This window comes from Bombus impatiens, unplaced genomic scaffold (genome assembly GCF_000188095.3).
Source record: "Bombus impatiens unplaced genomic scaffold, BIMP_2.2 scf_0478, whole genome shotgun sequence".
In the NCBI taxonomy this organism is placed as follows: Eukaryota; Metazoa; Arthropoda; class Insecta; order Hymenoptera; family Apidae; genus Bombus; species Bombus impatiens.
The window spans coordinates 125,979-190,368 of NT_176897.1; the positions used below are offsets into that span (position 1 = coordinate 125,979).

The 64,390-nt window shown below is 41.8% G+C and overlaps 6 protein-coding genes across 13 annotated transcripts in view; 3 read left to right on the top strand and 3 right to left on the bottom strand.

Moving 5' to 3' along the window:
- The window catches only part of LOC100748733 (MDS1 and EVI1 complex locus protein EVI1-A-like), a 22,004-nt gene extending 18,276 nt beyond the window's left edge, over positions 1–3,728 (top strand). Inside the window, exon 2 of the mRNA XM_003490833.4 lies at positions 1–3,728. This exon is cut by the window's left edge and continues 1,450 nt beyond it. The gene's annotated coding sequence lies outside the window, so the exon portion shown is untranslated.
- Positions 3,729–6,389: 2,661 nt separating this feature from the next.
- On the bottom strand, positions 6,390–9,833 carry LOC100745986 (polypeptide N-acetylgalactosaminyltransferase 13). Of its 2 annotated transcripts, none has more exons than XM_024368758.2 (11): positions 9,484–9,833; positions 9,022–9,322; positions 8,741–8,850; positions 8,485–8,665; positions 8,248–8,417; positions 8,007–8,174; positions 7,805–7,904; positions 7,333–7,742; positions 7,122–7,264; positions 6,761–7,027; positions 6,390–6,685 (listed from the first exon to the last, which is right to left on the bottom strand). In XM_024368758.2, the coding sequence occupies exons 2-11, from the start codon at positions 9,156–9,158 to the stop codon at positions 6,557–6,559; spliced, it is 1,815 nt and encodes a 604-aa protein (XP_024224526.1). In that variant the 5' UTR covers positions 9,159–9,322; positions 9,484–9,833; the 3' UTR covers positions 6,390–6,556. The 2 variants fall into 2 exon arrangements, with proteins under 2 accessions (XP_024224526.1, XP_003490858.1); XM_003490810.4 differs by having other exon boundaries at positions 9,022–9,377.
- A 660-nt stretch (positions 9,834–10,493) lies between these two features.
- LOC100748851 (protein transport protein Sec31A) lies at positions 10,494–16,671 on the top strand. Of its 3 annotated transcripts, none has more exons than XM_012387563.3 (14): positions 10,494–10,643; positions 11,126–11,338; positions 11,412–11,734; positions 11,797–11,894; positions 11,965–12,210; positions 12,293–12,586; positions 12,680–13,048; positions 13,121–13,238; positions 13,311–13,616; positions 13,695–14,890; positions 15,426–15,500; positions 15,573–15,845; positions 15,930–16,001; positions 16,083–16,632. In XM_012387563.3, the coding sequence occupies exons 2-14, from the start codon at positions 11,136–11,138 to the stop codon at positions 16,269–16,271; spliced, it is 3,762 nt and encodes a 1,253-aa protein (XP_012242986.1). In that variant the 5' UTR covers positions 10,494–10,643; positions 11,126–11,135; the 3' UTR covers positions 16,272–16,632. The 3 variants fall into 3 exon arrangements, with proteins under 3 accessions (XP_012242986.1, XP_024224530.1, XP_033177579.1); XM_033321688.1 differs by having other exon boundaries at positions 10,536–10,604; positions 16,083–16,671; XM_024368762.2 differs by lacking the exons at positions 15,426–15,500; positions 15,573–15,845; positions 15,930–16,001; positions 16,083–16,632 and adding an exon at positions 15,021–15,382.
- Positions 16,672–16,745: 74 nt separating this feature from the next.
- On the bottom strand, positions 16,746–19,501 carry LOC100740102 (integrator complex subunit 10). 2 transcript variants are annotated; one of them, XM_003490847.4, is made up of 8 exons: positions 19,149–19,501; positions 18,865–18,932; positions 18,546–18,789; positions 17,965–18,472; positions 17,578–17,894; positions 17,334–17,498; positions 17,004–17,262; positions 16,746–16,927 (listed from the first exon to the last, which is right to left on the bottom strand). In XM_003490847.4, the coding sequence occupies exons 1-8, from the start codon at positions 19,302–19,304 to the stop codon at positions 16,761–16,763; spliced, it is 1,884 nt and encodes a 627-aa protein (XP_003490895.1). In that variant the 5' UTR covers positions 19,305–19,501; the 3' UTR covers positions 16,746–16,760. The 2 variants fall into 2 exon arrangements, with proteins under 2 accessions (XP_003490895.1, XP_033177580.1); XM_033321689.1 differs by lacking the exon at positions 19,149–19,501 and having other exon boundaries at positions 18,546–18,782; positions 18,865–18,923.
- A 4,981-nt stretch (positions 19,502–24,482) lies between these two features.
- LOC105680967 lies at positions 24,483–56,121 on the bottom strand. 4 transcript variants are annotated; one of them, XM_033321690.1, is made up of 8 exons: positions 55,285–56,121; positions 44,298–44,386; positions 37,309–37,474; positions 36,978–37,125; positions 36,822–36,904; positions 36,468–36,621; positions 36,073–36,349; positions 34,487–35,806 (listed from the first exon to the last, which is right to left on the bottom strand). In XM_033321690.1, exons 3-7 carry the CDS (start codon positions 37,360–37,362, stop codon positions 36,144–36,146), a joined length of 645 nt encoding a protein of 214 aa, XP_033177581.1. In that variant the 5' UTR covers positions 37,363–37,474; positions 44,298–44,386; positions 55,285–56,121; the 3' UTR covers positions 34,487–35,806; positions 36,073–36,143. The 4 variants fall into 4 exon arrangements, with proteins under 4 accessions (XP_033177583.1, XP_033177581.1, XP_033177582.1 ...); XM_033321691.1 differs by lacking the exon at positions 44,298–44,386; XM_033321692.1 differs by lacking the exons at positions 34,487–35,806; positions 44,298–44,386; positions 55,285–56,121 and adding an exon at positions 24,483–24,820 and having other exon boundaries at positions 37,309–37,724.
- LOC100741507 (probable ATP-dependent RNA helicase CG8611) lies at positions 38,084–48,690 on the top strand. The gene is made up of 9 exons (XM_024368763.1): positions 38,084–38,143; positions 38,209–39,069; positions 39,140–39,406; positions 39,477–39,697; positions 39,800–40,439; positions 40,516–40,746; positions 43,069–43,411; positions 46,088–46,289; positions 48,238–48,690. The coding sequence occupies exons 1-9, from the start codon at positions 38,084–38,086 to the stop codon at positions 48,374–48,376; spliced, it is 2,964 nt and encodes a 987-aa protein (XP_024224531.1). The 3' UTR covers positions 48,377–48,690.
- Positions 56,122–64,390: the final 8,269 nt, after the last annotated feature.

Consider the following 64,390-nt stretch of genomic DNA (forward strand, 5'->3'; position numbering starts at 1 on the left):
ACGATTAATTAGACATCGAAGTATCCCCGAATCGATACGGTTCCTTGGGATTCCAAGTTTCGTCGATACGTCGCCATCCGTTCGGTGGACGACCGAACCCATCGCTCGTGAATAGCGGCCCGTTTACCCGAGGACAAAGTATCGATCTTACCGTTGACGAATTACTTTTACGCAACGGACTTGTTTCGCTAATTTCACATTCTCGTGTAATTCTAACTCTTGGTAACTAGAATTCATCGTGTTCAGACGTTGATCAAACGAAGAGGTGCCTTACAGAACGTGCCTGAAATGTTTTCCGAAGTATTTGATGCGCAGAGACTTACAATTAGCCGAGGCAGACGATAAAACTCGACTTTAAGTAGTATCTTAGTACCATTAGACGTCAGATTATTACGTTCCAGTAGGGCAAGGTGGACTAATAAAATACGTGCAATTCCGTTCTTAAATTAATCGACAAGGCAGTGTTATGGAAGGAACTATACTATCGTCGATCGAAGACAAAATTTTATATAATTCTATAAAGTACAATACCCTTCTGTACTTTGAAGATTAATTTACACGGAACGTGTATAAACGCGCGAGGGCTGACAAACTGTAACTCAATTCTCGTCGTATTCGTCCTCTTTTCTCGTCCAGCCGTTTTCAAAATTAGCAAGTTAGCGGAATCGCGTAGCTTCTCGTTAGAATATTCGCTGCTCGATTCGAAGGGCAAAGCTAGATAATTTCCAGCGATTGTTGCCAGGAACAGCCAGGAGACGAAATCGTCGAACAATACCAAGCACCACAGGGGAAATACCGAATGGCTGAAAACGACGCTTCGCGATTTTACGACCTAGAAAGTGAATTTTAACCACTCCATCGCCTCGATCCTAATCCGCGGTGTCGATCACCGACGACCGACTATGAAATAGAAATCGATGGGCGGATCCGTGCGGTCGTCGATCGTCCTCGGCCGGAAAGAACGAGAAACTCGATGCCCGCGACACGAGTCGTTAAGTTCTTCGTTGAGTTCGTCATCGAGGAAGTTGGAGACGCGACGTCAGAGCGTGGAACGGTTTTCATAAAGCAAGAAATCATCGAAAGAACGGGTTGTCTTGGCATTCGAGTTGTCCGCGGATCGTTATAGCCGTCCGTATCGTCGACTTTCATTTATCGAATTAGAAAAGTTGAACGCGCAGAGATTACGCAAAGTTTAAACCGATGAAACGATCATGCAAAGATGAAACGGATCAAAGGATTATGCAAAGATGGAGAAATTAACGGCGCACTTTAGGATGAATCTTACATCGAAGATAAATAACACCGAATACGTGGGAAAACACGCAGGAAAAGCAGCTTCCTGTAGCCGACCATTACCAGAACGACTCGATGAAGCTGGTAAAGGCGCCATAGGCCGGATCCCACACGATCCTACGTGCCCCTGGTTTCCTGCGGATGATCGCTGGAAACCGTACCCGGGGCGAAACGATCCGATCGCTTTCCGTTCGTGGTTACGAATTCATCTGAACTTTCTAATCGACGCGAGTGTACGGGTGGCGTTTCGACCTTGGGAGTAAGCGGGACCCGCTTCGATTAATTACGCTCGATCTAGATCGAACAGCCGGCCAACGGAGTACCGTACGAACGCTTCTAAAATTGGCACCGGATGGTTACGTGGGCGACTCGTAATCCGCTAGAAATCCGGCTGGTGGAAAGTTGGACGTTTTTTGCACTCATCTTGCACGGATTGAATGAAATTGGCCGGGTTTCGTATTTACGACGCGGTGGATCATTGAGCAACGACTGGGTGATTGGCAAGAGAGGAAACTCGGTGCGAGAAACGTGGAATCACGGTACCAAAGATCGAAACGGTAGCGAAACGAAAAATTCCGCGAGAAGATTAGCGAGGAAGGAATTTCGCTTCGGAAACATGGAAATTAGGGAAATTAAAGCGCACGAGAGTAGAGGGAAGCGAGTGGAAAAGCGAGAGGGAGGTTGGAAGCGATGGAATCGGCTGCCGGCACGGTACTAGGTGGCAATTTATCGGTACTTTCTACCATGTACCGACATTCACTGTAAGTAGCGCAGGTGCAGAGGTGCACGATATGGCGAACCACGCGGTCAGGAGATCATCTTGACCTTGGTAAATACGATCGACGAGCGATTAAGCGAAAAGCGCGACGAGGAGAGGCCTGGGCGTATTCTTTCCCAAGGAATCCGAAGAAACGGTGGCGCGGAGGATTCGAGTGGTGACGCGTGAGAAACTATTTGCGCTTTCTAATTTGAAATGTCGGCGATCTTCTAAATTACAGGAGCCGCCGACTAAATGAAACGCGAACCTCGAACAACCGCGACCTTGATATCTAGCCGATAAAAATCGTCATCGACTGGCAAATGCAACGCATTGCAACAAACAAACGCGATAAAATCGTCCCTGGAATCGTAAACGACGGAAAAACTAACGTCGCTTTTGCTCGACGCAACTTTGGTAGGAAACTTTGCAACTAGAATTCTACTGAATGTTGAATACCAATAACCGGAAGATTGGCGACAGAGTTGAAACATTGAAATTTATTTCACGATGCGAAGCTACGAAACGGTCGACAGGAGTTTGTCTGGAAGTCGGGAAATGGAGAGAGAGAGAGAGAGAGAGAGAGAGAAAGAGGCGGTGGAGTTCCTTTCGTCAATGCATCAGCATGCGCATCTGGAATCGGAGGATCCGCGCGCGGCATGCAACGACGTGTGTGTTCACAAAATCCATTTTAAGAGCGAACCGATTTCGTAAGGAGATCGATGCAACGCGTTACGAGGACGTGGCCCGAGGTGTGACTAAGCTTCTACGGTATAGATATCTCTCTCCTCCGCGGCGCTACGCGAACGAAGCCTCGAGAGAGGATGGCAGGCCCTGTTTTTCTTGCCTCACGCATACGATCCCGACCGACGATGGCCTCGGACCTCTGTTGCGTTACACTTTTGCCACGCCCCGATCGGACGGGCAAGCTCATCGCGAAAGTGAAACGCAATAAAAGAGTCACATCGAAGCGAGAGAGTCTCGACATCCATGAAACGTTAACAGAGAGATACAGCCGAGAGAAGGAACGAACGAATCGACGAGTCCTCGCGGATCCAGACGAAGAGAACGGTGGACGAACGTCCGAACGAGGAGAAAGAAAGATCGATCGAAACCCACGAGCCTTGGAAATCGATTTCCTCGCCACCTCCCACAGTCACCGATCCGACGTATTTCGACCGAAATTCCGCAGTCGGTTTAACTCGTCGATCCCCGATCCCCGAACCCCGATCCCGTTGCACGTGCTACTCCTCGAATGTCTCCTCTCCCTTCTGTCTTCGTTTCGTCTTCAGAAATCAACTCGTACGCGAGCGTATACTCGAATAAAGCTAACACCGCGATTCTGCTCCTCTCGTTCTAAATCGTTCAACGTAATAGCGAAGCGAAGCCACCACTTTCCAGAAAAATACGCGAATCTCCGTTTGGAGTGGTCGCTAGTTTCCACGCTAGGCGATCCGTCGACCAGTTGCCTGAAAAAAAAAAAGAGGCCGCGAAATTTCTCGGAGACGAGTCTATCCACAAAATCGCGGCGTGTTCTCACGTCCGAGCGCCGGTTTTTTCGATCTCATCTCGTTCCAGTTTGCACGCGTGATTTCACTGGACAGGTTAGCACGATTCGAATTACGACAGCCTGTTGTTACGAGGACAGGGAAAAACATCGTACGAAAAAGATCCGACGCTTTGCAAACCCTGCTAGAAATTGCGATTCCATCGTGGTGTTGGAAATGCTCGCTCTTACCTTTCGATTTCGAGACGCGATTAGACGGATTCCCCGGCTCCTGTTTTCCAATCATTGTATATACGTAAGAACGCGCGATATTTTAGCGATACGAATCGTATTAGCGAATTATAATATAATAAAATACACGTACCTATATAGCTGCTAGAATTTGAAACGAGGCTCAATTTAGTTAGTCGAAGTCGTCGCAAAGGTATTAGTTCATCGCGCATCGGCGAGTTCCGCGAGATCTAAATACGAGCGTTATCGTTCCGGCGACAAACCGAGACGAACTCGTCGATGGGCGAATCGCTAGAAGCAGCTAATCCCGCGAACGATCTGCGTGCAATTTCAACGAACGATCTCACCCAAACGCGTTCGTCTGTCGAGCATCGACTCGAGGGAAAATCAGTGCGCGAAATGCATCGAAATCGAGTTTGCTTGAAACGACGGGGGTGATAGTTCTCGCGCGTCGTCCTACTCATCGCAACTAAACATAGTCAGCCCCGCGCAACGTGTACCAGGCGGATCGTGAAAGAGTACCGTTTTAATGATATTGATATATATATACGTATATATGTATCAAATAGATATATATATATATATAAACATAGAGTTGTATATGCAAAATGGATATAAATATAATATATATGTGCGTGCGTGTGTGTGTAAATCGCACGACGATTGTGATTTCACCGAGGTTACCGAGTTATACGTATTTACCGTTTAGCCAGAAACAGGCGCCGCGCCGCCAGCCGACCAAGCTATCAAGCGCTCGTTACCTTTTAGAACCGCTAGCTCGTAAGTGTGCGCAGGTGTTGTCCATCCACGCTCAGTTTTGTCTTTTATTTTCCTTTTTCCTTCGTCTATATATTTTTTTTTTTCACATAGTCAAATTTCGATAGGGCGACCCAACGCCGATCGAATCGCAGGGATCGCTGCCACCACGAGATCGACGAATCCTTTGCCTCCATATGTGTCGCGTCCCTTCACCTTTCGTTTCAATTGTAAATTTGGTTGCAATCGTAAAGTTGAACGGACGTTCGTACACGTTCGCTAGTGTGGATGATCTCGTCGCGAAAACGAAAGATATTACCGCTCTTTTCTTACGAACGATTTTCCTTCTTAAGTGCTCCTACTTTATACTTAAGTTAAAAAGAACACACACACACTGTCTGTTTTAGCCCCCGTAGTCGCGCGTCCTGTAGAACATAGTGGTGAACTGTATATATGTTTATATGTAATATTCGATTTGAAAAAATATATATATGGATGTACACATACAGAGAAAGAGAGAGAAACGAAGTTACAGGTGGAAATTTATTTTAAAGAAACTCTCGTCGTACTTGCGTTTACTTTCTCCGCTCTCTCACGGCGTTTCTGCCGCCTATACGTATACCTCTGCGAACCTTTCATTAAACTCCCTATTTTTGCGTCCCTACAATTTCGCGAGCTTCTCCGTGATTATGAGACGCGATTAAAAGAAAGTTAAGACTTCAAAGACGAATCAACTTGCCTTTCTCGATGCAACGGAATTATCTAATAATTCCTGTTTCCTTCTAACGCGAGAAAAATCCGAGCATTTGCAAAGCAACGGTAGATGCGTAGATCTGACGAGTCGAAAGTTCAAGTTTTTCCGAAGATGGTCGCGATCGTGTGGTCAACGCATCTGAATCTTCGTCTCGATTTTTCTATTCTTCGTTCGCCGATTCTTCCAGATCCCCTTTCTATTTTTATCGTTTATTCGTTGATATACACGTAATGTAAAATTTCTTTTTTACCGGGAATATAATAATTGTAAAAATATAAAGATAAAGACTATGTAAAATTTCGACGGACGTCGAAGAATCGTTGCTTCCACCGAAAGATAATGGAATCGCACGATTCCGTGTCTATGAATGCGAATTGACGAATTCGAAGAAAAGACTCGTACGGATTAACGCGCTTAACGATACCGATCCATAAATAAAGACTCGCTCATCTCGACCAAACTTGGCCTGGAGGTGATCGTAACGAACAGGGAGACTAGGCCGCTTCGAGCTAAGTGGCTTCTTGGCCTCGCCGAGGACATGACTTTGACCCACATATCGGTAAACTACGCCAACCAGACTATTGGTACGAATTCTGATTGTTCTACTCGAAACGACGCTTAAAACGCCTCTCTAAAAAACCTATTCCACTGGACGTTCGTCGCTTTCGTAGAGAACTTTTTTGGTAAAAAAAAAAAAAAAATAAATAGCCACGATAGGGATAAAATGATAGATAGGGATAAAATGAAATTTGATAAATTTGCGATATTCGTGGGACCACTTATCCATGTAAATAGGTACTTTCCGTCTAGATACATTTGATACCGTAAATGCAAAATTCGCGTAATCTCGAGGACAACGCAACCTTGATAAGATCGACGATAAAGATGATTCGTCGCGTGTAGCCTTAGTGGTTCGATGAATCACCTACTACGGACAGCATCTTCTCCGGAATTGACAATGACGTATTACCTACTTAAGAAACTTCTATATTAGCCTGGCAAAAACGTGTGCGACACACGTTTAATCGAGATGACGCCAAAGTTCATAAATCGAATGCATCGAATAGTTCCTTTTTATAAATATTAACAACTTTTATAAAAGAGCCAGCCATACATTTATTTACAAATATTTCCTGTAGAAATAGCCGTAAGTGAATTATGAAAGTAAAAATTCGTAAATTAAATTTCTATTAGAAATAATTTGTACAAATGTATCGTGTTTTGAGATAGCGTTCGATATAAGAAAATACCGATGTTATTATTTCCAAGGAATCGATTCCAATAACCATTTCTGATCGATGTTTTTTGTACAAGCTGCTATCACAGGACCCTCGTCGTTCTTTGATTGCAAACACATTCCGGAAGATACGTGCACGAAAGTCTTCGACTAAAAAGGACAAAATAAAGATTCAGAATTTATCCAAAGCTTATAAACGAATACAGGTAAAAATTCGAAACACACTTGTTCGTCATATCGCCATTTTTGTCTATCGTTACCGCTACACGCCATTATCTTAACCTTTGGTGTCTTGTGCTGGGTGTCATGGTCGGGTGCATCCAAGCAGACGCTCTCATCGGTCATTATAATTCCATCCTTCGTCATCACAAACATTTGACTAAGTATTGGTCGTGGAAGGCACGTTTCAAGGACTGCATATCCCGAAGGTTGAGAATACGTCCCTTTCGCGGTTGGTCGCATAATGCATTTGTTCGATGAAATATGCAGAATCTGAAATATATCGTAATGAAAATACATGAATAGTTATTACGATGATTTAACGTTTAAGCTTTTTATTTGATAATAATTTTAAATTTAGATCTACCCGTCCAAAGAAACGGTCGTCTTTCGGAAAGAAGTGTTCTGGCCATATATTATTCAAGTACCACTCGAAGTTCTTACATTGTAGCCTCTTACGTAATTCCAATCTACCTCGAACTGGTTGTTTGTCTCTTAATCTAGCTGCCTCTGAAAGGAGACGTACAGTGAGCGCTTAATTCATTTGTGAAACAATCTTTTAAAGAAAGTTTAATTACCTGTATTAAATTTAAAATAAAATTCTGCCCATTCGTCCATCCAAACCAAGGCTACTCTAGCGAGATTCCCATATAGAATCTCCCCGACACCGCCTGGGAACGTATACGGTGAGGATTTTCGAAAGAGATGCCCCACGTGAGAGCAGGGAGCGATCTCGATGCTACCGCCGCATTGCCATACTCGAAAAGATAATTCCAAATTTTCACCGCCCCAAATTTTCATTTGATCGTCGTAACTCCCTAGTTCAAAAAAGTAATTTCGATTCATAGAGAACAATCCTCCAGCCATGGCGGGTGTTCTGAACGGTTCGACGATATTTTCACGCCTCTCTTTCAACAATCGACCGTTTAACGTTAGCCAGCGAAAATGCAAATCCCAGTTAAATGCACCCCAGTGTAACTCGAAAGACCTGCGATATTGTATTGTTATTTATTTAATTGTCAAAAGATGGTGAACATAATTATATCTCACCGTGTATAACTGAAAGTATCGTCATTTATTATATCGATAACAGGTGATACTACCCTAGTTCTATTCTTAGCAACCGCTTCAAGTAAGGGTTCCAACCATCCTAAAACATATTGATGTAAACGTCGTAATAAAAAATATATCGTTTTATCGTGTATGTAATGCTGTATTTATCATAAAAATATTAACAAAAGAGCTTACCTACCAACCGTGCATTCGCAATGTGCGTCAAGGAATGTGAGGACTTCCCCTTTGGCTCTGTTGGCACCTAGAAGCCTCGCATTCACTAATCCTATACGTTTCCTGGAACGAAGAACCTTAGTGGAAACTTTTAAATTCTTTACATGTTCATCTAACGCGTCCTTCAAAAAATCTAACAAACAAGAAATTTGTTTTTTAAAGCATGTACAAAGAGAGAGTATTAATAAAAGATATTATTTGTTTACCTCTGTCACTATTGTCATCAACGAGAATAATTTCTTCTAACAAATGCCTTGGCGATCTATTAATTACGCTATATACAGTCCTGAGTAACGTACTCCAAGCTTCGTTATGGAAGACGATAATTATCGACGTTTTCGGTAAGTTACCTACGTTCATATATCGTGTTACGCACCTGCAATCGGTAAATTACCTACTGCTGATATGTTATAGATAAGATAAATATCCAATAAACACATTACCCTTTTCTTCTAACATCTGGTAGAGATCGATTCAATGGTATTCTATCACTAGCCATCAAATTAAATCGATTGATTTGAAAAAGCTGCTGCATTTTATAAAAGTCTTTCGCCGGTACAAGAACCGGGTTGCCATTCTTTCCCTCAAATGGCCGTGGATCGAACATATTTTTGTTAATGAGATCTATTAATGAAAAATAGAAGATACGACTGAATTCGTTGCTATTAAATACGAATTATTACGTATTTCGTAATTTACCTTTCGTAATATTCGGAGCTTTCATTGGATCCACAGAATCTCCAATATAATGCCCTACTACTACATGTACTCCTTTACGATCTATGTAATCTCTTTGATTGTCTAAGAGCCTAGGAATGAAAAGAAGGTGCAGAACGAAATTACAGTATTGAAATTGGTAAATTCATCTACAGTGATTAATATTCTATTCCAATTATTTCTCGAAAAGAAACAATAATGTTCCTTTTTAATGATATTTTCAAGAATTTTAATTACGAATTTTCATTTTCGTAATCACTTACCGAAGTGAAACGTAATCGTTAGGAGAATCTTCGTCCTCTCGCCTTTTCCATGACCAAACGAAGAATATTCCCATCAAAAGAGCAATCGAGAGAATGATCGACCACGCGCGACAAGACTTTCTTAGTCGTGGCCACATCGTGATCCTCGTTGAGAGAACGCTAAACTTAACTAATTTTGAAAATAACTACACATCTATCTCATTATGGAATAGTTAACTGTTATCGTTGAAGCCGCACTTCCGTTATAACATACTTTTCATCGCGGGTCATCGTGAAAAGTAATTACGATGTCTACCTTGAACTGGAGAACATTACGAAAGTTTCGATAAATGTTCGTGCTATTATTTAAGTAATTTCTATAAAGAAAAGTTCCATTTACTTTATCATTACGCAAATTACAATGAAAGTGAAAATAAGAAGAAAATACAGTCTTCGAGGTTTGTAATCAATTTTATAGTTTACCTGAATTCGAATCAAAAACGCATCACGAGTTTTAGCGGTGGAGTACACGGAATGCGCTGAAATGATTTCAGATATGTGTACATATGTATGTACCTCACAAATACGTATATGACATCGAGAAGATGATTCCTGTCGTTATTTCTATACGATAAACACTATTTTTTCAAGAAATAAAAAATTATCTCACTGTCAATGGGTACTATTAGGATTCTATTGAATTAAAATAGCGCACAGAAATTTATATTGCGTGCATACTGCCACAGATTCGACGACTGGAATGAATTCCAAGGAGCTAGGACGCTATGAATAACGCAGTGTTGTATCAAAACACTTTGTAACCCCACATCTTCAATTAAACACGTTTAAAAGAAAAAAATAATTTAAAAAAAGAAAAGTACAATGTGAATGACGGATTTGGTATTTTATATCTGTAAGCAGAGTTACGTCTATTGGATGTATTACTTATTTCTTATGCAAAAATTCTGTATTATATAAATTATATGTACGTTCAATTTCATATACAATGTATCTCTTCATATATTTTATATTTCCGATCATAAATTGATGGTTTATACAATTTGGGAAATACAAATAAACTTAAAAAGACTAAATGTCAAATAAAACTACGTATGTAGATTTGTTAATTATTAATTCTTAGGTTACATGTCAATTAAGAAGACAGTAACGAGGATGAAAGGGGATGATAATAAATAAATTACAATTATAATATTAAATACATTGTATACATATATGATATTTGCTTAAATTTTTCAAATTGTCAATGTGATAAATATATACATTTAAGGAAATCTCGTACGGTCTACTCGAATGAACTGTTCCATCTAGAATGAGAATTCATTAGATTTTTTTCGTACTTGTGTACAATCATAGATTGCAATTACATTAGGATTATTGTGAAAGAACACATAATCTGGAATATTCTACGTGGAAGAAATGTCTGTCTATTTCTCCTCTATTATACTCGATGGAAGTGAAAAAGAGCAAACTGTATGTTTATCACGAATACCAAAGAGGTCAGCACTATTCTGAACGTATGGTTCGCCACGTTGGAAGAAGTTGACGGGTGATTGCTACTTGTTTGACGTTAGGGATTTATTTCTGTAAAATACACTTAATTACTGTTAATTTGATATATTAAGGTGAGAAAATATTATTTAAATAAATTATATATTTCCTGTTCCATCTGAAATTAAAAATTAACTGTAGAACATTAATGTACACGTGCTGCGATTTAATAGTAGTAGGGCGCTGAACCGACGAATCGAATATAATGCATTTACAGTATTATTATTTATGCTTATAAAATTTGCATTACAATAGCATAATTAATTCAGAGCGTATGTTATCAATAACTCATTCACATGATTTTGCTGAAAGTAAAATCTTGAGAAAATATATGATTTTTCTTAAATAAATTTTCTCTTAAATGTTTCTATTAGTGTTTTTATATAAATTTATTTACTTAAGATTTAAATAATTTCATATCGAAGTACAATTAAGTAAATATATATCTATGTTGCACTACAATATATCGCTATGTATTATTTTCTAGTTCTACATAGAAGATTTACTGAAATACCATTTATATATAGGTAATAAATATAAATAATTTATTTCTTAGGGACCCAAGGATGAAGATTAAGGAGTTACTCAAGACTGTCAATGTAGCATGGTCACCACCGGCTCAGCATCCTATATTATTGGCTGCAGGAACTGCAGCCCAACAACTTGATGCAAGTTTTAACACATCTGCCAGCTTGGACTTATATTCCTTAAATTTACAACAACCTGGATATGATTTGGAGCTTAAGATCAGTGTTGCGAGTGACCATAGGTTGGAGATAAATTATATTTGCACTTGTATATCAGATAGTTGACAATACTTCATAAATTTATAAAAATTTTAGATTTCATAAAATAATATGGGGTTCGTATGGTAATAATCCAGCTGGTATAATTGTCGGAGGCTGTGATTATGGCATTATAAAGATTTATTCAGCTGCTAAAATGTTAGCTAATGATAATAATTACTTGATAAGTAAAACAGACAGACATACAGGTCCAGTTAGAGCACTTGATTTTAATCCCTTTCAAGCAAATTTGTTAGCAACTGGTGCAACAGAAAATGAAATTTATATATGGGATATTGTTAACACAAATTCTCCCATGACTCCTGGAGTCAGGAGTCAACCACTAGAAGATGTCCAACATATTGCTTGGAACAAGCAAGGTATCTCATAATGTTTAATCTGCTAATGTATTTATATCTTTAATTTTTACTTTTTCTTACAGTGCAACATATCCTTGCTTCCACGTTTTCGCAACGATGTACTATATGGGATTTGAGAAAAAATGAGCCAATTATCAACTTAACAGATACAAATACAAAGGTAATTTTACTTACGCTATATTTTGTAATACTCGTAATATCATCATTTGTACATTTATATATACATACAGGTAAGATGGAAAGTAGTTCAGTGGCATCCAGATGTTGCAACACAGTTGTGCTTGGCATCAGAAGATGATCAGGCTCCTATAATTGAATTATGGGATTTGAGATTTGCAACATCACCCTTGAAAACATTCCAAAATCACCAACGTGGTGTCCTATCAATTGCATGGAATCCACATGATTCCGATTTACTCTTAAGTTGTGCCAAAGATAATAGGATATTGTGTTGGAATCCTAACTCAGATGCACCAGTAAGTCTAACAGGAGTATGTTTACGAATACATGTATATAATTTATTTCTTATTTATATATGTATATTTCTTTATCGTACAGAATGGTGAAGTAATTTGTGAATTAGCACAAACAAATCAGTGGATTTTTGATGTCTCATGGTGTCCAAGACATCCTGGGTTAGTTGTGGGATCTAGCTTTGATGGGCATGCTGCAGTTTACTCTTTATTGGGAGGACAACAACAAATGTCAGCAGAAACATCTAACAAAATTGTAGATTCCTTCCCTGGAATGGATCCTTTCACGCATGCACCACCTCCTGTACAGACAGAACCAGCAGTCACCTTGACAAAGGCTCCAAAATGGTTAAAAAGACCATTTGGAGCATCCTTTGGTGTAAGCATCTGTTTTTAAAATATGTAATATTTATCGATTTTTATATATCATAGTTTTAAATTTCTATTATAAGAATCATGAACTTTTTTTTAGTTTGGTGGTAAATTGATAATATTTGAAAATGGACCTGTAGATCCTAATTTACCTCCAAATTCAAATAAAAGAGTGATAATATCACAAGTGGTTACACAACCAGAATTAATTCAACGTTCAAATGAGTTGGAGGAAGTTCTTAAAACTGAGCAATATAGTGATTATTGCAAAGGGAAAGTTGATAACACTACTGATATATATAGAAAAAAGATATGGAATTGTGTGGGAGCATATTTTAGTGAAAATGTGACAAAGAATATATTGAATTTACTTGGTTATAACATAGAAACAATGAATAATAAATTAAATCAATTCGTTTCACAAGAAGATGTTAATAGTATTACAGAAGGAGTTGGTAACTTGAATAATGTAAGTTTAATTTTATATTACTTGAAGAATTTTCACAGTATTATTACATAACAGATACTATTCTTCATTTAGGTACTTAATGGAAACGTTATTGATGGAAGCATGGTGTTCGATGCTATTGCACAAGAATCTAAGAAAACATTATTAACTGCTGCAAAAAATAAAAACATTCAAATAAATGTGTCAGATGGTAATTTTATAGTTACATATAAGGAACTTCGTCTCCTAAATTTTCATTACATTAGATGATGTAATTTTACAGATGAGGATGGGCTTATAACTCAAGCAATCCTCTTAGGAAATATAGAAGCTGCTGTGTCGTTGTGCTTTGCAAATAAAAGGTACGCAGATGCAGTCATTCTTTCAATGGCTGCTGGACCTGATTTGTTAGCACGTACCCAGTACAGATACTTTTCAGAACATTCTGGAGCTCTCAATTCTCTTATCAATTCATTAGTTAGTGAAAATTGGGCTGATGTTGTTAACAATGCTGATATAAATTGTTGGAAAGAAGTGTTGATTGGAATATTTATTCATTCCAATCCACAAGAACGATCTGCTTTGTGCGGTATGTATCGTATTATAATGCAGGCGTTGTGACAACTTAAGATATATAATACTCAATTCTGTCCCTTTGATTTCATAGACATGCTTGGAGATCGTTTAGCATCATCTGATGATGTAACACTTAAAGAACAAGCTCAAATTTGTTATATTTGTTCTGGTAATTTGAATAAAATGGTTGAATCTTCCAATGTTGAAATTCAGGAAATAGTAGAACTAGTAGTTATAATGCAGAAAGCATTAGAAACGCAAAATATTAGGGACGTACCAATAGAAGGAAAAATTGCCAACGTTTTGTCTCGTTATGCTGACATGTTAGCGGCCGAAGGAGATCTCGATTCTGCACTAAATTATTTGGGAAATAGTCAAGATGAAAAGGTCGTAATGTTAAAAGATCGCTTGATGCGAGCTTTAGGTTATATTGAAGAATCGAAAGTCGTGCCAAAAGCACCAGCAATGCAAGCTTATTACGATCGAACCAGAAGATCTGTAACTGGCATACAAGGTGTACAAAATCCACTGTCTACTGGATCAACAAGACTCTTTTTCGATTCAAACATTGCTGCTCCAACGAAACAATCTTTCGCACCTCCCCCAAATCAATTCAGTACTCAACAGCAACAACAAATGTTTGGAATATCTCCGCTTCAACCACATGTACAATCAATGCAACCTGTACCATCTATGCAACCTATGCCACCTATACCATCTATGCAACCTATGCCACCTATACCATCTATGCCATATGATCAAATATCTCATTCTTACACTTCAACATCCGTTTCTCAATCACTTCCACCACCACCTCCTTCAAGTGCATCAAGCGGAATCGGATCTCGACCACCTAGCGCCGGACCTCCAGCGAGATCAAAATATATAATAGATCCGTCTGTTAAATCTACTTCAACATACGGACAAACTGGTTTTCCTCAACAAACATCGTCGTATCAACAAATTCCTCCAGTATCAGGCTATTCTTCATCAAATATGTATCAACCAGAAGTTCCTATGCCGACGAACACGTACTCCGGACAAAGTCTCGTATCAAATGTTAAAGAAACAGGAACTTTTAAGCCAGTTCAACTTAATGTATTGTCGCCACTGCAAAATCCACCTCAAAGTCAAATGTATGAACCAATTAGAATGCAACCAATTCAGCAGACTCAAATGTATGGAAGCGAAAATCAGCCACCAATGGATCGCTCAAACATCTATCAAGCACCGGTACAGCCTGCTGGATGGAATGATCCACCTGCTGCAAAGCCCTCTAGGATACAGGTAAATAGCTTTGTATCTTTTTCATGCAAGTGCGCCAGAAAAATAGTGAGTAATTAGTTATTATGTATAACATTATCCTTATTATATATATATATATATATATATGTATACATACATTTAAATAATATAGCCAGTACTAGCATTATGCAACAAAAAAGAAATGTCTGCGGATCATGCTGGTACCAGGAAGTGGAAAGCAATATATTCGAAGAATATGAATATTAAGGTAGACACCTAAAAAAGATTGAGTGTTGTTTATACTGTTTCATCATTGCTATTTCTTTTTAAGCAAAATATGTTTATTCCCCTTAAGTATCTCTTAAATTCGATTTAGTAAATTGCGAATAACAATTTCCTGTGACTCTACATTAACTAATGTGACAGTGTGAAATACAAGGACGTTTCCAACTGCTTTATACAAACATTGTAGTCGTGGGATATTACATTTTACGATACATGCGTACCATTTTTTTATTGCAGTTAGTATATGAAGGTATTTCTTTCTAAATATATCATAATATTACATTTTCTGCAGTCAAAACAAGATTATCAGCCACAAAACCCGATTTTACATCCATTAAGAGGAACCCAACCGCAACCTGAACCAAATGTAAGGATCATAATAAAAGTTTCTGTTAACTAATAAAATATCATTATTTTCTACCTCTTTTTTCTATTCTAGGTATTGCAACACGACAAATTTTATCCGGATACGCAAGCATCTTACAACCCGCAACAATATCATCAGAATATTCTAAATCAATCCAATATCAATCAGAATATTCCAAATATGGCTGCTCAATATGCCAAACCAATGGAACCTACACCACCGGTCGCAATTGCCAGAACACCGGAACCGGAAAAGCCAAAAGCACCGATTCCAGAACAGCATATGCACTTAAAAACAGTATTCGATGAATTAAAAAATCAGTGCTTTGAAAACGCCAAGAATCCAGTAAGATGATTCTTCGTATTTATAAGAATAATATATTTTATTATATTACAGTCAAAACTACCAATATTTTTCATTTTTTTTCAGCAAATTAAACGCAAAATAGCAGATGTATCTAGAAAACTCGAAGTTTTATACGATTGCCTTAGAGAGAATAAGGTATGCATATCTCTTTGCACTTTGCTACTATCGATTTAAAAAAAAAGGAAAAATATATTTATTGTGTACGTCTTATTATAGCTGTCACAGAATTCTTTACAAGGATTACATCAAATATCACAGATGATACAAAGTGGAAACTATACTGGGGGTTTAGATCTTCATACACAATTAGTTTCAGGTCCAGATTTTAGCCAGATAGCTTCTTTCATGCCGGGTATTAAAGTATTATTCCTAATCGCTCTTCAATTGAATGTCTATATTAGATAGAATGCAATATATAAAACCTGGAATATTTACGCCTATTCATTTTTATAATTTGTAATTTGTATAATCCTTAACAGCCTTATTAATTTAGCTGCCTAATTAATAAGATATTTACGTTTTATTAATTTTCCATATTATTCAGTATAGTACGGATAGTCACAAGTATTTGTATATAAACTTTATGACTCAATTGTATCAACAAAATCATAATGTTTATATATTTACATTTAAAGGTGGCTTGTTGGGATTAGATAAGGTATCATTATTCCGGTACAATTGAAAGTACTCATTACCTAAGACGCATGTAAAAACTAGAACAAATATTCAGATATTGTTAGTAAAATTTTGTTTCTCTTAACATAATATAATATGTACATAAAATATTAAAGTTGGCTTAAGAAAATCGTGTGTATATCTCAAAATAAAAAATTATATAACGATTTCATTAAAATTATGTATTAAATTAATTAATGAAAGTAAGGTTAAATTGATTTATTGAATAATTAAACTGTGTAATATGGCTGTTTTTTCATTGATAATAAACTTTTGTAACAATTCATCTAACGGATCGATGCCATCTCGAGCTGCTTGTCGGCGCATTGCTTGTTTTACTTCTTCGCGGACTCCTTTATCTGCTCCACGAGTAGTAATACGTCGATCTATAAAATATTTTTATATAGTCATATTATAGATAAAAATAAAGATATGTATGGTGTAATTTATAAAATAACTTACTTTGTAGAATCCCTGATCCAGTAGCTATATCTAAAGATACACCACCTCCATGTTCTGTCCATAGATATGTTAACTCTTCTAAAATATCTACACATATAATATAAGCCTGAAATAATGGGTAAGAAAAAGTTCCACGATTAATAATCCTTTCCGTAATTGTGGATAAAGCACTAGCTTCCTGCGGCCAATCAATTTGCATTAGAACTAATGCATGTCCTATAGCTAAATCCCCAACAGCACCAGGTATAGAGAAATTTTCCTATCGTACAGTACGTATTGTAAATATAATAACAGAATGAAAAACGTTTTTAATCATAACATTATAATTACCTTTATTGCTAGAAGCAATAATCTGCAACAATACTGTATAACAGGAAAACGTGCAAGCGTCAAATAATGTAAGTGTCTTCCACATGGAACAGTTAAATTGTGAGATACCTTACTGCAAACCGAAGGTAATGCAGTAACTACTAAAACTATATACTCTAACATTGCCTAGAAAAAGAAATATGATGTATTTAGGCATATTTTTAAGTACAAGTAAAGTATAAAAATATGAAAATACATTGCGTACCTTATAATCTTTCAAGAAGAAACATGTACTTGCTAAACGAAGGTGAACAGATAAACTAGCTGGTTCTTGAGATAATCTTGGTAACACTTCATGGTGTAAACCCTTATACATAGCTAAATCTGTTAAAAAAGAATTTAGCCACGAGTCTAATCGGAGTTGTTGACTTAGTTTCCCGATTTCTCTTTGTAAATAATCACTACTATGTAACAAGTCCCATAACTTCACATTTAATGCCAATCCATTACCGCTGTAATCACCATCGCTAGTTATTACGATTCCTCCATTATCTTCCCTTTTCCGTTTCTTCAATTTGGGTTCTAATTATAACAAAAATAATGAAATTATAGATTAAAGTAAAGTTACAGATTATTACATGTTACACTTCACCTGTGGGTGAATGTACGCATTCTGCGAATGCTTCTACCAAACAATACATGGTTTCATCATTATTAATCAGTGCAGTATGTTCATTTAATATTCTTAATAATACTGCAACAGTACACATTAATAGCTGTCTAGCCACCATTTCCTCGCATAAATTAGCAGAATGTGTAACAGCATATTGGTGCAATCCTTCGCAATATGCTTCTCTGTTCCAAGTCATAGAAAATAAACTACTTAATTCCCAGCCTAATTTTTTCCCTATTAATTCTACAACTTGAAACAGTCTATCCCAGGGCTGTTGAATCTGATTATCTTGCGGCTGCTGTATGTATGTCAAATAAAATTCTATTGCTTTACAAAGTAATCTCAAGCTAAGCCTCGGATTTAATACTACCGGCGCAGTACCAAGGAGAGGTAGTGCGTCACAGGTTAATAATTTTCTGTATCCGTTTACCGCACATCCTGGATGACTGTGTTTCTCCGCGGTAAGAAGAGTTTCTACTAAACGTGGCTAAAAATGTAACAGATTAAGAACTAAACCGGCAGATACAAATATTAGAAACATGTTAACTAAAGATACTTACTCCATGAGTGGCAATTGTTTGAGGAAATCTACGCAGTAAAAGAAGTAATAATTTACAGTGCTCCATTGTATCTTCGCTATGATCAGCAGTCATGACAAGCAATTTATGCTGAAGTTCTTGCGGTATATGTTGGAACATTTGGCATAAAAATTCTGCTTCGGCATCGCATTGTTCCAAACGAAGACAAGCTGTTACTGCTTCTATTTCCTTCCATATATCGCGATCGTCCGGAAAATTCTGAAATCTGTTTTTTCATTTAAACAATTGTTTACGTGCAAATGGTTCTTATAACATAATGTAATTTATTTCATAGACTTGCATTTCACTAAAACATTTTGCTGCTTCCTTCACATTTTTTGAAAGCTTTTCGATCCGATAGGCTTCGAACTATTGAACACACAGCACAATTTATTATTGAAAAGTTATTTGCTTATTATATAGTAGATGTTAAAAAGATATCAATAATTTAATTCCATGACATAATTTGTAAAATGTCATTTGAATGCATGACACATAATAAGCTATAACGCACGACACACTATATAAATTAAAACGAATTGAATACTTTTTGTATAGATGTCAATAAACATTAAGAATATTAACCTGAACTTTAGCACTGTGAGGAAACAACGATCTAGCAGTAATTAACCAGGACTTAGCTGCATAAATGTCAATTGGTAATGCATCTTTCGCACGCATAATTAAATAATCTTCTTTGGATAACTGGTTGTTATCTATACCAGATGTTTTTTCTAACATATTTTAAATTATTAAAAATTTACAGACGAAAATAATGACAACCAGTAAACATCGTTTACGACTTCGACGAGACCATAGACAGTGTATAAAATAGATCTCGCATTTAATGGAATTTTGTGTTACGTTCTGAACTGAAATACCGATCGTTAAAAAATCATTTTTGTCGCTGAAATACGCTGAATGAAATGTACGCTTTGGAGTGGTGAGTGTAGGAACTAAGAAGAAGGAATAATAGAAATAAAATCACAAATAAGATATAACAGATTTCTGTTTTATCAACTGCAAATGAAAATGATATCCGTATATTATAGCATGATAAGAAGACTTAAATTCAGTTTTGAAAATACAGCAGTAGATTTTTTAATTTACAAAATAATCATAGACATTTGTTTGTATCATACTAATGTGTTTTCAATTGAATGAGAAATATCAATCTGAATGTTTGAAACAGGTATGTTGAAATTTTTACGCAACATGGAAATTCCTTATTGACTGAAATTATCGAAGCGAAGCGAAAACAACAGTGCCAAGAAGTTTTAAAAAAATGATTGACGATTCTCGACAGAAATATAATATTGTAAATCCTGTAAGTGATAAAGGTTGTCGCTTTTCCATATACCCTAGGAGTGGTTCCATTTATAAAGATATAACAGGGGGCACTTTGAGGTGGGGAAATCCGCTTTACTCCACAACGCAGATTCTGTTGCAACTTTGGTCAAAGCCTCCTTAAGTGGTTATAGCGCTTTGGCTTTGTATCTCGCGACTTTCCGTATTCCAATGAAGTACCGGAAATAAAGTAGCATTAAATGCACCACTTTTGTTTTACGCGACAAAATAAAGTTCCTGGACGCTATTTTCTCGTTCGAAACTCCCTTAAAGATATTATATTTGTTATTACATTTTAACGGTTACGTTCGTATATTTCCACATAAATTGTTTGTGCACAAGTACATATAAGAGAAGCAATGCATTAAAGGAATTATGCGTATCTTTCATTCGTTTATGGCACACTATGAATAGCAAAGGAATGTCTAAATTTCATGCGCTCGAATCATTCCGAGCGGAGAACCACGCGGGAATGGTAAGGATATCGTATTCGTCTCCAACTAAATTTTACGTCTACGAGGTGGTTAGGGGATGCACACTCTGTGGTTGTGTTTGTTACCTTACCCTCTGTCTCGGTGCCTCTCTCCACCCCTTCAGCCACAATGGCATTAAAATTACCAAGGAAATTCAATTCCCAGTTGAAAATGTATCGCGCACGTGTAGGTCATACTCGTATAGACGATGCCGAGGGTAACGTAGGTAAAAGACAGGGACGTCGAATCATTGGGCTCCTACGAGTACACCGTACTTTTAACGCTTCAATCAATTTTATCTCTTTTTTTCTTTGTCACTTCATTCTCGGATAATTAGAACCAATCGTATATTCATCGCGAAATCGTATTTTCAACGATCGAAATGTATTTATAGCGTATCGTTTGGAACAAAACTAACCAGAATCGAAGTTCGTTTTCTCGATCGGCAATTCTAAAAGAGAAATTTACAGATCGAGATCTATGCTAAATTTCGACGAAATACTAAAGTTATTAGAAAATTTCAAATTGTTAAATGCGAGCCAGGAACTAGACGTCCCTGTTTGAAGCGATATAGAAAAGCGTATAACACACGCACATCTGGCGTACGTACGCGAGTTCGCTGTGGATAGCTTAGGTTGGTTAGTTAGCGTGCAAGTACACGTATCAAAGGCACTCAGAATCCGAGCTTAACAAAGCCAGCTTTGGGTTTACCAACCGTGTCACGTAGTACGTGTATACCTTACCTGCTCACGCTTCGCAAAACCTAAACCTCCTGTGGCCCGTCTAACTTTGGTCTTAATGCGTCAACGGGGAGGGATAAGTTTCGTTGGGGCAATTAAAACTAATTATTCTCGTCCGTGGTGGCATCGGCTAACCGAGGGACCCTTGCGGCCCGATCGTTCGTAATTATATACCACGGAATTGGAATCTCGTTAACCGTGAATTTATAGAAAACACTTTGCAGGTCTAATTGAACGCTATTGAATTAGCCACGTTATCCAGTTGTCTCTAACTCGAACTTTTATATCAAAGCTCAATCCCATCGAACGAAATACAGAATATTTTTAAGATGTTTACGGTAATATCGTAATATCGACGACGATACCGTTCCTCTTAATAGTTAAATCATTTCTTGGTACAACAATTTACCACGAAACTTCATCAACTGTACCCTTATACATCTAATAACAGTTCCTTTTCAATTTTTAACTATTTCGTATTAGAATATTTCTTTTTAGTCACAACGTGATATTATTAAGATCAAAATATCAACAAGACTACACTTATCGCGCGTCAAGATCGCTCTCTTCTATTTGATAAAACAATCGCAATTTTGCCATTCCGTTTGAAAGGAAAACGCGCGTGTCGATGGTTGGGATCTCCGCGAGAGCACGTAACATAATAGCGACCATAAGGGTGACTGAATTTCAAATAGATTACCGTGACGCGTCCAGGTACCGGTGATGCGTTCGTATCGCAAATGCGCTGAGAGATAGCATCGCGAATCTAACACGCTCGTACGATCGTATGTATCGCTGGATGGGATGCAGAGAGGGGAGGGGAGGGGTTATCGAAAATTTTAAGCCAAATGTGCAACTAAGTAGCTACTTAGGTCCCATTTGACGCAGGGGATTGAGATCGCATTTGAATGGGAGATTTAGTCGACGGATTTTCGCCCCGAATTGAGCCATTGTGTCATTTAAACCGACCACCTGACGGTTCTTGACACGCCACCGTTTGCCTTTCTGCATTTTAAATACGCTCTTCCTCGTGTCTGCTTCTCTCATTTGTAAAACGTTTCCTAGCGAATCGCCAAGTTCTTGCAAATCGGTCCCGAACGATACCGAGCAAAAGTTACGTATAGAAGAGGGTGGTGTACCGTGTACGGTCTATCGTAGACGTTCTGGCAGCTGTCTCGATTACTTTTTTCCAAGCCACGGCGTCAATATGCCCTAAAGCACAACACGACAATCTAATAGCCGATTCCACGCCCAAAAAATTAGCTCAAATGAATAAATACGATCTTGACGGACCGCTAAAGTATTGGCGTTTCTCCATCTCTGTCTGTCGCTTTATGAAAGATTTTCTTTCGTACAGATTTCGACGATCATTTTTGTCGATAATCGTCCACCTAACAAGAAAATTGTGATACGTTTCAGACGACGTGCGAATACCGAACGATTACAGCGACCTCGATAGAGATTGTAGCGAAGAAAATATTTTAACGAGGAATTTTTCGACAATACTTTACCGAGTTACGGCGGATGTTTTGGCACCCCAACGTGCAGAAATGGTCACCCCTCTTGTAATACACGGCACCCCATCTATCGAATTATTTTGATTCTGCGATAATTCAGCTCGCCTAATACGACATCCCCTCCTCTTCGAATGCTGCTAGGGGGGAAAAGGCGATTCGAGCATTTTGATGGAAATTCGAAAACACGAAGGCGCGACGATCTTTCTCAGGATTCGTGTGCAGAGATTAGTAGGATTTATCGACGATCACGATCGTAGAAACGCAATGGGAAGTTACGCCTATTGAAACGCGTGTTGTATTACCATCGAAAGCTTGATCGTACCGTTTCTTGTAAATTTAAAACCAGCGTTAACCCTTTAGTAACGGTAATACGACACAATGGTTTCGACATTTTCCACGCGATATTAAAAAGTTTTTAGGAAATATAGAGATTGTGACGCGTCTATCGTGCTTATTATCGGCTTAACGCTTGGTCGCGTGTGCTTCGCACAGAAGCAATGCTTTTAACGCGATTCAGGCGATTCGTCGAATCCTCGGCCCGTGACGAATCAATGGCGGATTGGTACGCTCGATTCCGATGTAGTTTTTGGAAAAGTATACAGTCGGAGAGACGCGATAATCTGTCGCGGCCGGCATTGAATTTCGGCGCGGAATTGAATTTCGTCAATTAGATTTTCGGTGTTTACGGTTGGTTAGGCCGCGTACTAGCCGACACAATAGGAGAGAGAGTACGTTTCCTGGACAGCTGTGTCGAGTGTCCGCCTCGATACGTACTCTTTCGCCACCCTCGTGGCTCCCTGGCCGTTTCTCGTATTATTATAATGTGGCCTCGGGCCTGATTTTACCGGATCACGACGCCGTGTCTAATTCATTGTCCGTCTTTGCTCCTGTCGTCAGCGATTCGATTAATTGGCGGCGAATTTGTCGAGTTCCGATCGCTCGTGAAATTTCCCCGTGACGTCGTAAACCGTTAATCGTATCCGTGAAAACTACGCGGTAACTACGATTGGAATCTCTAAATACGAATGATCGTTCGTCGAAATGTTCGCGAGAATCTTCAAGGAAAATAGTCTGTTGGATGTTTTCGGTGCGAGAAGAAGCGATTGAAATGCTTCAAAGAGCTTCGCTCGAGCGGACTCCGAGATTTGAATATTCCAGCGAACTAATTTGCGACTGACAAAAGATGTTATTCCCGTGCTCTCTTCGTCCCTCTTTCATCGAACAGGTCTCAGGCGAAGTTTCAGGCCGCGACGGACGTCTTGGTTAATCACAACAATTGATATTCCGCTGATATCACCGCACCGAGTGACGGAGTAACGTAGTAACGAAGTAACCCGATTAAAGGGAGCTTCTTATTGGCCCGCTCTCGCTCGTTCTATTCAATCGAGTTACATGATTAGCTACGGGGCGCGGGAAAGCGAGAAAGAGGGCAGTTCCTTCCCGACGAGCCTTCGCCATCGGTGCAAACATCAGAGAAATCTACGAAAGGGAATTATCGGTGTTCTCGTTATCGGTGTTACTCTGATTAAGTACTCGTAACGCCTATTAATCTCTACCTACTGATAAGTTTATTGCAGTGGAATAAATAAAACCGTCGAATAAGATAAGAGATAGGAAGTGTCATACTTGAGTACGATCGACCAATAGGCTACTTCGTATTCTAGCAGTTTGACTAAATGGAGAGGTTCCTAAATGGAGTACTCCTGTCATACGCGTAGGGTGGTCATCGTGGAGTTTTAGTCGGTAGGAGTCCGACACCACTCTGTTGTTACGCGATTATTAGAACAGCGGAGTGTCCATGAGGATTTCTTCACGTACAAAAAAAAAAAAAGTTTGACTAAATGGAGAAAAATCACAATCACTTCATATTCGTAGTAACGAACATTTACACTTTCGAATATAAAATCTATACTTTTCTTTTCTTACCCTTTCTAATAGATACAATTTAATCATCGAACCCGCTGTCTCCTTATTGCTGCCAAAGCTTCGATTTCAAAAAGAAACGGCAGAAGAGAAAGCGCGAGAACCAAGTTACAGCAGTCTGGGCAACTTCGTTCCTTCTGACAGGGATTCGTTTAGCAGAAACGTATTGGCGACTTCCGGTGACCAGAGGCAACCGGCCGGAGAATCTACGTCCGTGGACAGCCGCGTATGCACACCGGGAATCGTCAAAGCGAAATCTGGAAAACCGCATCACGCAAGGGCGTGATTACAATACGGACCGCTGATTTCCGACATTAATGACATATTTGCGACAATAATGTTCTGTGTAAACGAGTGTATTATATAATGACGAAATACGCGGTTACGTGGAAAGAGGAGATACCCGGCTGGTTGGCCGTGTTCAACCAACATCCACGAGTTGCCGGCTCTCCGCGGTCTCTGCATGTGCACGAATCGGTCGTTACGTGCCGGTCGTCGTCGTCGTGCTTCCCCGTCTGCGACTCCCGTTCTGTGTATGCATCCACCCACACACACTCCCGCCAAGCCGTTTCTTGTCGACGTGTGGGTGGAAGATACTCACGGTCGCAGGAAACAGCGTATCATGGTAATAACCGTCATCAAACGACGACCACTTAGAACCAGACCAGGTTCCTCGTGGAAAATTCGTCCTTTTGCTACTACCCGCGGAAACCATGCCCCTTCCAACGATCATCGACGATTCGACGCTTTACTTTTTGCCCTGTTCCAGTAAATATTATTCTATTCCATATTTATAGGAATCTCTACTGGACAAGTTCCAGCGAAGAGTGGAGAATCTAAAGCTTCGATGAGGCTCAACGGTGAAATCTGACCACTCGTTTTGTCGAGACGCTCAACGGTGTTCGTATTAAAACTTTTAACGTGCTTTAAGCAACTTGAACAGTGACGAGCAATTTCAACGAAGCGTTTCTCACTTAATCGATGAGATGGCTCGTTAATTTCGTAACGACGGTTCACGGTTGCGAGAAACACGTGTCATTGTAACAACCGTCATCGAAAACGACCATTTTTACGAAGCCGTATTCGTCGTAAAGTTAATATGTTACTTTAAACGAATCTCGAAGCTTGTGAGTTCCAAGATCTGGTTCGATAAAAATTATCCTTATACGCTACGATCGAAACAAGCAATACTAAAGAAATCGTTGTTTCACGAAGGAGCCACGTTCGCCTGGTATCTTGTAACGCCGAGCTGCCGAGGTATTTTCTATTAGATAAAAGTATCGTCCACTAACGAGCATTCGTGACGGCGACACGGTATTAAACTGTCGACGATATCCGCCATTTGAAAACGAGCTGCGATGGGAATAGACAGCGAAAAAGAGCGCGATAGAGACGGATAGTGGAAAACAGCCGTAGGAGGGAAAACAGAGAGAGGCAGAGCGCAGGGAGGACTGGCACGGAAAGAGAGGAAGAGAGAGACGGATGGACAGACAGAGAAATTACAGCCGCATGCTGCGTTCAGGAAACGGCGCATTCTATTGTGCTTTTGTCATAGTTAAACTGTCAGGCCAATTTTGCGTCGAGCCAATTTATGCTCACGTGTCCCGATGTACTCGCGATTCTCCCCGCCGCGCCGCTGCCCCGAAGTGGCACGTTATGCTGGACTGCATAATTTTGCAAAATTTTCTGCGCGCTCGTACACGAGAACGGGAAACGAAGGTGAACCAGACTATCCGTGTTGTTTTCAGACACGTACGACGCGGTCCCGCGTCGAATTTGAATTGCACTGGTACCTCGCCGGAAGACTACCAACGCTTTCAGCCCGTTATATAGCCGTCGCTTCAACGATGTTATGCTAATCGTTTCCAGCGAGACGATTCTTTTCCTTTCTGACGTCATCTGAACGTCGATCTCCTATGGTGGAACCAAAATAATAAGAGAAGCAACAAAAATCGAGTGGAACGATCTCAAGCATCGCCGCAATTACCATTACGATAATTCGTAGTTTAGCCGATGGACGATGTTGCGATTTTGATCACGTACGAAACATGGACGATTCGTTAAAATTCTACGAAGAGTTTACATCGACTTAACGATCGGAGCTCCTCCGGAGCGGTCGGCAAATCGCGAGGGTTCTCTCCCTGTCCCGGCAATTAGCGTAATTAAATAATAATCGAAAGGAGAGAACGGTTGGTCGAGAGAGCTAGTAACCGAACCACGCCCCGAGCATTCGTGATATGCCGACCAATCGGCCGAGACCACGATGTCCTCCCAGGCTCGTCTTAATCACACTACTCTATAACTATCCTTTAATCGAAAGGCCCGCCTTACAAAGGGGCGCGAGAGCCACCGACCATCGCGGAGATATCGTTCCAATCGGACAGCTCGTACCGCACTATTCGATCGGAAGCTTTTTCATCGGAAAGCAGCGGTTTCTACCGGTTGTTAAATGCGTTCCTCTCGATCGTTAAATCCATCTATATCGTCTGGAAAGATGGACGAATATTATCGAAAGCAACGATTTGTTGCGACGCGGGCAGAATTTAAAGTCCGCTCATGCATTATGCATAGTGCGAAAGTGAAACAAACTACGAGCGAAAAACTGGTCCATCGTACACGGCGGCGCTGAGCCTCTTCCAAAATCGATCGGATGCTGGCGTTACACGACAACCGATCGCGCCGATCGTCGCCAAACAGCTTTATTCCGCGTCAATCCAAGAGTATCGCGTTCCATGATATCCTCTTGAGTAAATACACGTATGTAGCACAGTAGAGTCTCGAAACCAGATAGAGAGGCAGAAAGAGAGAGAGAGAGAGAGAGAGAATGAAGAAATTTGTCGACTCGCGAGCATTATCCCGCTTCGAAAGAGGTATCGAAACGGACGAATGCGAGAGAATACCGGTTGAAATCGCGAAAACGATACGCAATCGAGCCTTCCAGCGAAACTTTCATTCGTAACACGTATCCGGCCAATTAGCCGAGGCGTTAAAGTATTCTATGGTTTCAAGGAAAGGCGGTTTGTGCACTTAAACACAGCCGAGTTAACTCGACCCCGCTCAACCGGCAACACTTTCGATGCCCGATGTACATGAATAAAACATCATTCGGAGAGACAGCCGATGCACGAGTGGCGTGCACGCTTGAAGAAAAAAAAAAAAAAAAAAAAAAAAGAAAAAGAGAACTTGAGTAAATACACGTATGTAGCACAGTAGAGTCTCGAAACCAGATAGAGAGGCAGAAAGAGAGAGAGAGAGAGAGAGAGAATGAAGAAATTTGTCGACTCGCGAGCATTATCCCGCTTCGAAAGAGGTATCGAAACGGACGAATGCGAGAGAATACCGGTTGAAATCGCGAAAACGATACGCAATCGAGCCTTCCAGCGAAACTTTCATTCGTAACACGTATCCGGCCAATTAGCCGAGGCGTTAAAGTATTCTATGGTTTCAAGGAAAGGCGGTTTGTGCACTTAAACACAGCCGAGTTAACTCGACCCCGCTCAACCGGCAACACTTTCGATGCCCGATGTACATGAATAAAACATCATTCGGAGAGACAGCCGATGCACGAGTGGCGTGCACGCTTGAAGAAAAAAAAAAAAAAAAAAGAAAAAAGAAAAAGAGAAGAAGAAGAAGAACTCGTAATGTCTGAGAAACGATACTTTGTTCGCGTTCCCGTGGAATCTCGCGAGCAATTACGGGTCGGGACTCGGCCGAACGAGACCGTAAGCGGCTAAATTATTCGGTAAATGCGATCAGTTCCGAAATGTAAAGCGAAAATTGGAGCACCGATGAAAATTTTAAACGCGCGGCAAAATGAATTTTCGACAGCCGTCACGGAGGGGTGGCGCCGACACCTAGATCCCTGTGTTTCAACGTAATTGCGTTATGACACCGACGCGCTTTTGATATATCCTCGATGACGTCAGCTAGTTCGTTCTTCGTTAACGAAACATTAGTTGCCTCAAATGTGTTCTATATTCGAGAGTAAGAATAATTGAACTCTTCGACGGAACGATTGTAAAGTATATGCGCGTCTCTGGTGTCTGGATGACTGCTTGCTTGTCTCGGAGACGAGGACGTGTACGAGAATAGGAGTGAATGGCTGCTGGCACGAGTGTATGCGAGGCTGGTTGTGTCTTCAAGTGCTAGCACGATCTTCCAATGAAATCGCAGTGCATATATACGTCGGGTGGTACAAGCCGGCGCAGACGCGCTACGGAAACAAGCAGGAGGGCGCGTATTTCCACCCTCGACTTGGGCTGGTAATGCCGTGGCCGGGGTGTGAAAATCAGGAGCGAGCCGCGGTGGAGTTGGAGGAGTCGGAAGAGAAAGAGAGCAGCGACAGGAGGGAGGATAAAAAGGGGAGAAAGAGAAGCGCCGGGGTAGGAGGAAAAGGTTGAGGAGGAGCGGAGAGGGGCGGAGGGGACGGTCGGGGAAGAGGGTGAGAAGCCGAAACACCCCTGGGTCCAGCGAGCTAGGGAGGATCAGAAGAGGCAGAGGAGCGAGATAGAGAGGGGGTGGATAGTCGAGTGAGAGGGAGAGATTGCCGCCATTTTACAGTGGCGCGGATCTGCATAACGATCAGAGACTGTCGTGTTTATCAAAGCTTTTCTCCGCCATCTGCATAATTTTCTGCCGCGCCAGGATAGAGAGAACGGGTAGCGAACGGAACGCTCGGACGGGAACGCCTAGATACCCTTGCTCTCCACTCTCGAGTGCATTTTATGTGCACGACTTATGAAACTTTAACGCCCTTACGAATAAATTACTCGAGTAAGCGTCGGTCGCTCTAGCCTTCCGGACGCGTGATTGGGCCATTTGCATTTCAAGTGAGGCGAATTAATAAAAAAATATTTGCCTAACTTCTTGTCAAAACCTGGATTCACTGTGCCGCCTTTAACGTATTCCTCTATCTTGGTATAAATAATCTTCTTGTCGGCAATCAGAATAGATATTTCAATGTTAGAGTTGCCTCGTAACGAACAAACGCGATCGTATATTTGTCCCATGTCGATTATCCGATTCGAGGTAGGAGAAAATTCCTGTGGAAAAGGGCGGCGAAATAAAATTTGCAAGAGACGGATCGATGTTTCTACGTCGACGACATATGTATTCGCGTATTAGAGCATCGACACGGCCGAATTCCCAAAGCAAACGTCGAGAAAGAAAAATATTTAGTGACAGTCCCTATGTATCTATGGGGTGGTACCCGTTATTAGGGTTCTTATTAACCCAGCATATGGACTAGAAGGGCGATCTCAGATACTGATCGAGCCTTCCTCTCTCTTTTACTCTCCGTGTCGGTGATCGCGCGCACAGATACCGCAGTTTGCAGTAACAGGTCCTATTTCAAGGGATTACAAATAGATTTAATCTTTATCGGCCATCTTCTGTTTTCCGATCTATCAGCCAGAATGCAAATGCTCGCTTCTCTCGGACCGTAAAAGGAAACTTGAAAAGAGCGAGCAAATCTCGTTTCGTGTAACGTTATACCTCGTTCGTTCGGTGTACCATTTCATGGTTTTAAATATTTTTGATTCCTCGTTATGAAACCCACGTATACACCACTTTTGAAACGTAAACTCTAAGAAGATAATAGACGATAGAAATTGTATTTCTGTGTTTCTAATTAAAACGGGATGCTCTCTCTCTATTAAGACTCGAGAAATACAGGAAAGATGATATATTTTTATTCGAGCAGTGGATAATAAATTTCCAAACGGAACAGCAAATTTATTAATTCGTTTATCAAGAAGTTCAAGGGTAGAACAGTTAACGCGTTAGTTCACTTGATTTGGAGGCTTAATGAGCCCGTTGACACTTTGATGCAGGGTGTCCCGCGTGTCGCCAGGGAATTGCCAGTTCAATAATTCAGAGGCTGGCCGTAATGGAACTTGTCCGCGGGACTCGATCTATCATAGGAAATTGCACGGAGCCCTTTTACCGCCGCTCATAAGAAACATACATATTAGAAGAATAACAGCGGCCTAGCTCGTAACCTCGTGTGTCTGTCGTTCCGTTCCGAGAATTGATTAGAGCCCGGAAATAAATCGTGCGTGCGTGCGTGTAGGTGCATTCGTCGGCATATATCTATCCACGTTCGAAAGAGAACCGAGACATTTCCTCTAAAAAAAAGAGAGAAAAGAAATAAAAAAGAGAAAGAAACTTGTCAAAAAGGGAAGATATGATCGGATTATGTAGAACGGGAGAGGAGAGAGTAGCGCAACATTGGATACGAGAGAAGAATTTCAAAGTTTATCGAATTCCCCACCCAACAGAGATGCTCGCTAGGTGGCCGCTGTTAATTAGCCGTCGATTCATTTAACGGGTTGACTGGCGCGACACGATTATTTCAAGTTTAACGAGCAGTCGATTAATATATTAATGACGATCAGAGGGACTTTGAGTTTTGTTGATGGTCGCGAGACGAAGATGACACGCTGCGTGATTAATTGGTGCATTCGCTTCGAAAGCAGAACCGGTTCGAAATAATCGCCGATTCCGTTTGTGCGAATTTTTCCGGAAGCTCTAAGCTCGTTCCATCTGTTCGAAACGAGAGAACTCGTAGCTCCGACAGCGAACCGGCCTCTCGTCGTCCGTCGGCACCGAGAAACCCTCGACGTCAAAAGCAAAGCTCAGAGGCAATCATGAGCTTTCGAATGCAAAACAGCAGCTTTCGCCTAGCAGCACTCGGCACTTTTACATTTAAATGTAAACTCGCTGAGTGCGCGCCGCAGAGCCACCCTCGCCATATCCTCCCCCATCAAGCAACGGACCCCTTCTCGACCCCCTTCACCACCTCTCGCCCTCCTTCTCTGCACATCGTGCACCCCTATCCGCGTACCGTTTCCATCCGCCTGCTCCACCACCTCCTCTTCCTCCTCCTCCTCCTCCTCCTCCTCCTCCTCTCTTTCGAGGACGTAGGCGATATGGCGGAGGCGCCTGGATTTAATATTTTACACCTCAAATGTTGGGCGCGCGCGCGCCAGCCAGCAATGCAAAACAGCTCGTCGAGTATCCCTCGAGCTGCTGGCCTCCTCCCTCCGTCGCCGTCCATAACGATTCCCTCCCCTTTCGGCTTAGATTGGATTTAAAACGCGCTAATTTGTCGAGCACGACGCGACCCACGCTTTGCACAACCGCCCCGCTCGCGTGTCTTCGACCGTCCGTGTGACCATACTCCTTCTGTAGTCGGAACTGCGTACAGTCGCGCGCCTCTTTGCCACAGAGGTATGTGTAGAGGTGTGTGGGCACGGTGGGCCACATCTAAATTTAAAATCTGCTTTGCATAATGCCCGACCTCGTCGTTGCTCGTCGACCCCGGGACCGCCTAATTGCGGCCTCGTTCGAGCCCAGTGTCCCTTCGACACCTACAGCAGCCATTCTCGAAAAACCGGCTCATTCCGCCCACCACCCCTCGCTCGCTTCCGCCACTTTGAATCGACCGACCAGATAACCGGACACCGTTCCCCTCGTTCTGTCCCTCGTTATCGATCTACCCTTTGTACGAAGATCGATCTTCGATTTTCGAGTAACCTACAATACGACGTTACGTCTTCTCTTCACGAGAAAAGAAATTTATGTTCCTCTAAGATTGAATGAATGTCGGTGGAAAGTTTCCACATTTGACTTCGTCATTATCATACAGCTCAGATATTTCAAAGCAATATCCGAGATCTATCGACTCACAGATAGATGAGTCGAACCACGAAGACACGTAGTAGCGAGGCCATATCTTTCGGCCAGTTGTCGATAATTACCAATTATCAATTACGTGGCGCGGTAACGAGGTAGCGTTCGATCGCTTCACGTAGCCGAACACACGTGCGGGAACGTGGAAACCTCGTTGAGAACGTCGGAAGTCGATCGAAGGAACTCGTTTCCACCCGTTCTTTCTTCCAAGGATAATGGCTCTAGTAATCTAGCTTAACCTGGCGATACAGTACGAAATGAAATATCGCGTATCTGGACTGTAATGGCCGCTTGTACTTGAAAGAAAATCAGGTTTCTTCGTTAAATAACACCTGCATGACAAAGAGCCTGTTTAAAATTACGGTTTGCAAATGAAATTCGTATATGACACAAGGATCAACGTACACACACGAGGTCGACGAGCATTCCGTACACGTGCCTACAGATTTCCATCCCTCGCCCACTAATACAGTCATCGTGACGCATTGTCCAGGAAACTTTGTCACAGTGGTCACGGGGTAGATCGTTCTGTATCGTGTTTAATGTAGTATTAAACGCAGCTATTGTGCCCTACCGTCCATCGTGTTCACAAATTTATTTCCTCGCTTCCCGCTGTCCATCCGCCTCTCCTTAGAAAAGAAAAAAAAAAGCACGGACACGTGCCACCCCCGTTACGACGCAAAGAAATTCGAAAGTAATGTGATTACTCCCTTCTGTGTCCGTTTCTCGAGCAGAAACGGTCATCGGTCTGCGTTTCAGTAGCCTTGCATTTTCCACTAGCGAGGGAAGAAGAGAAAAAGAATAGTGCCAAGTAAGAGGCAGGCGATAGGTATCCTCTTATTCACATGCTAAGACGTTTCGCCGATATTCGCGTACGATTCTTGACAAATTAAGTTTTCGGTCATGATGCACGTGATTTCCCATCCCCCATTTTTCCCCCCTCTTCGTCTTATTAACACTGGCTGAAATTTGTAAGTTTGACGCACAACGGAGCATCCAAAAGAGTTATTTAATTTTTAAGACCGTAGGATGTTGGTCGAAATACCATGGTTTTATAGAAACGATGTATCCGATATTAAGCCGCAAAGAAATATCGAGGAGCAAACGGGTAAAGCGTGTTCGCAAGAGTACCTACATGCCTCTTACTGTCGTTACTGGCAGTTTCCTGCGATAACCCCAGCATTATACTCGTGGCCCCTGAATAACAGGGGAAGAGAATTCACAATGGGCCACAATGACTGAGCCAACATTACGAATTAGGCTCGGTTACGCGTTTATTGCTGATTCCGGTCCAGGACAGCGGCGTCGCAGCGTGTTTTCCAAACCGTGCGAGCAAACAGATGAGCTACGAGATACACGGTCGCGAAAGGACGCCACTGCGGAGATGCGAAGTATTAGCATTGGTTAGCTTTATGGGGCGTTCAGTTCCGCCGTTCTATCATCGTCTCTTTCGCGCCCGTGGTGTTCGTCTTTTCGCTCTCTCTTTCCAGCTCACGTTCGGGAGAGAGCGAACGCGGCAGATCAATAAAATCTGTCTGTCTGGAAAAGTAATGCCAAATCGACTGTCCGTTTTTGGCGACGAACAAATAAATGTCACAAAAGGAGTGGAACGGCTACGCGTACCGACCATTCCGTCGAACCAGACGCTTTAAGGTTCGATTTTCTCCTAGTTCGAGACGATCGAATCTATTTGCCAAAACACCGAAAGGAATCGATTTTAGAACATAGTTTGATACCGTAAACGGTCTTTATGGAATATTGATCAAGTGAAGTGTTCTCGTAGGAAATCGAAGAACCTGAAAAATTTGTTTTTTCACGGTTCGGTGACTAGCAAGACCGGAAAGCACGACAAGGGAACCGAAACTGGGACGCAATAATTATTAATCAATTTCGTATTAATTGTTTTCTGGGCGTCGAGCTTAAGTGGGATGTTGTGTTCTGGCTTCTGGCAAGCTCTGCCCCGTAACCAGCTAAAGTGTCATACAAGAAGATTAATTACGTCGCACCACCCTTTATATACACCATGCGTGTGATTACCCTTCTCCTTAATCCTTGGATACTCGTAAAAGTATTCCAAGTTGCGCGCAGATATTAAAGAAGTGTAGTAAACAGCACGTCATTCCGTGAGAAGGTATTTTCTTCGGGAATGACATTCGACGAAAGTTTGCATTTCGCAAATATTTCAAGAACAAGTTCTTCTGGAAATAATAACAGCTATTGTTTTACGTGCCAGCTTACAAGTACCCGTTTATTTCAGACTTATTTCAGTACTAAGTATCATACAAATTTACAAGAAATATTTTAAGGAAGTAACAGCCGCAAATACGATCTTCAATTGATTTAATCTCAGATCAAGACCTCTTCGTTTTTTCGAATAAGCACGACTCCTTCGTGGTACATATCTACTCTTCGTCGAGTTCTTTTTCGTGATTGCACCCTGGTTGGTGGAAAAAAAGGGGTACGCGAAAATAAAAGAGACTCGAGGGAATAAGATTTCGCCGGTACTTCGTTCTCGATCCACGAAAGAGCCAAGTTAGTTTTATTTTACAATCCATCGGCTTCCACGACACGGAGGGGTGAGTTTCGCCGTCTACTGGTAGGTAGGTACTTCAGTCGAAAGACGAGAAAGAGAGAGGAAAAGAGAGAAAGAGAGAGAGAGAGAGAGATAGAGAGGAACGTGGAATGGTGGTTGGAATCCTTCTGGATGGTTGGACGAGTGTCGAGGAGGGTGTATAAGTTGCGAGGGGGCGGACCGGCTGTCAACTAGTGTTTTAAAAGTTTGCGACAGTCTACAAATTGGCTCGCTCAGTTCTTTTTAAAAGCACCACCAACCAACCACGTCGCGTACCCCACTGTGTCTGTCCTTCATGTTCGCAGCCGTATCGTTCAACGGAAAGCTTACGAAAGTTTTTGCTAGCGTCAATTTATACGTCGAGGATATATCTTGTTATCGATAATCACGTAAATTGACGACATCTTCGAGCTTAACCTAACTCTCGTGTAAGGAACACAAAATTGAGAAACATTTGCGCGGTGAAAGGATATTCTAGAATATTGTAAAAGTTGCGCTCGTTGGTGCGTTACTATTCGACGAACGCAAATGATCGCCTAGGAACGTGGTGAAACGCCCGAAATAAATCGTGAGAAGGGTCTTTTTCTATCAGCTATTGTACGCTCGATCATTATTCTCGAGAGTTTCGAGAAAAGTTCCAACCATTTTTGGACAAATCGACTTCCATCTAGAAGACGCCGGTCCTCGTATGGGGAATATGCTTGCGTGCGATTCAAATCCCGGAAGTTTAAAAGTATTTCGACGTAAAACGTGGCCATTTCTCAAATTTTCTATGCAGCTACGCTCCGCCGTGGGCGCATTTGATACACTCTATTAGTCGCATCCCCGGACTGATTTATCGAGTTACCCGCATTATTATACATTTTCCCAGTTACGGGACCGAGATTCATCGTATTCTGGTAGTTTGCCTGCTCTCCGCACATTCCATTAGTTGCGAGTGATCAATGGTTATTACGCGGACTTAAGATTCGAATCTTTTCTAGAAATGGAAATGTTTTGAAAGAAAAAAAAAAAAAAAAGAAAGAAAAAAGGGAGGGAAAAGAAACATAAAAATGATATCTATACGCGTCTCTTTATAGAACGAATTATGTACGTACTACGTGTATCGCAAAAAATGATAAAACTTGAAAGCAGTCATTGATTTTAATGCTAAGAAGTTAAGGTTAGGAGTTTGAAACCATGAATAAACATACGAATGTTAAATGAACTTGCAACGCGTAAGCAATTAATTACTGTACGTTTTACCTGGTTTTTTCTTGTTGGAAAGTGCAACATAGGGACAAAGTCCAAAGAGTCCACAAGTTTGCGTGTATTAGCTATTTGGATAATATCGGAGATGGTCTCGGTGAATCGAACATCAAAAAATTCTGCGAGAGGAACGATGGCGATTTTAATCCGCCGCCATTGTTCGATTGCATCGTCGATGTGGTTGAAGTTAGTGGTAAATCTGTATGATTCCGTTGTTCCTCGATCCATTCTTTCCGAGCATTATACACAATCATCCATATGCAAGCAGAAAATACTGAATGAACAAAACGTAAACTTTGTCAATCATTCATACGGAAGAAAGAACTCGATCGACAAGTACAGTCTAATTAGACATACTCTCTATCTGAGTTATATAATTTTAACATACTCACCTAGATAGACACTGCACAGTGGAATGTACCATATTGATTTATCGTAAACATCATATTGCTGTTCGTGCGTCAGATGAATAGACAACGCTACAGACTGATCTATTATGCTAATCACTTGCAAATAAATCCAAGGCACGGCGCACTTAGGTTTCCTCTGTGAACGTAGACCGAAGTTAGCAAGATCGTTAGCGAGTTTAAGCAAGGTTGCTACGTGCCGAAAATACGTTCTTCAAATAAAGAAGTCTACGATCGATTCACTTTCAATACACGACTACAACGCTTGTTGTCTTTGGTCATTTACGCATTGTATTTCGAACTTATCGAGAAACATTAACCAGCTAAATATATACTTACGGAAATTGATCCCAAGGCGAGATACGCACTGGCCAGTAAAAACGATACTATGTATACAAGGAAGAAAATCACGGCTGTTTGTGCTAAGAAATTCAAGTTCTACATTAGTGTCATGATATTTTTCGAATAAATCTATGCGTTCGTCATTGTACCCACCTTTATACCTTATTTGCAAGTTTTTCAAAACTTGCAACCAATTAAAACCAAGTATACCCCAATTTTCAACGGAATTAAAGAATTCTTCGTCCGTTATTTTCGAAAAATATCTGCTCATCAACAGATTTATCATAAGTATTGACAGCGACTAGAAAAATGCAAAATGAATAGATAACATAGTAGGAAAAAGATATAGAAGTAGAATATATAACGTAGTAACGATAATATTCGTCATCGATAGAAACAAGTCTGAACAGTAATTTAACAATATTTTCCGTTACCGTACCAAGTATTCAAAACCGGTTTAAGTGACGGATTGTCTGTCACTTACCATGGTGTAGGTGCTGATGATCCTTGTGATCAACGCTAGTCCGATACAGTGCATGTTCTTGTCGAATTGTTAACGTCTTGATACGATGAACTACGAATGCGAAATGCTCGAACCAGCAGGAATGATCACTGTTTTCGTTACTACGTCAAACGACACTTGACTGATCCTTCGTAAAAAATGTAAACACAAATGTCCACAAGTAAATACGCGCTTAAATTTTAAAACTACAAAATTCAATTCTTATAGCAATTCGATCCATCTACTAATTCCTCTGATTATTTCTTCATAAATCTACGCTCGAATCATTATTATCAATAGTAATCGATAATACTTCTAATCGATAATAATTAATTTCGCAATAAGGAGAAAATATTGCATTGGTGTATATATTTGATAATTTTTACGTGATATAGCGATCATTATAGAAAAATGTTATTATTTCACTCAGAAACTCATATCTTCACTCATATCTACAAAACCCACATGTGTTGACAATAATATAAGCTTCTCAAAAAATAATGTTTATTATGTTTCTAACGTGGATTTAATCGCAGATCGAAAGAAGACTGTATTTTCGACAGTAGCCTCGAAGCCAGCCGCGCGCAACGATCTGCGCATGCTCAGTGTCTGAACTAGTCGAACGTAAATGTGTGTCTGACATGTGCTTTTAGGTTAGTTCCACGCTTTTTAATACATATTGTGTTTGTTAATCAATAATTATAGACGTGCGCGTTGTTCTTTTTGAAAGTGTACATTAAAAGAATAACAGTTCCAAATGACTATACAAGACATGGATATTTCTTTGAATATATGTGCAAAACCTGTTGATAAAAAGGTAAGTGAAAGGTTAAAAATGTTGTTAAATTGTTATTTTCATGGAGAATTGTAATTTTTCAATAGAAAATAGGGACAGGAGATGATTCTATCCTTAGTTTAATGAGGCAGACAAAAAATGAGGTAGCTAAAAGTAAAGTTCAAAACAATAATGAGTCAAAAAAAGTATCCGTTAGAGAAAATAGTACGACTAAAAAAAGAATTAAACAAAAGTCTTTAGGAGCAATTGTTGCACTGAAATTAAAGGGAACTAATACACCTAATAAAAATCAGTCTTCTGTTGTACAAAATAAATTAAAGACTAAATCACAAGTAAATATTAAACAGAAGCAATCGCAACAAGACATATCTAAAGAGCCTACAAAAGAATATAAAAATGATATAGAAATAAGTGACTCTTTGAACAACAAAGTGAATGAAGATTCCGATGTCCCTGTTATTTCATTCGCTAAAGTTACCAAAGAAAATTTTGGTAAAACTTTGTTAGCAAGAAAGAGAAACGTTACAGATACAAATACTAAGAAGACATTGTCTAGCATATTTTCAAAACGACCAGAATCTGAAGTTAAAGAAACTAGTTTGTTCGATTCGTTAAAGACAAGAGAACCAGATGAAAATGATATATCAAAAAAGAAAGCTAAAGAGGAATTTAAAGAAGAATCCAAAAAACCTTCTGATTTACCAGAAAAGATAAATCTTGGCAAGAAAAAGAAGAAAAAACAACTAGAAAAGTCGAAAACTGATAACAGTAGCAATGTAGGAGATAATAAAAATACAAATTTCTCTCATAAACCTGTTGGAAAGATATCTTCCTTATTTGGGCATAACCCAGATATACCAAACATTGGACAAAGATTAGTAAAACCGATAAACGAGCCTATATTTGCAGGGACAACCTTTACCGATCTTAAAATTCATCCTTTCATGGTTAGTATCGTAGAAATGGCATATCTGGTATAACAATATATATTTTAATAATTATGAAACATTTTATCAGATATCTAACTTGGAGCAAAATATGCATATCACTAAAATGACTATAGTGCAGCAGAAAGCAATTCCCCAGATATTTTCAGGGAAAGATATTCTAGTTAGATCACAAACTGGTTCTGGGAAGACATTAGCATATGCTTTGCCTATAGTTGAGTGTTTACATAAAATTAGACCAAAATTAAGTAGAAATAGTGGTTTAAAAGCTCTTATAGTTGTACCAACTAGGGAATTAGCACTACAAACTTACGAGTGCTTTCTGAAATTAATAAAAGTAAGTGCTGCATTATTAATTATTTATCGATCACTTGAGTACATTTCCATTCATTTTCCAACGTGTTTAGCCATTTACGTGGATCGTACCAGGATATCTAGCAGGTGGTGAAAAAAGAAAAGCAGAAAAAGCTAGACTGAGAAAGGGATGCAATATTTTAGTCGGTACACCGGGTAGATTACTAGATCATATAAAACGAACGACGGCTTTAAAATTGAGCGATGTTAAATACTTCGTTTTAGACGAGGCTGATAGAATGTTTGACATGGGGTACGAGAAAGATATATCTGGGTATGTTCTTTATCCGTAGCAAAAAATATATAAAAATAAAAATAGAAGTAAAATAAAAAAAAAAACTAATGTTAATATTTTTATAATACAATACCATTTCAGTATAGTAAGTGCTTTGAAGGTGTCACTCCCAAGTCAAAACACAGGATACGATGCCATGAAAATGTTGCGTCAAAATATAAAGAAAGTTTTTACGGATGAAGATCTTGAGCACTTGGAAGAATCTCGAAACGATAAGCAAAAGGATAACTTATTGGTTGAATCGAACAAGGGTATAGATGTAGAATCTGAGGACGATGATATTGTCGACAATACTAAACGAAAACAAGTGTATCATTCTAGCAGTGACGATGATTCCGACCAATGCGAGCCTTACGTTAAATCGAAAAAATCAGATAGGCAGAAAGCTTGTTCAGACTTTGTGGAAAAGAAGGAGTTTGATACTCTGGAAGATAAGACGCAACTCAAAGAAGATGATAATCATAGTGGGGACGAGTCGAGAAGGCAGACGATTTTACTTTCCGCGACATTGACACAGGCGGTAGAAAAATTGGCAGGCCTTGCTATGGATCATCCTATTTTCATCGATGCTGCTAAAGAAAATTTGGAAACAACCGGTGGTGATACAAACGAGCTTAACGAAGATTTAGTAGTTCCACAAAGCGTGAATCAAAGTTATATCGTCACACCTCCAAAACTGAGAATGGTGACTTTAAGTGCTTATATCGCGGGAAAGTGTCAGGTAGATTTTCTACATGAAACTACAATACTATTTTTTCGTACTTAAAATTTTATAAGCTTGCTTGTACTATTAATAGAGTCACGGTCAACATAAAATACTGATATTTATGGCCACGCAAGATATGGTTGATTATCACACGGAGATCTTATCGTCTGTACTAACTAAACCCATCGACGAAGATGACGACGATTCTGATCCTTTGGTCGATGTGGAATTCTTCAAATTACACGGTAGCATGACTCAAAAGGAACGAACCGAAGTATTCAAAACTTTCAGACAGGCGAAAAGTGGTGTTCTACTCTGCACGGTAAGTAACGTTTTATGCATCTAATAGTTAATAGCTTGGAAATTTTCAATGATTTCGTGAAAGCTTACCCATTAGCCTAAAGTAAAATAGAGTCACGAGATCATTTTATGAAAACAGCGAAACTCCTCTGTGAGAACAAAAATTATTATAAAACAGTGGCAAATGAGAGAAACGGAGAAGGAAAGAGTAGAAGAAAAGCTAGAGACACCAACGGCACTCCCCCAGCGGTAAATTACCCCGTGGCTTATTCTTTCGGAGCAGAATTTAATATCTCTGGACCCACGCTGTGCCCGGAGGTTAAAAATTATGCGCGCACATGAGGCCTTCGTAACGAGTATAATTATGATTGTTTGTCCGTTATCTGCTAGCCCTTTCTTTAATTGTTTTCTACATTTAAATAACGAATGCTCGCATTAATAATGCTTATCCTGATAGAGAGATTTCATCGGGAAAGCCGTCGGTGCTGATACTGATACTCACGAAAAATTCTAATTCTGGAATGCGAGCATTGGCTTGAAAGGCGTTTCCTACGTGTTATTTCGTAGAATAACGCGATGCAACGGTTTACGACCGATAGACAACTTTCTTTCCTTTACTAATTACCATCGTATTAGACGAATCAAATTAATCGTGTATCGATTTAGTGAATCAACTTTCTGTTATATCGTGACTCCATGACAACTGCTTTATCATTTTAATTAGTGGTGAAAGTGATCGATCCTGACGCCCGATAAATATCGTTAAAAATGCAGTAGTAATAATTAAATTCATTATCGTTCGCTTTGCAATTTTCTTCCTCGTCGGTTAACATGAATTTAAAGCGCCACTTGAACGAAGAAAAAGGAAGAGACCATCAAAGTCCAGCGGAATGCACGAATTTTAAAATTCATGATCCACGACACGCAACAGTGTTACACATTACTCACAGCAAAGATTAATTTCTTTTAATCAGGCGATTGCATCGTTGATTCAACACGTGTTTCACGGTAACTCGTTACAGCTTGTCATTATTCTTTCTACCTTCTTCATTAGTCTCTATATAAACCGATTAATTGCTATTAAGATTATCGAATAAATAAAGCAAAGAACGTTTAAGGGAAAACGGACATCACGAAACGTTCGTGCCGGTGTTTTCGTTTTCGTTAAAATTTTGGCGCTTTACTTTCGAAAGGTACAAACGTTGATCGCAGAGTGCCTGAACAACGATGGCAGCCGCCCACCACATTTTACAGCGTCACTTGAACGAAGATTCTATGGCAGCATTATTAATTTCCACGTTGAAAACTCACGAGAGCCCCCGCGGATGGAATGTTCCGCGGCTCTCAGCGGTGGTGAATCCGGATCCACGAGGTGATCTATGGTCCGAGTGAGATGTTTTGAGCGGACGATCCGTTCTCGATCCTCCGAGCCACGATCGCGGCCTCTCTCCTAAACGATCGTTTGTCTTAATCGCTGCCATCGATCGCTCCTCGTCCCTGTTTTCGTTACATTATATCGTACCGGTGGCAGCTGCGGTGCTTGTTTCATCTAAAGATACGTGGGCGTCCTCGGCCGATTTCACTTTATCAGACTATCTTTCGGTCGAGTTCTAATCGGACTTGTTTATACCCGCCGATCAATTACGACGATCTTGAAATATTCCTTCTCGGGAAAATAGTCGATCATTTAGTATAATATATTTGTATAGAATAAGTTTATCGTGGAAAAATAATACCATAATCAGCGTGAAGAAACGGATGAAACAAAATCGCGCCGATAAAACACGGTTCGCCGTCAGGATCAGTATTTTATTTCGATAGGGCTAACTTCTTTCTCGTTTTCCTTCACCCCGGCGCCTGGACCGTTGCGTCGTAGGTTGGCGTCGAATTAATTCGATAAAAAGATATAAAAAGGAAGAAGACAGACACATCCGTATCGTGCCGCGAAAGAATTTTCGGGGCTACGACGCCCCCCACTGGTGGTCCGGGATTAGTCTCCAGGGTCGTCAAGCAGAAACTCGATGTGCTCCGTTCGGTAAATCATTGGTTAACCGAACGCAAGGAAATCAGGGCCGTGCTCAAACGTTCGCTGTTGGGGTTTCACAGCGGGCGCTCGCTGCCAGCCGCGCGCATTCACCTTCGTACAAAACGAGAAATCGGCACGGTTTGTAAGACATTTGTACCGGCAGATCGCACGCTCTCTCGGTCCTTGCTCTCGCCTCTTGGATTATTATCGAAGAACAACATGTCCGAATCATCGGCCACAGCACAACTTTTCTCTCTTCAAGTTTTCCATAAGTATACTTTTAATTTCAAATGTACACGTTCGATTCTCCTTATTTAGGATGTTGCAGCTCGAGGATTGGATCTACCAAAGGTGGACTGTGTGATTCAATACACAGGACCGACGTCTGCCAGGGATTACGTGCATCGAATCGGTAGAACCGCGCGAGCTGGTTCTTCCGGTTCGGCCACTATCTTTTTAACCCCGCCAGAAATTGAATTTGTCCGAATGCTCGAGTCTAGGCGTATCAGAATCAGGCAAGAGATCATGGACGATATTTTAGACAACCTACTGACTCCCCTGTCGAAACATTCTTCCGTTCACAACGCAGCGATCGGGCTTCAGAATGAGTTCGAAACTATGGTGTTGGAAAATACGAAATTGCGGGAAAGAGCGTGCAAAGGTAAGTCTGCTCTAAATACGCTAACGTAGATGGGTGATAGATGTATGCACGGAGGTAAGAGCTCGATAGAAAGTGGAGTCGGCTTTACGGTTTTACGCTTAATCCGATTTTAACCTCTGCCATGATGAGACACAAAGTACTCATGAAATTTAGCGAAGGATGAGGAAGCACGCACTTCGATTCAGTTGGATCGGAACGAAAGCGAGCTGACTTTGGGGGACAGTAAGCCAATTCCAGCGGGCACCCTACTCGCATATAAAGCAACCCTTACACGACCGCGTTACAGAGCCTTTGCTCCGTCTCGGTTTTCGTCGGCCACTTGGATATTTACATACTCTCTGGATGATGGGAGCGATGATCTTGTTTGCTGTGTCATGGTTCCCCTATTAGAGTCGTTAAGCCGAAAAATTTATTTGCTGCGATAATAAATCCATTAGAACGCGACGATTCGAGTTTCATTCGGAGGGAATATTTATCCTTCTGCTCGAATATTACGAGCCAGCTGTAAAGTACGATTTGCGATGGCAGAGAGACACAGTCGATAGTGTCAGTAGTGTTCTCGCCGTTCGAGGGTGATCGATTCCAAAACGAAAAATAAAGGCCATAAATCTTTCTAAGAGGTTTTTGAATTTCGTAGTTGTATCACGTCAAGCGTGGCTTTACACGAAGGTTAGCCACGGTTTTTGAGCGCTTAGCCGCCTCCAGATTTGAGTGACGGTACACAGTTAACCACTTGACCGTGCCTCTACGTGCCTCGGGTGATTGATAGATTAATTGTCGTTGATAATTCGACGCTGCGCTTTCCACGAGGTTGTGCCGTTACAAAGAAACAGAGAAAGGCCGTGAAAGCAAGAGATGAACACAAATTTGATTTAGTTGTACGTACCTTGAAATCGGAAACCTTTCAGACGATACCGTGATTCTTTTCTTTTTTTTACAACACCTTGAAAAATCATAACGATGACGAAGCAATATCTAAAAAAGAAAAAGAAAAAGTATCAAACACTTCGTAACGATGTCTTTCGTTCTTTTCTAAGTCCAGAATTTAATTCGCGAGCAATGTAGCATCCTGGCAGAGCGCATAGAAGTGGAAATCTTACTAATTCGTAACATTATCGCCCCAATAGAGCCGAACAGCCCTCAATAGTGAATACAACTCTATAGAACAACCCCCTGGCCTTCGACCACTACCACCAATCAAAGAGATTCATCCACTCCAGCTCGTGTATATGTATCGTCCTTTATACCAGTCCTTAGCTATAGCCGTTTCAGTGTAACTTTGGTAAACGATTCCGATACTTTTCCATCTTTATTAAATTCTATGAAAATTTATACCATCATCTGTCCATTTACGTTTCTTCGCGTTTGTGTTATAGACTTATTACCAATGAAACGATATGTAGCAAATATTTTTTTAAACGAAAAAAGTAATTCAACTTTCCGAAATAAAGGAATTACGAATGTTTATCCCCGATATATTTTTTACAAAATTCTTTCTACTGAGAGGAAATGGATAAATGGTACACAACAAGTTAGATCGAATCTAGTGTAGACCACTTGCACGCCTTTCGCATGGGGGTGGCCGACACAATCCAACCACTGAATGTGGCTTCCGCCAAAACCACTTACGCTTTGTGGCGAGAGACTCTTAACAATGCGATACAGGATACAAATACAATAAGACGCAGTTACATCACTTAGGAACAATGCCACCCCACCCGGCCCACTCTTGCACCCCCTACTCGCGTTCTCTCTGCCTTCTCGGCTAGATACCACCCCCGCGGGTGATTTATGTGCTAAATGGAGAAAAACATTTCTCCCTTTTCAACGTCGACACCGGGCCACGAGAGAAAGATCTTTGCAAGTTTCTTATGTACGGAAGCGTCGAGTCGGGATAGAAGGCAGACGGAAATCAAGCCGGAAAATGTCAAGACATAAGGTCTACGTGGTGAATTATCGGAATTAAAGACGCTTAAGTTTTCCCGACAGAGATCGTCCAAGTTCTTTTTACTAGATCTTACGTTTTAATTTTCACGTACGATATCGGTTCGACAAACAAATTTGATATGCGCTCGGAAACACATCGGAAAGAAACAACGAACTCGCAGATATTCTTTGACATCGATAATCGTAGCTTTCAACTGGGATGAATTTGATCGAGGGGGAGAAGCTGAAGCATGCCGATCCGTCAAAAGAGCGGACAGAGAAGCACTTCACGGTAGATTTTTCGCACGGAGTGACAGTAACACTGGCACATGTCAAGTTCTCTCAGGATCGGCGAACCCCCGAGTTTCTCACCCGCTCGCGGAAGCTGGAGAAGTTAAGAGGGTATAAGGGGGATGACTATTAGCCACAGCACTTGACTCGACCCCCGTTAATGCCTCTTAATAGCACACCGCGGGCCACACACCCCATAGAATCGCGTGCGCTGCCTGCCCCCCGTGGAACTTAATGGAAGCTCGATTAATAAGGGCGCGCAGTCAATGATTAACATCCGAGTTACAGTGCACGTGGCCTCATTTACACGTGGACGGGATCCACGCAATTCTTAAAGCAGTTCGCGACGATTCTCGAGATTTTGTTCGCGTTGCTCGTCGAACGTTGTTAGAGCTTGTAACGTCGCACGATCAGCTGCGATCAAACGCGCGAGTAATCTGGGATCTGGTTGATTTTCAGCGTACACCTCGTGGATACGTTTCTACTCTAGCTACCCACGCGACATGCGGGAGATCTTCGATCGACGAACCGCCCATTTGGGTCACTACGCAAAGAGTTTTGCTCTAAGGGAAACTCCGCAGCGAATCGGTGGAATAGGGAAAAGACTGCACGAGAAAGACAGCTCGAAGCAACAGCATAACAACAGGCTCGCGAACGAGAAGTAAGTACTCGATTTTATTTTGCGATGTCTCTATCGTTACGTCATCTTATTCGATACGATACGATAATCCGAACGGATTCTTATTCGATTTCAACGAGGAACAGGCGAGACAGACTGCCGGGTGACCGGTTGGTCGATGTTTGAGGTAGACAATCACGGAGACGAGCTCGCTCGCAGTATTAATGACGGATTCATGCGTGGCTTAGCGTGTTAACTGCGGTGCACCCCTCTCTCCATCTCTCCCTCTCTTTCCCTCTCACGACAATAACTAACAAACGCAACCACGTGTGTTAACAGATAGTACACGCAAACGTAGCGGGAGGACAGCTCGTGGTTCCTAGAGAGGTTAGATACGTCAAAACTGTCGCTTTGTGTCATTCGTCATGTACGACGAACGGGCGGACATGGTGTACGGTGGCTGGCAACCATAAGCCATACGGCTCTCGTCGTGCTCATCCTCGTTGTTCCCTATCTCTCTCGGTTTCCCTTCGTTTCTCTCTATCTGACGTCGGTTGGCTCTCGTTCTCTCTAACCGCGTCTCCGTCTATCTCTCCGGGTATGCATTTCACATGGCATTCGGCTGGCTTCTGCCCTTCTCCAGGCTTCTCCCGTTCTCTCTCTCTCTCTCTCTCTCTCTCTCTGACTATATCTCTCCATTGTTCATAATTATACAATACGGCTATTAAACAGACTGATGCGACCGCTACTTCCGGCCCTGGCTGCGCCATTTACGGAAACCACGGGACGAGCACGAGCCTCCCTTCACTCTCTGCTTCTCCTGTCCCCGTCTCTAATCTTCTCCCTCTTTATGGAAAACTCTCACCCGCAACGTCACTCTGATTTTCTGGCCATCGCTCGTTATTTCTTCGACCTGCCGTATTTTTTCCGGTGCGAGGAGATCGCGTTTCGTCGATCACGACTATCGGCCGATAAGACGGCGCGTGTACCGTAACGCTAAATTACTCTTTCGCTGTACGACGCGACGACCGTTTCGAATAAATCCGGCCTTTCCACTCTCGTTTATGTCTCCTATATTTGGCTATTTCGTCTTACAGTTCTAATCGTAGAACTTACACAGTAACCGCCTGTCGCTCGCTCCAAAGGGTATTTATCTATCGAGATGTATATCGACGTTTCGTTAGTGACACGCACCATGCCGCTTTCTTTGGGGCAGACATTAAGCACTAACTTGTTTAATGCGATTTGAATGGGCGTGCTTTCGATGCACACAACGGGTAACCGACGGGTGCCCTCCACCCGTAGAGAGAGAACAAGTTCGTTTTAATGGGTGAAAGGCGGGCACCGAGCTGACGCTCCAATGGATCGAGAGACCCATGGTGTACGCCTCTGTGGGTGCGATTACGCCTGTTGTTGTGTGCGTTTCTCTATATATATTTACCGACTCACGCCAGGGTATACGTGTCACCATGTGCGCCCGTGAACACGTCTAAACATCATCTTTTCCACGATGGATCATAGGATACGCGAGAAGGAAACGCTTTAGGAAACGTTGGTGTTCATCGGTCGAGGATCTCGATCGTCTTGGAGAGGCGAATCGAAGGGAACGGTTGTTTTTGGCGAGGTTGCAGATTTTTGCGGACACATCGTCGTATCGGATGCTTCCGTAGAAAAGAACGATTCCGTTTTCTTTCTGATTTCGATGGTTCTTTTGTGGCGCAGCATTAGCCGCCGCCGAAGATTAGGCGAATAAAACGGATCGACCGGGAAAAACTTAGTGACGAACGTGAAATTCGGCACGGCAGTTGGCCGAAATTCCCTGGCACGCCAGCGGACCAGGGGGTGTATTGCCGGTTTTTAATGCGAGTCCGCTTTTTTGTCGATTTTCGATTACCTCGCTCTGTCCTCGCCACATGTCGTTTACGTCGAATTACCGAAAATTGCGGGTTAGCCCTAATGCGACGATTAAGGAGCGTCTCTGCGTTTTCAGGCTCGACGGGGAGCCGGCAAAGAAGCAGAAGCGTCAAGGTGACGAACCGAAGATGGGGTTGCTGAAGAGAGTCAGAATGCTTAACACCTCCGAGTACGACAGCGGCCTCGAGCCCGTGAAGAAGCCAAAGAAATCCTGAGCTACGCATTATCACCTCGACTACTATCGAACAAAATGCGATTTCGTTATCGTGATTCCCACCTCTCATGTAAATACACTGCCTTCCTTTAAGCGCACGGTTAACCGGAAAATCAGGTTACTCGCATTTTCCTCATTTTATCGTAGCTGCTGCTTGCTTATTTCGTTATACCATGCGATGTACATATCCGTAGGTACATGGTTGCACAGATCGATTGTTTTGTATATAGAAATATAATCTCGTTCGATATCACGTATGATATAAAGATACCAAATGTGTGAATATTACGGAAGGAATAAACTCGGCTTACGAAGCTTGCGCGTTACGTTCCTCGTCTACCTCTCTTCCCAAATGAAGTAATTAAATAATTTCAACGAAATTCCTCGCTCCTTGCACAGTTCGTCGTATCGTATACTCGCAGAGCATAGTAAACAGTGCACTAAATTGCGCTACGCCGAGTGTGCGCGGATGTGGTGTTTTTTGGTCGTAAATATGCGAGGACGAGGCGTAAGTATGTCGGTATGCAGACGAACGCAGAATAAAAGGGGGAGACAGAACCGAAAGAGGAAGGGGAGGAATAAGGGCGGAGGGATATGATTAATACGGCAGCATTATTTTCAGATTTTTTGCAGCGCGATCCGCGAGCGCAAATTGCTTGCAAATAAAGGCGGCGTCGACTATCGCCGCTGGTAGGACAACGAAGAAGCGGAGGGGAACAACGTTGAAGAAGAGAAGGGGTGGAGGCCGAGAGCTCAGCCGGGCTTAATTTAATTTAATTATGCCTTCTTTCTTCGCTACCAACGCGCTGGAAGATAGATGGCGTGCTCGGAATCGCCTGAATTGCCTCTCCTGCCGGCATCGGCGTTCGGAATTGCGATTTTCTCTGATAGATTTCGACTTTCCATTAATCGGTCAACCTTGCCGATTAATCGTTGCGATGGCGACATTCGCGAATTTTTCATTCGAAAGTTCGATTCAGCGTTCGGTATTGCATTCGCGATTCTACTCGGCAGCCGATTTCCAAGTGGCGGCTGCGTCACGAAATAGAAATTTATTCGGTCTTCGCGTGCAAAGTTCGTTGGTCGATTTACCCGCGACCAGGAATAATCACCGTACAGCGATTTTTATTCCGCGTGACCGCATATTTTCGAAAAATCAAGCAGATGGTCGTGAGCCGACCCATCGTGTCGTTCGGCTCGTTCCTTCGAACTTCGAGCAGATTCATTTGCCTTAACGATTGTCCGCGTGCCGAATAAAGTGTTTTTCATCGTCGAAAGAACAGTAAGCGTCGCATGACACGGTGAAATTTAATTAAACGTAATGTCCCTCGCTCTCGTCCCGATGCCTTTTCGAAACCCACCCAAGTAGCAATCTGTGAGCGGGCACATTAGACGAGACGGGGCAAAGAGTGCGATATTTATTCGTAATGTGCATCGCAATTCGTCGTGGCTTAGCATCAGTCATAGTCATCGCGAGCGTGCACACGCTCATAATGAACCGTACGATTAGGATATCCCGTTTGTTCATTCGTCGAATGGGTTTCGTGGACGAAGAAGTAATCGTAGATTGCTTCGAACGAATAAAAAGGAAAGCCGAAGAAAGGGTGTAATTCTCATTACCGGAGGATATGCGCAGCTTGAGTCCGATTAATATGACAGAAAAGGGAGGAGGGAAGGAGATGGAAAAAAAAGAGGGGAGAAAAAAAAAACGATAAAGAAAAGAGCCGACTGCACGGGGACGAACCGCGTATCCACCCTCGTGTTTCGTTTTTACGTAGAAAAATGCGTGTCCGCGACTAATGCGCCACTGAAAAAACGTAAGCAGATATAAAAGGAACCGATTATTCCGGGCGATTACCGATTTCCGGCCAGTTAACGATTTTTCCGAATCGTTTACACCGCAGACCGTGTTCGTTATTACCAGTCGTTACATCTGGTATTTCGTTGGCTGCTTTTGAATTACGCCAACATCGAAATCAACGCGCACCGTTCTGCAACAGATTGCAAAATACGGTTTACGAAAGAATTCGTTTAAAAGGCGTCGAAGTTCGATTTTAATTGGATACTTTCAATCGTTACGTTATTTCGAGAATACGCGACACGTGTCGCACGATTCTACTATCGAATTATCGCAGCTGTTCCACGGGAAATATCACGTGTGTCTCACGCGAGCCTATCGTTCACGTGACAAAACTATTTGACGATGAAAAGTATGTTTTGTGATTTCACGCTCGGAATTAAGGATAATATATATCGAGGAGATGATCGTCGATGTTCGGACACGGGTTCGACGATCCCTCTCGCTAGTGTAGCATATTTTTCGTAATAAGTACGTTGTTATCGCGTGCATCGAAAGATATCGAGACGTTTGATCGACGCTCCGAAAGGAAAAGAAGGAAAGAAAGAAAAAGCTGGCGCGATCGTTCGTGTATCGGGCGAACCATGTTAATAATTCAACCGTGTACGTAGATATGTAATTGTTGCTCTAATTATTCCGATAACGGTGCAATTAAGTTTCACGAATAACGCGATTTATGTCAGCGATGCAGTGCACTCTCTCGCCTCGACACAATGAAGAGAGAATTCTTTCGTGACGGCAGGAAGACGAGAGAATTATTTCCTCAAGAGCGGCAAGTGAAATCCGTTCGAAAATGCGTCGGAATCAAGGCGATTAGCATTTTGCAGGCTGCTCATATCCCATGGAAACGTTTTATTGGCCTGTCGTGTGAAGGAGCCATTGCCTCGGCCAGGCGGCGGTAGCGATAGTTGCACGTTACCTGCAATAGCTCTACTCTTCCCTCGTTATTTCCTCGTCTATACGATATGGATACATTGCACTGCACTCACTGTGTACACTCGAATCCTTGGGTTAAACTAAACTGCGATCCGGTTACTCAACGTTCCCTCTATACACTCTCTACGTCTCTATTCGACACTTTAGATTATCTTCTCCGACGCGTTACGGAGATTCTACACGTTGCGTTGATAAACAGAATTCTAATAGAGAATTAAGTTTTTCGTCGTCTTTGGTCGATTCGATTGGAAGGGGGGAAAAAACGGAAAACGCATAACGGCGAAAAATCGTGTAAGCGAAAAGTTGCGAAAAATGTATTACGATGTTGCATTGTACCGTTTCGAACATCGTTATGTTCAATTCATGGTAGATTTGCCGGTCGATAGGATTTCTCGTGCATTACCGCATTAGTGCACTTCATCGCGATAAGTAACAAGCTGTAAACTGCTTTCCCCGATGTGATGCAGGACTGCGCGATTTTGTTGCCTCGGTACAAACGATAATAGCGCCCGTATACACCGGTTACTTAACGTTCATTATAATTAACACGCTCGATGCCTTAACTTTCCCAGGAGGAAAGCGAGAATAATGTGCGTTTGTAATCGCCGACGCGTACGCATTTAAGTTTATCATTTCCTCGAGTCGCTAATGACCAAGGAATTTACAAAATTTAACGTAGCTTGTAAATAATTTTAATAGATCTCGACTCCTTTAACCCCTGCCACGTACCGTGGATTCCGTTAGCTTTTAATTAATATAATTACAGCATCGGGCAACGCGTCATATTTCTACAGACTTAATGCAAACGCTATTCGCGTGATTCTTTAGAAGGTGTTTTGCACACGTTAAAGTACAAATCGGAAAAGGCAAAGATTGGAAAAAGTAGCGACGTTCGCCAACTAGAAATATTTGGACGAAAAGTAAGTCATGCAGGCGGAGTTTAATGAACGATCGCGCAGAGCGGAAGCGTGGAACTCGGTGAAAGCAACGCAATCCCATTTCGCGAATTCCGGGTGTCTTTGAAGCGACGATCCGCCGCGATATTCGCGCTCCGTGTTCCACAACAATTAACCGATGGCAATTAAGACATCTAAATTAATTCGTTATAAACAAGCCAGATATTCCGTAGCGAGCGAAGCCACGTAATTGCCCGGATTCTCACAAGCCGCGCAGAAGAGAGAGAATCCTCGGTGCACACCTACAGCTGCATCAACGCGCGGCGTGTTATACATAATGTATATGCATGTACACCTGCAATTTACCAACACGAGCATCGTCGCCCGGTAATAGCAACAATTACTTTATTTTACCATCTTCCCGGTTCTCAAACGAGCGCGCGAGCTTCACCTAGGCAATTTCATTTCCTCGCATTTTAAATATCCGCCTGTATAGAAGAAACCCGTCGTCAAGGCGACTTTCTTTTCTCGCCGCGGAATCGGCCGACTGTTTAGACGCGAATTAAAAAGCCTTCTGCGCATTTAGCTCGCCTACCGGCTGTCGGTGCGCGCTAAAACGAGACTCGAACGTTCGGGAAACAATGCGCTGATTAGACGCGATCTTCGGTATTTATGTCTGCCGTTGTAGCCTCCACACGTAACGATGGCCTTAATTTGATGATCAAGATCTGAGAAAATTATAAGTTACCGTTTCCTGGAACAGCTTCCCGTTGCCGTGTAATACACCAAATTGAAATTGTAATTTAGTCGTATGAACGCTTACTTACGCTTCGAGTACAACGATGCTTATTCTTTTCGTCCGCTTATGACGAGTCCCTTTTGCCCATCGATAAGCATCGATAATTATATGCATCGATTAAAAGAAGAAAATAAAACCGTCCTGTAGAGAGTTTGAGCTACGTAGGAAAGTTAACAAAGATAGGACATTCCGTGCACGAATGTACGAACAGGAACCCCGGTTGGCGTTTCATCGTCGCGAATACACGGTCCGAGTGGTTTTATGTAATAATTTCATTATTGCACGAATCTCGATAGCTTCCTGATGCCGTGTTGTTATGTTACACGATAATTGTCGTTTTTCACGTCCGTTTCCTCGTTTCGAATTATTCTAGTTACGATCCGAATATAATAATAATAATGCCCGGAGCGTACGGCATACGCTTCGAAAACTAGGCGTTCGATAATGTCACAATAAAACGCGACGTCGCGCATCACCGCGACAACAATTCGCTCTTTCGTTTTATACCTCGTCGTTTATGCTAGTTTTTTCCTTTTTTCTCTGCCAACGTTTCACACGGTTTGAGCGCCGACGAAATCGTTAGAAACTCACTGTCGCAAACATACGTTTTGCGAAATTTTATGTAACAGTTTCGTCGTCTCGCGACTCCTGCCAGTTTCCTGACGGGATAACGCTGCAACGCACGGTAATTGTCATTTTTCACGTCCGTTTCCTCGTTTTAAACCATCCTGCCTATTCGCTGAGCGACATTTTAACGTTAACGAGTATGTAGTAGTTTAACGACACTCCTGGGACTTAATTGGCTACCGGTGGATTCATCATGCCGCTCAGCTACGCCTGTTTCTTTTGTTTCACGGACGCATCAATGTTGCGCTTAACTTTGCAATCCCTTCTCACCGGTGATTAATGTCCTGCAAACGATGCACGATGATGAACAATGACAAATCACTATCGCCGAACTGGTCGGTAATTTAAAAATTCGAATTTAAATAACGAAAATATCTCTCCTTCCTTACGACCAACGAACGAAAGAAAAAACGAAAGAATGGAAAGACGACAACTACGGAGACTAGTACAGGATCGTATTGGCGAGAGAACATCGTTGCCGACAAATTGCAAGGAGTATCGACAGTGTGACGTTTAGCGAATCGATGATGTTGCTGCTGGTCGACGCCTCGCGGTAAAAACGGCGGTTTGAAAAAAGAAGGAAAAAGGAAACGACGGGAAGAGGAAGGGGTGGGGAGGGATACTCGAAAATTATTCCGATATGAAACTCATCGCGCGGCGTATCGCGTCAAAGGAGCCAATTTAAAACAGCCCTTTCCAAGATTATCAGCGCGTCGTTGCGGTGGGATTAATATATAAAAAAGACGAGTACAACGAAGTCGGGGAAGGGTGAGCCGAGAAGAGAGATAAAGAGAGAAAAAGAAAGAGTAAGAGGAGGGGCAGAAGCGTGCGGGATTGGTAAACTTCCCGGTAATTTGTTCGTCAGTCGCTTTGAACCTCTTTTAAACAACTACTGTGTTCTCTTCCACGTTTTTTCGCTATCTTCCCCCACCCTTCGTGTTGCTCGTTTGAAAGAGGAAATTATTGCAGACTCGACGAACGAACGAAGGAAAAAGAAAGGCGGAGAAAGGGGCAGGGAAACGTTGGAGGAAAAACTTCGTGATTAAAGGTGCTTCGGCTTGTTAAATTATTCGGTAAGAAAGTGCTTGGGATGGCATTAAAGATTCTATCGTGAGAAGTTTCGGATGGTATTTCCCTCGCAATTATCGACGAGTCTAATGAATTTGTTCCTACTTCCCTCTTGCTTCATCCTACGCCGCTTCTTTGCAAATCTCAAATGCATTAAACATTTCAGTGTCACTCGTGAACGACGAGCATTTCCATTTCTTAAGTAATTACAGAGAATAACGTGGATTTCAAGAATGAGAAAATTACAGCAAGGGATTGTGTTGCCTTGTATCCTTAATTGCCCCACTTTTAAACGTACATCCTGGATCTTGGTATTAACGACACGCGAGCTCCCTCCGAGTGGTAACGAATATCCTTCGCAGCCGCAATAAAACGTTAATTTGGAGTATCGACATCATGAAAGCAACTGGGCGAACACGATAAACAGATTACAAGATACTTGCCGACCGCAGTGCCCTCGGGCCGGGTTCTACGTTTCTACGTATTTACGTATTTGTAATGCACTTAAATACATTCTGATGCAAATTTCAACAGTTTCTTCAGATCGAAATTATTAAAACAGAAACTTATCTGTATTTCAAATTCCTTCAAACATACGTTTCTTCGCGTTTAATTATATGTGTATCGTTATTTCTACATCTATTAACTGCTATCATACCATATTAAAGGCGATTTCAGAGGCATTATGAAACATAGTTATAAAAGATAAGATCGTTATAACTTACCGCGTAATCTCGGTTACGGATCTCGGCGTGCGTAAAATGGCGTTGAATTTTCCGCTTCCTACGTTTGTCGTTAGAAGGTATTTTTATTCCTCCTCGGTCCTTACGTGACTTCTCGTTGCTTCTTTTCAAACGAGACACGCAAACACACACATGTCGACAGATGGTCAATTGAACGTTCTACAGCGTCGTTGGCAATTCCATCAAACGCTCTTGTAACTCTCGATCGGATAGAATGATAAAACTTTTCGAGGTTTCCTACTTCGTTATTGCTATTTATATCGTTTCTAATTACTTGCGATTACTCTGATAAAAAAGGTCAGATGGATTATTTCATTCATTGATAAATATTATTGTCGAACCAAGTGGGAATGACATCTCATCGATATAATTTTCTGCTGCGTCCAAGTTAATTCGAGGAACAGTGCGACACGGTTCGTTGTACCTTCGAGGCACGAGTAATAAAAAGTGAAACGATCACGATTGGACACACCTGTAACTGCATGGCCATTATGCGATGTTGTCGTGTCGATTTCGAAATTCGATCGCCTCGGATCACCTAAGGTTTCTCGACCGTTACTCGTTGTCACCGGCTCTGCCAGATTATATTTGGATTTGCATACGATCGACGCGAGTCACGAGCTGCCGCGTTACAATCGCACTAACACATATTCCCGTTTCCGTATCGCATCATAGGGAACAATTCAACGCGTTAATTACGGAGGCACAAACGAGATATACGAGAATCTCAGGTAGAAACGTGTCACGCCGCGAAAACACTTGATTAATTAATCGGCTACGATGCGAACATTGCGCGGCGAATTGAACGTTGACAAAAAAGTTAGGTTACGTTCTACTCGGCGAGTCAAAACGGTTTTTACTAATCACTGAATATACCGCGTTGATATTTATCATAATTGGATATCGTAAATCATTTTAATTAAAAAGAAAAGAAATACATACTTGCGACAGTCCGATATAGATATTCATAGAAAAAAATTATACGTGGAATTGTTCGTACATACATTACACTGATTAGACTTTCTTTTACACGCTACTTCCGCTTTCGCTGCGCCGGAAGTGTTTTCATAATTAATTCGTAGGAAAGATACGTATCTGGATTAAACGAGCGGTAAAGCAGAGAAAAGATTTCTTTTTCGATTTTAACGTTCGCACCGTTTCACCGTTATTTTCTATGGTAGAAAAGACGGGACACCGATAGGCGCGAGATAAAGTTAGGTCGGCGTTCGCGCATCCAGGAATTCGATCGGTCCATCGATAATAGATTCTAAATCCGCGAGACTGCGCTGTTCGATAATAATTGGAAGAAGAACGGTTCGCGCTCTAGTCGGTAGGGTGTGTGTACAGCGCACACAGGCTGATGTTAGACGTTTGATTAATAGCGTCAGCGCTCATTGGTCACGCTACTAATAAAGGAGCGTTCACACGTATTAAAAGTTCGCGCCTCTGCGTCCACGCCGGTATGCTCGTCGTCTTCGGTCGTTGTGGTCGAGAGTAGTGCGATATAACGAGGGAATGGCGTGTCTTGCTCATAATTGAAGCGAGCACCTACAATCCAATCGTTCTTAATCATTCGAATTCATCTCGCCTGCGAGTTCCGTTCTCCATTATTGCTCGTTGCCTTGCCAAGTCGCGAAAGTTATACGAACCTCTGCGCTCCGTTACTGCCAATAACAAGTATGGACGAATGACGTTTGGGCAGTTACCGTTCCAGTTCGAGTAAAAATATAATTCGACACGGCAGGTGAGTTTAAGATGTTTGCTGTTATTCGTCCAATGTTAAACATTCGATTTTGTATGCTCATACATCGTACGATAGCAGGTGTATATATAAGGAGGTAACGGTAATTGACGCGAAAACCCGTGGATTTAAATACGTGCTCGAGACAAGCGAGTGCTCGTAAATTAATTTTTCCCTCTCCTTCGTAGTAAAAGGGCGAAGAGATTCGCGAAGAGCGAAAATGGCCGAGATTACGCGAAATTATGCAAATGCGCGGCATTGTAAAGGGGATCTGTTTTTCGTTTTATTGGACTGGGGCCTGCGGTATCCTCGGTCGTATAACCGAAACAAAAGCTTACCTAACGCAGAAACAAAGGGTGTAGGGGCGAGTAGAAATCTCTTGGGGGCACACATGCAACGAATTTAACTGCTTCCCCAGGCATTACTCTTGCTGGGTTTCTTTTATTCCCGCCTATTCTCTAACTACCCTCTCCTATCGGTCTTCGTATCCTTCTCACATGGTTTACTGTTTGCACGAGCGAAGATCTTTCGGCTTAACCTTTATCCGCGATATAAGGCATTGTTAAGAAATCTGCACACTGATACATTTTACGTAACGCCATTCTAAATATCGAAATATACATTTACGCTTAGAACTATTTATTAACAGTAGATTTTCTTCTGACAGCTTATAAATCGATATGCAAGCTTGAAGGACGGTTGCTTTGAAAGGATATTCATTATGCCTCTGAAAGTCCGGAGTCTTCGTAACTGCTTTTAAAAGGTGACAAAATCCCCTTAGAGCACGCTTCGCAAGGGTGGACTAAGTTACAATTAATTAATTGACTTCGAGTCCCTGTAATTCATGCGGTGAGTCAAACTTAATTAATTATCCTTTAGGATCAGAAAGGAAAAGGTTGGGTCAGGAAGAACTTTTCACCTTCCGATTCTAAAGGCTATTTGTAATGCTTTTGCCTATAAACTATTTTACTTTCTATAAAAATGTACATTAACGATCGGTTTCTTACACTGATATTTAATCAAAGAGCGAGTCGCTAACGAAGATAAAAACATTATTCGTATTTCGAATACTTGGTAAGAAGTATTTTTAAAATAAGTAGTAGAATTAAAACTAAGCGCCGTGTAATAATATCAATGAATGTAGCCACTTCACCCTCCCCTCCATATCCGACATCGATAAAATAGGTTGAAACGTCAGTGTGTGGGAAGGCTATTAATTACAAACACCCTCCGCTATTGTAACGTCGCCGATAACTTTTCTATTATCCTGTTAAAGGGGATTTAAGGCCGTGTAGTCTTAACAACGGTACGCTTGTGGGGCGTATAATCCTTACTATCATTATCCATATTTCCTTTTTTTAACATGACTTTTACATCTGCTCCGAGACGAATAAAAATTGGAAATCTCGTTATCCGGGAAAGACGATGTTCAGCTGTTAGGTTGTACGATACGCTCACAGATGTTTCACTCGCGCGATTTTTACATCTGTAAAAGCGCAGGGGCACGATTTCGTTCTTGAAGTCATAAAGTTTGAGGTAAGGACCACCGCGTACACATATGGTACGGCCCTTTGTTGTTAATGGAGGCCTTGATGATTGCGGACGATCGCCGAAGGTGTCTGCCTGTCTGACAAGCCGACACTCTACATTGTAATTAATCAATATTACATCGACAATGGAGTTCGAGGCAAGGGCTATTGTTGTAATTTGCTGTTCTTCTCCCTTTTGTTTACGCCGCAATCGGCTACAGCTGCGATTTTAATTGCACCGCTTTAGCGGGATACAGAGCTGTGCAACTTTCGAAAAATCGCTCAAACCAGATCCTGCTTAATGAGTCCTTGCGATACTGATTGCATCGCCTTCGTTAAATAGCTTCGTCGATTTCACACGCGTGCCTATGTGAACGACAAAAGTCCTACATAACAATACAATTAGTTAACTAAACGATTCCCTCGTTCTTTCCTTTTTTTCTTTTTTTTTTTTCTTTTGGAAAATTTGCCTTAAACGAGGCTGAAAATTAATTGCTAGGAGAGAAAAAAGGAAGAAGAGAAATGGACGAAAATTCGGCGAGATTCTAGCGTAGAAGCGGGAAAGGGTAATTACTAATGATCGCGGAGGATCGTTATTAACCCTTCTGGTGGCGAGGCATCAGGCTTCGGACGTAGCAGGACCATTGTCCATTCCGCTAGGTTCATTACGGTGTTCCAGTAGGGAATGAGGCGATGGTCGGCGGGATGAAGTAAAAAAGGGTAAAAGAAAAATAAGAAAAGTGTCGAGGTCAGAGGAGACCGAACGGCTACCGTGAATGGCGTAGCCTGACCCAAGAGCTGCCGGGCATCAAAGGGCCTCAAAAGGGCCGCTTCGAACCTCGGCTGTCCGAAGCTCATTTGTTTTCACCGGCGTATGGAAAGATCGATCGGCCGATGTCTTAACCCTAGACTCTCACAGAATCATCTGCTTTCGATAAGAAAAATTCTGAGGCATTAATTAGATCGGCCGGTAATAGAGTCATGATGGAAAACTGATTGCCGCGTGGAAGTTCCGGCAATTTACTTACGTCAAGCGTCTTCCACTATATTTTCTTCAACAATTTCTTCCTGATCTTCTTGTACAGGCTTCTTGCGATACCGGCGATCAGTTCGATGGATAGTCGTTAATTTTAATCGACGAAACGATTTGAAATTGTTCGCTCGAAACGACAGAAGCTACGACGAATTCTTCCGATCATCTACGAAATCGTCGTATCTATATGTTCTCACGGCAAAAACACGTTAGATATCTTACGTGATCGCAACGAATGAAAATTCCACGAAGTCAGACGTGCAGACTGGAAGCGTGTTGGGAAGTTTTGAAAAAAAAAAAAGAAAAAAAAATCGGATGAGGAAAAGGTTACGGGGATACTAGGATTGCATTTACAAGGAGCGCGCGCGGTAGTCGAGAAACGAAGTGAAATTATCGATGCGATTGCCACTGAAACATCTCTGGACGAAGGGCCGACAAAGGGTCGATCAGCGATTCTCTCCATCTCGCTTCATCTCGTTTCTTTTTCGAAAGATAACCCCACAGTGGCCACCTTTTTGTTTGCACAGTAAGATTGCTTGCCTCTTGCTCGGAAATTGACCGAAGATTGCGGCCGACCGACGTTTGCTCTGCGGCCACGGCCTTAACTTTTGCGCTACCACAAAAATATCATTGGCTTCCTCCTTTTCTCTGCCAACTTCTTTCTCCTCTTCTTCTCCTCCTTCTTCATATTTCTTCTCGGTATCGATTTCTTTTGCATTTTACGCGTCCGTGAAAAACCAAACGATCCTTTAAATTTTTCTTCGTCGAAAGATTCGACGCTCGATACACGTCATCCGCTTTCGAACGCACTGCTCGAAGAAGTTCGTCATTACGAGATACCGTTTCAAATTTCTCTTAAAGACTATCGAGATAGTTCCACTTTGATAAAACCGTTCTTTCCTTGTACGATTTACAGCCGATGTAAAGGATAGTCGTTGGAAATTATATCGTACAGATTTTAATGCGAGTTAACCGCAAAACTTCTCTTTTCCCTCACGTACTTCTCTTTCCTCTCGGCTCGAAGAGATGATGTCTAAGCTTATTATCGAGCCCCTCGAGACTTCTCTTTCTCTTCGTCTGACTCGTAGGCTTTGATCGAAGTTGATGGAGCGAGCACCGAGCTAACCGCTCAGAGTATTATGTGTCGAAAAATATTCAAGAAAACCTCTTGGGCCAGTCCTTCGAGGAGCAATGACTTTTGTTCGCCACGATACTGTCAGAAGCGATTACTCGTAATGGATCGCGCTCTTAATGCTCCTCGTGGGTTAGAGAATTATCCGTACTAGCGTTGGAGCAGCTAGCGCGTTTAAAAGGGCGTCGTACGAGGTCATCCGATGGCGGTAACGAGCCGCGTGATTTCAACGTACAATTAAAAGTAGGATACGACCGAGTCGAATCGTTTGATCCTCGATGGAAAAATTCGCTCGATTCTGCGTCGAGAGAAAGGAAAGATTTATGACGTTTCTAACGGCCGTAAATCATTGGTATCGTAAACAGCCAATAAGCCGAGATCAAAGAGACATTAAACTTGGCGCGGAGGAAGAGAAAGAGCGAGAACCGGTTAATCGTTGTAGAGGAGCGATTATTAAATAAAAAGAAGAACGACAGATTATCTTCTCCTAGAGAGGCTAATTACGAGAGGCATTAATTAACCACTAACGACGGAGGATTATTAACGAACAAATCGGTTCTCCTTACGAGAGGACAAGGTTTGATCGACGAGCCATGGAGTTTAGCCGGAGGCAACTACGACGACCAATCGATCCGTCGATCGATCGATCGGATTACCGACGTGCATGATCCTCGTTGCACCGGCAATCGTATCGACGATGTAGGATCGATTGCGGGACGAAAGACTGTGAACTAATCCGGGAGACACAAGGGAGGACAGACGCACGGGAAAGACGCTATTGAATTACCATAAAACGCCATGATTAACGTAAAGTAAACGAATATAATGCCGCAATGACCGCAGCCTGTTCTGTAGCAGTTAAAGTATGTGCCCTACATGGTTTCCCGTATCTCTCTGCCATCTTATTTCTTTCGCGCGTTCGTCACACAATTCTCCACGAAATTATAATTCTATTATATTTAGGTAAATTCGAATTTAATTGTTAGTTGAGAGTTACGATACGGATCTATAATGAGAAACATATCTGGCAAAATGAAATTATAATCAACGCCGAGTTAGAACTTCGCACGATCCTTCAACTAGATCTTACTTAGATGTCTGATTACCTGGGGGACAATTTGATTTCTCCAACCTTTGGAATCTCGGGACACGATCTAATTGTTCCAGCAGAAATTCCGGTGTTTTTTCCATAAAAGACTTAAGTGGCCGATGTGCGTGCACGAGTGCGTGAGAATTGACATGCGTGCGTGCGTGTGCGTGCGCGTGACGGTGTACGGTAGGACAGAACATATGATACATATGGGAACGTTAGGCTCTGTGGTTTGAAGCCCGTAACGTGTGGCCAGGGCCGCAGAAGCTGCGAGGCGCTTGAACGAGAAAAGGGGGCCGCGATCGGCAAGGAGAAATAAAGAAAGAAGCGAATACTCGAACGATCGCCGTGCTTCTGCGTCTTGCCACGTATTACACGTGCATTTAGCCTTCGTGGATTGCGCAAACGACCGGCAGGCTTGATTTCCGATCGATCGCAGTGTCTCCGATGACAGGAATCGTTATCGAAGCCTAGTACGATACCGAGATTCTTCTCAAATTCCATTCCATTCGATTAACAGAAATCTTTCGTCTCGAAGGTTGCTTTGCTCTAGCTCCATTTCACGTCTGCATCTGACGTTCGACGAAAGCGATCTTACGATCGAAAGAGAGACATCAATCAGATCTTCAACGTTACTAGGTTATTACGGCTGAAAAAATCACGGTGTGTGGTCACGGTGGTCCCCTGGAAAGAGAGCGCCGAAAGGGGTAGTGTATCGATATATATTGTGTATCATTCTTCGGTGCATTGCGCAAGCTTGTGAGAGAACCGATTGACCGATCAGTTACAAAGTCTTTCTTGTGGCAAGACCGCATTCCGTCTTTAACCGGTCCCTTCGTCGACTCGTCGGCTCGATCTCATCGATGAATTCGTCGATCCGGCAATACCCACGATTTTTACGATCCTTCGACCAGGATCAGGCTTCGTCGCTTCCTTTCTACAGGAATGTAACGCGGATCGGGAACATCGTACGATACGCACGCAGACCACGTACTTGGAAGTTCCACAACTTCCGCAACCGGTAGCATTTACTAATCACCGCATCTATCATGCAGATTCCACGTAATTTGAAATTTACAGCGTGTCTTCGAAATTACGCATCTTCTTTCGACTTGCAGCAGTCTGCGACCCCCGTCGCTTTCGAACACACGATTTAACGTCGCTGTTTTGATGAATGTGCGTTTTCTATATCTACCTCTTCTTCTATAACCTGCTCCAGCAGGTAGCAAGTCCAACTTCGTCTGATTGATAAAACACCAACGATCTGCATGCCGACACGCACTTGCGTAAATACCTATATGCAAGAGTTATGCGTTGCTGGGTTCAATCCGTGAAAGAATCCTCGCGGAATATACAAACAAACGCAGAAAGTAAACCCTTGGCTGCTGACTGCGGCATCTTTATCTCTTGTTACTCTTGTTATCGTTGGTTCCTGCTAATGACGTAATCGACTAACAAGAATTCCAGCTACCTACTTCTCGTGCTCGATCGTTTCCTCTCTCCGTTAACGTATCTCGGACCATCTCGTTCCTCAATCTCGGTAATCGTTTTAATCTTTCGGAGTGGAAGCAACTGCGGCTAAATTGAGATCTCGCCGCGCCGGTTCGTCCAGTCTCGCCGAGGTGAATTTCATCGATTCACCCTTTTCCCTCTAGGAAACTCGACGCGCGTATAATCAGCCGCGGTCTTTCTAATTTCGCGCTCTCAATTTCGTACGGTATAGAAAAATGCATAATTCGTCGGGGTTCCATTGGTTTAAAAGTTGCACGGTTTGAATTATTGGCATGGTTGGTTGGCGAGAGAACGACTCTTCCATCCCGAGGGAGCCGCAGGATGGGAAAAGGTATTCGTCATAATTTCTGGTCGTATAAAATTGGAATCGCGTGGTGTTTAAATCCGTAGTCTGGACGTAAAGCGCAATTTATCGGATTAGACCGGGGGTCGTTTCGTTTCTAAGGAGCAACGAGTGCATCGATGCGCGATACACCTTAGGCGAGAATAAAATCGCCGGGAGTGACGAAGGGTCGCGGCAAAAACGCGCTCTCGAAGAGCTAATTTTTCATTCGTCTTCTCGGTCTATTTGGCTCCTCTACTCCCTTGCATGCTACCACTTACGTGTAGATCGGCCAAAGCATCCATCAACCACGCGGCGGTGGTGACTTCTAGATGCAGAAAAACTTAATTACCTTCATTAAGCGAGGCTGCCTGCGTGATCGCGGCTGATCAGTCCCCGATTTCGTCCGCGCCGTGTTCCTCGATCATTTTCGAACGATTCGTCTTGGATCGCCTGTCAAATCAACATTCCTGCCACCAAGCAAAAATTAATTTCGGAACGAAACACCGGACGAGCTTTCTCGTCCAGCTTATTTTAATTTGCAAGTTGGTCGAGTCGAGTCGAGTTATGGATCCGCTCCGATTCCTGAATCTAATAATCGCGTAATCACGCCGGTGTTGTTCATCGATTAAAAACAAACACGCAACGCGAGCGATCATGGGCAATTAGAAACTTTATTACTCGGCTCGTGCCGTTGCAACCGCGCCAAATGGGAGCGAGAAAGAAGCC

What these genes read in the sequence shown, in the direction of transcription:
- LOC100745986 (XM_024368758.2), bottom strand. Translation starts at nt 9,158, where the DNA reads ATGTGGCCACGACTAAGAAAGTCTTGTCGCGCGTGGTCGATCATTCTC. An exon ending in AACGATTACGTTTCACTTCG is followed by an intron (nt 8,851 to 9,021) that starts GTAAGTGATTAC and finishes TTTCATTCCTAG; the next exon opens with GCTCTTAGACAATCAAAGAG. An exon ending in GATACTTTCAGTTATACACG is followed by an intron (nt 7,743 to 7,804) that starts GTGAGATATAAT and finishes ACAATATCGCAG; the next exon opens with GTCTTTCGAGTTACACTGGG.
- LOC100748851 (XM_012387563.3), top strand. Translation starts at nt 11,136, where the DNA reads ATGAAGATTAAGGAGTTACTCAAGACTGTCAATGTAGCATGGTCACCA. An exon ending in CATTTGGAGCATCCTTTGGT is followed by an intron (nt 12,587 to 12,679) that starts GTAAGCATCTGT and finishes ACTTTTTTTTAG; the next exon opens with TTTGGTGGTAAATTGATAAT. An exon ending in TCAAATAAATGTGTCAGATG is followed by an intron (nt 13,239 to 13,310) that starts GTAATTTTATAG and finishes GTAATTTTACAG; the next exon opens with ATGAGGATGGGCTTATAACT.
- LOC100740102 (XM_003490847.4), bottom strand. Translation starts at nt 19,304, where the DNA reads ATGTTAGAAAAAACATCTGGTATAGATAACAACCAGTTATCCAAAGAA. An exon ending in CTCACAGTGCTAAAGTTCAG is followed by an intron (nt 18,933 to 19,148) that starts GTTAATATTCTT and finishes TGTGTTCAATAG; the next exon opens with TTCGAAGCCTATCGGATCGA. An exon ending in TATTGCTTCTAGCAATAAAG is followed by an intron (nt 17,263 to 17,333) that starts GTAATTATAATG and finishes ACTGTACGATAG; the next exon opens with GAAAATTTCTCTATACCTGG.
- LOC105680967 (XM_033321692.1), bottom strand. Translation starts at nt 37,362, where the DNA reads ATGCACTGTATCGGACTAGCGTTGATCACAAGGATCATCAGCACCTAC. An exon ending in TCGCCTTGGGATCAATTTCC is followed by an intron (nt 36,622 to 36,821) that starts GTAAGTATATAT and finishes CTACGTTCACAG; the next exon opens with AGGAAACCTAAGTGCGCCGT. An exon ending in ACTGTGCAGTGTCTATCTAG is followed by an intron (nt 36,350 to 36,467) that starts GTGAGTATGTTA and finishes TTGTTCATTCAG; the next exon opens with TATTTTCTGCTTGCATATGG.
- LOC100741507 (XM_024368763.1), top strand. Translation starts at nt 38,084, where the DNA reads ATGACTATACAAGACATGGATATTTCTTTGAATATATGTGCAAAACCT. An exon ending in GTGGTGTTCTACTCTGCACG is followed by an intron (nt 40,747 to 43,068) that starts GTAAGTAACGTT and finishes CTCCTTATTTAG; the next exon opens with GATGTTGCAGCTCGAGGATT. An exon ending in GCGGGAAAGAGCGTGCAAAG is followed by an intron (nt 43,412 to 46,087) that starts GTAAGTCTGCTC and finishes GTTGATTTTCAG; the next exon opens with CGTACACCTCGTGGATACGT.